The sequence below is a fragment of the Diospyros lotus genome, chromosome 3 (assembly GCF_014633365.1).
Source record: "Diospyros lotus cultivar Yz01 chromosome 3, ASM1463336v1, whole genome shotgun sequence".
Taxonomy (NCBI): domain Eukaryota; kingdom Viridiplantae; phylum Streptophyta; class Magnoliopsida; order Ericales; family Ebenaceae; genus Diospyros; species Diospyros lotus.
Window position 1 is genome coordinate 35917515 of NC_068340.1, and position 54475 is coordinate 35971989.

At 36.5% G+C, this 54475-nt stretch overlaps 3 protein-coding genes across 5 annotated transcripts; 1 reads left to right on the forward strand and 2 right to left on the reverse strand.

Moving 5' to 3' along the window:
- Positions 1-297: 297 nt before the first annotated feature.
- LOC127797566 (uncharacterized) lies at positions 298-29382 on the forward strand. Of its 2 annotated transcripts, none has more exons than XM_052330574.1 (9): positions 298-608; positions 3244-3453; positions 10068-10120; positions 10958-11011; positions 16184-16441; positions 16522-16584; positions 17047-17115; positions 17205-17250; positions 28984-29382. In XM_052330574.1, exons 1-9 carry the CDS (start codon positions 575-577, stop codon positions 29043-29045), a joined length of 849 nt encoding a protein of 282 aa, XP_052186534.1. In that variant the 5' UTR covers positions 298-574; the 3' UTR covers positions 29046-29382. The 2 variants fall into 2 exon arrangements, with proteins under 2 accessions (XP_052186534.1, XP_052186533.1); XM_052330573.1 differs by having other exon boundaries at positions 301-608; positions 10044-10120.
- A 3831-nt stretch (positions 29383-33213) lies between these two features.
- Positions 33214-35378, reverse strand: LOC127796399 (arogenate dehydrogenase 2, chloroplastic-like). Of its 2 annotated transcripts, none has more exons than XM_052328526.1 (7): positions 35139-35378; positions 34750-34921; positions 34528-34632; positions 34024-34106; positions 33887-33956; positions 33626-33700; positions 33214-33523 (listed from the first exon to the last, which is right to left on the reverse strand). In XM_052328526.1, exons 1-7 carry the CDS (start codon positions 35318-35320, stop codon positions 33431-33433), a joined length of 780 nt encoding a protein of 259 aa, XP_052184486.1. In that variant the 5' UTR covers positions 35321-35378; the 3' UTR covers positions 33214-33430. The 2 variants fall into 2 exon arrangements, with proteins under 2 accessions (XP_052184486.1, XP_052184485.1); XM_052328525.1 differs by having other exon boundaries at positions 34477-34632; positions 35139-35377.
- Positions 35379-43858: 8480 nt separating this feature from the next.
- LOC127797924 (cation/H(+) antiporter 15-like) lies at positions 43859-47012 on the reverse strand. The gene is made up of 3 exons (XM_052331124.1): positions 46746-47012; positions 45396-46391; positions 43859-45260 (listed from the first exon to the last, which is right to left on the reverse strand). Exons 1-3 carry the CDS (start codon positions 46959-46961, stop codon positions 43986-43988), a joined length of 2487 nt encoding a protein of 828 aa, XP_052187084.1. The 5' UTR covers positions 46962-47012; the 3' UTR covers positions 43859-43985.
- Positions 47013-54475: the final 7463 nt, after the last annotated feature.

The window sequence follows — 54475 nt, forward strand, 5'->3', positions numbered from 1 at the left end:
AGAATTGATTGAGTAATTATAGGAACTCTAATATTATTTTTATAACTTTGTCACCTACAAAATTATAAGTACTTCTTAAATGAATTGACACTTATTCATAAATTATCAATTATTTTTAAAAATTATAAGCACTTTTAGTGAAATGTTATTAATTTTTTTAAAAATATTTATAATTTCAAAATATTAAAATTAAATATAAAAATTAATATACAAACAAAATTACAGAAAACAGTGGAAGAGTCCGTGGCCTAATCGGCATCAGGCCCATTGGTCCAGCATTACCAGGGCCGGAAACAGCCACGTAGACAAATCACGGAACCGGCGCGGATCAGCAATTAGCAAAGCTGCACTGAAAACCGGTAGGAGCGGGTGGAGAAACCAAACGTGAGGGGGCGGAGATTTCGAAGCCACCACTGCAGCGTATAGCTAATACCACCAACTTTACCAACCGTCTTCAACCAATTTCTTCACCTATAAATCAATTTGTTCTCTCTGCTCTTAACTCCATCCTCCTTCCATTTCTCGATCTCCGTCGCCTCCACTTTGTTCTCCGCAAGCTCCTCCTCCGTCGTCCATGGAGTCCGCTGCCGTTCTTCGTCCTTTCAACTGTAAATCGCCCTCACTCTTTATCTCTCGCTATGTATAATTACTTGCATTTGTAGGTGTACCTATGTGTATTTCAGCGCGTGTATATTTTGAATGTTTGATGTGTTCATTGTGGAAACTTGGTTATCCTCCGTGTTTCTGCGGTCCGATCCCTAACTTGCAGTCTGTGACTATGTCTTTACTTTCTTGCGCGTACCAGATCCGTGATCTCTTGTTTTGCTAGATGGCGTGAAATTAATGTGTAGATATGGGATTTGCGCTTTAGTTGGTTGGAATTTATATCTCATGGTAATCTTGGGACTTTCCTGTGCTTCTGTCCGGTTAATTTATTCGCTTTAAAGGCAGAGACTTGTGAGTAAGCTTGTTGTGGTCAGACTCCATGTTAATTAAAAGATAATTAGTATTTTTATTTAAGAATGTGATCCGAAGAGAGAAGCAAAAATGGAACTGCACCTAGATTCTTGCAGGAGTTTGGAGGCCCTTGTTTGCATTTTTGTTAGAAATCTTTATCCCCAATGTTTCCAGGAAAATAATGACTAAATGTTCGTTTATTTTGTTTTTAATTTGTCTCTGTCAACTGTGCAGTTGGGAACCTATACCAGTTTGAGGAGCATCATTAAATAACAACGTGATCCATGATCTTTAACGGGCAACTAAATCCATTTGTACTAATTGCTGACACTATAAGAAGACAGTATAAGCATTCTATTATCCGTTGACTAATAAGAAGCCTTTGGGCAGCTGTAAGACCCTTAAGATTCATGCATCACACAAGAGAGTCCATTTACTTAGTTGTAATGAATTCTTCTTTCCAGCATATATTGTACTTTTCTTGCCTCACTTCCATGGCCTGCTCTGCAACAACAACATGCCAAGCCTTAGTCCTAACTGGCAAGGTTGGCTATATAGATTTTGGCTTGCAAATCATCTCTATCTATCTATGATGATATTTTTTGTAAGGTCATTATAACTGTCATGCCTAAGAGTCTTCCACTATGTTTTTTTTTGGTTTTCTTCTATATATTTTGTTAATTTTTTTTTTTTTCCCAAAAGCATCTATTAGTCTTCTTTTCATGTGATAAAACCATTTTAATTACGTCTCATACATCTTATTCTCAATAGGAGTCACCCCAACTTTATTATGAATAACTTCATTTCTAGTTTGTCCTTTATTCTCTAGCCTGGCAATCCACCATGGTATCTTTATTTCAAGTACCTTCATATTTTGCATGTGTTGATGTTTTACTATCTAATATTTCATGCTATACAACAAAGTTGATCTTATAGTTGTTTGATAAATTTTTCTTTTAGTTTTGAAGTAATCTTACAATCATTTATCTGATGCACTTCCTCATTTTAAGCATAGTCTCTTACCTTTGTGAGCAATATTTACTTACAGAAAAAAACTTTGTGAGCAATATTCTCAGTAATCTTTTTTGCCTTTTCTGGACAATTGATTCAAAATATCTAAATTGATATGTTTTTTGAATGACTTGATCTTGAACTCTCACTATAACATTATCCATACTTCTACTTTTCCTAAGTTCATGTTCCATATGTTCAGTTTTTAATTTGCTCCATTTGAAGCCTTTGGATTCTAAGGTGTCCCCTTATCCTTTGAGTTTAGCATTCACACATTCTTTTGTTTCATTCATCAAAATAATGTCACTTGCAAGTAACATACATAGAGGCACCTATTATTGGACGTGCTTAGCGAGTTCATCTATCACTTCAACTATGAAATAAGGGCTCAGTACGAACCCTTTATGCAATCTTAATGTAACTGAACATGTTTCAATATCTCTTCCATAAATTCTAATATATGTTTTTGTTCCATAATGCATGTCTTAAGTAGCTTGTATATAAGTAACTCGAACTCCCTTGTTATCTGAAACCCTCCATAAATTTTTTGTGGGATTTTATCATAAATCTTTTTCAAATCTATAAACATCATATGTAATTTTTTTTATTCTAAACCTCTTCATCAGGTGCCTTAGCAAGTTTGTAACCTTCATTGTTGGACTACTGAGCATGAAGCCAAATTGAGTTTTAGAAAAATAGAACAATTTGGTCTCCTCCTGACACCAAAAAAAGAACAAAGAAAAAGGAAAAAGGAAAAAGGAAAAAGAAAAATCAAATTGTAGCAGATCTGTAATTGATGTGGTTCTTTTGGCCTTGGAATATTTGGACAACTTTTCCCATAGGGACTATGGAGTATTTCCATGTTCAACTTGGAAGATGGTATTTTCCTATCACGTGATGATTCTTTTCAGGCTAGAACTACCCTTTAGCTTTATGTTTGTTGATTTTGTAACATGTATATGATAAAGTCTGTTATATTCATTTTATGTTTGAAGTTTGAAGTACTATTGGTATGCCACATGGTGATATAGGTGTTTTCATATCTTCCATATCATCTGCATTTGGTTTTTCAATGCATCTTTCTGCTATATCTATTCATTAATTTTAGTTCTTGATCTCTTTTTGCAACCATATGCGTTGCCATGCTGTAGGAATTTCATTCTCAATCTAGCTGTCTACATGTATATTTATTTGTAATCAATGTTAACTAACTAGTCAACTGCAATTAAAGCTTATTTTGCAACACGATGTTGATACTTGGTTGATATATATTAGGTTCTGTTGGTGCTGTCTCATATGTGCGGTCCATAATTGAGAGGCCTAGCATGGTTGCTGTGCATAATGCTTCCTGGACCACCCTAAGTAAATCTCACACCAAACACTCCTCAGTTGAGGGGAAACTTGTTTCTTATCCGAGAAAGTGGACAGGAACTGTGGTATCCTGTGCAAAGACATCCGAAACTGCTGGGGCAGCAGAATCTGATGGTGAGTTTTTTTATTTAATTATGGTCAAGGTTGTGCTTTTCTTCAAAGGATGCTGTCACTGTAATTTTTTTTTTTTGAACTGTGATTTTTTCTCCTTGTCTTAGTGATGCAGAACTCGAATACTTCAAACCGGTATCAATATTTGTAGAAAGGGAGAAAGGGAAGCGGTATTTCCACACGTTTTATTGATACGAATTAGAAATATTTATACAAATAGTTTCCTAAGAATTCTCCTAAGATTTAGGACTAGATTACATCCCTATTATCTAGATTACAACACTAAAAGATAAATCTAAGAAATAATACAAGATAATACAAAGCAAGAAATAAAACAAAATAAATAGGAAGATGATAATGGATGATTATCTTGGAATCTTCAAGGCCCGGCCCCGTCCTGTTTTATTTCTTCAACACTCCCCCTCAAGCTGGGGAGTGGATATTAGTCATCTCCAGCTTGCTCACTAAGGCTTCAAACTGAGTACTATGGAGACCTTTGGTGAGGAAATCTGCTACTTGTTGATTAGATGGAACATAGGTGATTTGTAGAATACCCGAGTCCAACTTTTCTTTCAAGAAATGCCTGTCAATCTCTATATGCTTAGTCTTGTCATGTTGAACAAGATTATGAGTTATGCTGATAGCTGATTGATTATCTCCCAACAATTCGATTGGTTTTGTCACCGAAATCTTCAAGTCTTCTAGGATAATCCGAAGCCATAATAGTTCACACACACCCAAGGCCATGGCTCGAAATTCAGCTTCTGCACTTGATCTAGCAACCACCCCTTACTTTTTACTTCTCCAAGAAACCAAATTTCCTCTTAGGAATATGCAATATCCAGTTGTCGATCTCTTGTCCACAAGAGAGCCCTCATAATCAACATCGGTATACCCTTGGATCCTTAGGTCTCCCTTCGAGGTGAATAGAATCCCTTTGCTTAGAGTAGCTTTAAGATAACTCAGAATCTTTCTCACGACATGCATGTGTTCTTCAGTAGGGCTATGCATAAATTAGCTTACTAGGCTGACTGCAAAGGATATGTCAGGCCCAGTATGTGAAAGATATATCAATTTCCCTACTAGGCGTTGAAATCTTCCTTTATCTACTTCTTTGTTGCTTCCAATATTAGCCCCCAATTTTATATTTGGATTAACTAGAATTTTTGACCCTTTTCCTCCTAGCAATCCTGTTTCAGAAAGTAGATCAAGTACATATTTTCTTTGGGATAAGACGATACCTTCCTTTGAGTGCGCTGCTTCAATGCCCAAGAAGTACCTCAATGGACCAAGGTCTTTTATTTCAAATTCCTAGGCTAGATTTTCCTTAAGACATCCCTGTTCATGTAAATCATTCCCTGTTACCACTATATCATCCACATGTACCAGTAGTGCTGTCACCTTATTTCCTGTATGTTTGATAAATAAAGTGTGGTCCCCTTGACTCTGGTGATACCCCATAGATAACATGACCTTTGAGAATCTATCAAACCATGCACGTGGGGATTGTTTGAGGCCATACAAGGCCTTCTTGAGTTTACACACGTGGTTGGTTCCTGTTTGCTCTTGCTTGAATCTGGGTGGTATATCCATGAAGACTTCTTCTTCTAAGTCGCCATGCAAGAATGCATTCTTGACATCAAGTTGTTGTAATTTCCATCCACAGGCATTTGCCAATGCTAAGAGGATTCTAACAGTTGTCATCCGGGCAACAGGGGCAAATGTTTCCAAATAATCAACTGAGTATAGCCCTTGGCAACCAGTCGTGCTTTATACCTGTCAAGTGATCCATCAGCTTTGTACTTTAAATTAAAGATCCATTTACATCCCACCGGTTTTACATCCTTTGGTCTAGTTACCAGTTCCCAAGTATGGTTCTTTTCTAGTGCCTTCATCTCTTCCATCATGTCTGCTTTCCAGTTGACATCTCTCGTGGCTTCCTCTACGGATTTGGGAATAACAATTGCATCCAAAGAAGTCAAGAAGCTTTTATGGGCAGGTGATAGGCGATGGTAGGATATTAGTTGGCTAATGGGTGTTTAGTATATGCCCTAACCCCTTTTCGAATAGCAATGGGAAGGTCGAGGTCTGTATGCTCCAAGAACGTTGAGTTTGGGTTAGGATTGCTGGATGTGGGGTTCTCACCTGGTGTGCTATCCAAACTTAGGTTCGAAGTTGATGTCAAGTGTGGCCGAGGATCACCAATGGGCTACCGTCTCTTATAGACATAGGGAGAGCCTTTGTATCTAATAGTATCAATATGTCCAGAACCTTCCTCCTCCCTAGGAGAATTGGGTAAGATTGGAGAGGTAGGAACTGGAGGGTGAGAGAAATCAATGCCTAATGGTGTTGTTCCAAGGGTAGGGCTAAGATTTTCCCAATGTAGGTCAGGTTGATCAATGATGGTTGGTCTGATTGGGGTAAAGTCAAAGAAGGGCTGTGATTCATTGAATGTGACATCCTTAGAGACATATAATTTTCAAGATTCAGGATGATAACACTTTTACTCCTTTTGAGTAGGATAATACCCAAGAAACACACATTTAAGAGCTCTAGGGTCCAATTTATCCCTGTGAATTTTAAGGATGTGGACAAAGCAAGCACACCCAAACACCTTTAGAGGCAATAGTGTATGGTGATTTATTTCAGGAAAAAAGGTCATTAACTTTTGGAAAGGACTGAGGCCATTAATAACTTTAGAAGCACCCTATTGATGACATATGTGGCTGTCAGAACTGCTTCCCCCCAGAAATATTTGGGCACATGATGGTGATGAAGGATGCTTCGTGTGACATTGAGAAGATGCCTCATCTTTCTCTCTGCCACCCCATTTTGTTAGGGAGTATCGACACAAGATGACTCATGAACAATACCTTCATTATGGAAATAGTTATGCAAGTGGGTGTTAAAATAATCCTGGGCATTGTTAGTGCGGAATTGTTTGATAGGAGTGTCAAATTGGGTATGTATTATTTTACAAAATGAGGGTAACACTGATCCTATGGCGGCCTTTTCTTTTAGAAGAAACACCCAACACATGTGCGTGCAATCATCAATAAATGTAATGAACCACTTTGCCCCCAGAATAATTAGGTATTTTGGATGGCCCTCAAACATCAGAATGAACCAAATGGAATGGCATAGAAGCCAATTTATTACTAATAGAATAAGAAACTCAATGATGTTTTGCAATAATACATTCATCACATTGAAAATTGCTAGGATCTAAGGAATTGAATAAAGACGGAAACATTTGTTTTAACACAAGAAATGAGGGATGTCCTAATCTAAAATGATGAAGCCATATAGTAGAGTTCCTAGTAGGCCTAAATCCCGAGTTTGATCAGGTTCAAGTACAAGTCCTTGGTAAGGATAAGTTACCTAATTTAAATGAAGTTTTTGCTATTGTTAGGAGTGAAGAGAATATAAGATCTACCATGCTTTCTGTCCATAGCACAGAAGGATCGGCTTTGGCTAGCAAGCAAGGTGGAGGCAGCAACAAATTTGGAAAAACAACATACCAGGCTCCTAGAAGGTCAGATTATAGGCTTGCGGGTCAGAACCGAAACTCCAACCGTGATGGACAGTGGTGCACGTTTTGTAGGAAGGCAAGGCACACTAGAGAAACCTGTTTTAAGCTACATGGAAAGGAGGTCGTGTTAAGCAGGATAGGAGGATTCAAGAACATGGGGCAACATCAAGGCTATTTATCTAACAAAGATCCAGAAGAGGAGGCAGTAAAGAAAGATATTTCAGAAGTGGAAGAATCTACACAACTGAATCCAAAGGAATTAGGCAAACTAAAAGCTTTCCTTCAAACGTTCTAAGATGGAGCCTCATGCTCCTTGGTGTAGCAAGGTAACCTTTCCTTTGAGTCTTTCATTGCTTCTAAAACTGATAAGAATAGCATATGGATCCTAGATTCGGGAGCTACCGATCACATGACCCTTAACATTCAGTTTTTTGAAACATATGAAGCTCTTGAACCCACTAAACAAATCACAATTGCCGATGGTGCTACTATCTCTATAGTAGGAAAAGACAAAAGTATCATTAATTTTTTGGCTGCCACTTAACCAAGTTCTTCATGTCCCAAGCCTAACAAGAAGTTTGATCTCTATTACCAAACTCACCACACGTGTAAGTTTCAGGACAAGGGCACGGGGAAGACGATTGGTGTGGCTACGATTCACAATGGGCTCTACATCTTGGATGGGAAGGGTGAAGGCTCTATAAGGAAGCAACATAGTTTGCCATACTCCTCTCAGTCTGCCTCTAACCTTTCTGCTATATGGCTTTATCATTTTAGATTAGGACATCCCTCATTTATCCTTACCAAGGACTTGTACTCGAACCTAATCAAACTCGGGATTTAGGCCTGCTAGGAACTCTGCTATCCGGTCTCGTTCAAGGATTCGATTGAGAGTGGCAGTGTCCTCTTGGCATACCATCTTAATGGCTTGATATTGATCAAGCTCTAACCAAAGACCTCTCATTAGATTGTAGTATTTGGTGACAATTGCATGGCCTTGTTTGGTACCATTGATCTTTATTTTAACATCAAAGATCATTGATGCATCCCTGACTTGCCAGTAGGTCTGTTGTACGGTCTCCCAAACTTCACGGGCAGTATTAAGGAACATAGAGTTCTTGCTGATCTCTGGTTGCATCAAATTCCACAACCATGACATGATGCGGGAATCTTCCACATCCCATGTAGTGAAGCTGAAATCGTTAGCTGTTGGAGGGTTTCCTGACAAGTGCCTGCTTTTTCCTCGCCCTTTAAGAAGTGTCTTGACCAGTTGAGACCATTGGAGGAAGGTTCTACCATCTAACCGATAGGATGGATGAATGCCTGGTAATTCTCCAGCAATAAGGGGCTGATGGAAGGATGTCTTCGGTGGTGACTGTCGGAGTTGGATTTGTTGTTGTTGAAGTGTCTGACATGATGGACGAGGGAAACAGACAGTTTAACACAAAGGTACGAACACGAAGGATTTTGACACCAGGGATGGGCTTAAAAGACATCAGAGGATAAATCTGGAGGAGCTGGAAGCGAACAGTTGGCAGACGCGCCTTCACGAGTTGGCATGTGGGGTCGGAGCGAACTTGGACGGCGATGTGTGGTGGCACGTGGGGTTCCGATCGCTGGTGATTTTTTTGGGGTTGGTCGATCTGGAGATGGTGAACCCAATGGTGGTGGTGGTGCTGCAAGATGATGGTTGGACAGAGGAGTTCCGACTTGAACAATGCAATGAAGGCACTTTGGACAAAACGAAGTGGCTGTGTAATGAAGGCACTAGGGTTTACTGTATCAGTCTATTAACAAGGCTCTGATACCATGTTAACGAGGCTCTGATACCATGTAGAAAGGGAGAAAATGAAGCGATATTCCCACACGTTTTATTGATACGAATTAGAAATATTTATATAAGTAGTTTCCTAAGAATTCTCCTAAGATTTAGGACTAGATTACATCTCTATTATCTAGATTACATCACTAAAAGATAAATCTAAGAAATAATACAAGATAATACAAAGTAAGAAATAAAACAAAATAAATGGAAGATGATAATGGATGATTATCCTGGAATCTTCAAGCCCGGCCCGATCCTATTTTTATTTTTTCAACAATATTGAATATTATTCATCAAAATCTGTCATTGAATACTTCACTAAATGATTATTTATAGACAATTAATAGATAGAAACCTATTCTAACAAGAATTCCTTTCTAACTAGGATTCCTTGGTATTTAATCTAATAAAGGTAATCCTAATCTAATTAGGATTATAGGACATAAAAGAAATTAAAAGAAAGTAGGAAACAAATAAAAATAAAGAAATTAATAAAACAATATTAATTTTTACTTTTACGCCTAAAATATTGTTTCTCGAAATATTTGTCTCTATGGTCTTCATCACTTAGCAAACATCTGATGTCATTTTTCCTTTTGAAATCTCTGTTTTGTTTACTAAAATTTTGTACCTATTGAGAATAAAAATAATAATATAAAAGATAAACTTAACATTCCATCTATCAAGTTAAGCTTTAGTTTAAGATTTTAGATTATATGGTGGTTAATAATTCAACATGGTTCAGAGAAGGCAAAGGTCCTAAGGTCAAACTTCATCGCTAGTCCAATATTTAAATTGTTACACGTGGTTGGACCAATTCTACAGTGAAGCTTGGCCACACTTGAGGGGGTGTATTAAGAGTAAAAATAATAATATAAAAGATAAAATGAACCTTCTATCTACCAGTATAAGCTTTAGCTTAATCTTTTAGACCAGAAGGTAGTTAACAATTCAACATACCAAATGAATTAGAAATGATACATTGGGTAAATTCATGGAATCCAAGTGGGATTAAGTTTTTACCTGATAATCTTGTTCTTATTCTTCCTGCTGTGTCCATGAATAAGGAATAGTCTGAGGAGTTTTCTGACCTATGTACTCCTGTCATGTTTTTCTGACAGGTAATATATTGTGGTGTATTATAACACAAAACATATAATTGTAATTGTAATTGTGATGACTGTTCATTTCTTGTTTTCCTTGATATCCAAAAAACTGGAAACCCTGATGGTGCAGTTATGTCTGATATCCGACCACAAGGATTGCTGGAAAAGAATTCTCCAAGAAGTGCAACATTCCCTAAAGGATTTGAGGTGAGTCTGTTTCTAAAATTCATATGTACCATCGTTTCACCGAGATTACAACTTAGTGAGTCTATTATATGGACTAGTTCTGGATGAAGCTTCAACTCCATGGAGTTTTTATTTACCATCCTTTCACTGAGATTGCTTTTTCTCAATTTTTTGCAGTATGCATATAAGGCATCAAGCACAAGCTTGAAACTGTTTCAGTCTGGTTTGCCCTTAGATTAAGTAGGGTTTCAAATTTAGCTTGGAATTGAGTCTTAAAATTGCAAGAGAATATTTATTGAACCCATAGTTTATGATCTTATATCTGTGCATCCAGTAATACTGCAAGTCAAGCCAAAATCACTTATACATGAGTTTAATTTGTGAAAAAACGTAGTAACTATGCTTGACACTTGTTGCAAGAACATTTTTAAAAATGCTTTGGCTATTTTTTTTTTTTTTTTAATTTTGTCTGTCAGCATTGTAGCCGTGTCAATCCCAGGCATGGATTAAAAGATTTGCATGACTTTGTCACCCTAGGATAGTAGTTAATTGAGGGAGGTGTCTGGCTTTAGAATTCTCATGATATAAATGATTGATTGAATCAATTTCAGTTTCTTTGTTAAAATATCAAATTTTAACAAAATTGAAACCTCAACCTCTTTTCAGGATAAAATGAGGCATTTTTTGTAATTTCTTTGCCTATAAGTTATAACTGCTTCCCTTTTGTGTTATATTCTTGGTCTCTTTCTATTATTAAATTTCACTTAAATATATAGTCGTTACACCTCTATTTCCTTCATTTTTATGTTTTTTGGGTTCTGAACTTTCAATAAACAATTACTGGTGTTCTTGTATCAGGAGTTGGTCATGAATGTTTGTGACAAAACACAGATTGCTGAGTTGAAACTAAAGGTAAACAAATGTCTGAGTGCTTATGATTACATTTTTATCTGAAAACCATTGCCATAACTTGATGGTCTGGTTAGGAAATGCTGTAGGTTCTAGAAATTAAAGGGTGGTGTTTGAAAGTTAAAAACTACTGTTCATGGATTCAGTTTGTTGCAAGAGAAAGTCTTACAAAGATTGTCTTTTGGTTTGAAGAAACATTTGTGATACAAGCAATAGAGAGATTGGTGTATGATTTATATAGAAACAAATACTGAATATGTTTGAAACACTAGGTGTTGATAAAACCTGCTGATGGAGATAAAAGCGTTCAATTTAGTTTAGGATTTTATATTTCAAGTTGTTAGAATTTTATATCTTTAGGAGCAGGCACAGAGGGTGACATTTATTGTTTTTGTTTGTGGGGGGGGGGGGGGGGGGGGCAATGTTTAATTTATACAACTACATCATATTTAATTTTTTTGAGCTTTGATAAGTTTTAATGCAACTGTCTGTTATTGTAATGTTTAATCTCTCTGCATATTTTTTCTTACCATCATATTTGGGCCTTATTTTTACGAATTTGTTGCACATATTTTTTCCTCAGTATCAAATATTGGAGGGGGGGGGGGGGGCATATTTACAAAAACTATAAATAAATTTTAAATTCCATGTGGAAATCCAAATTATATATGAAAAAATTCTACGAATCTATAATATAAATTTAAATGTTATGTGATGGCCTGGGGGTGGCGGGGGGGGGGGGGGGGGGGGGTGGCGGCAGCCCCCTCTGTCCCCACAATGCTCTGCCCCTGTTTAGGAGTGATATCGAACCTATAAATATAGCTTATTCATGTAATAAGAGATAATGGTTTTAACAATAACACCACCGACATATCAAGCTATTAGCCTTGCTTCTCCCTTTATCCTCTCTTCACTGTATCTTTTCCTCTCCTAGATTACCTCCTCCGTGCTTCTTTCTTCTCCTTCTCCTTCTTCTCAATTCCTACCACTGCTGCTTTTCCTCTTCATCTAGCCCAGTTCTTCTCTTCCTCTCTTGCTTCCACATCAAACAGTAAAAGAATCTAACTTCATTCCACCCTTGAAATTTGCTACAAATCACAATTGTTCCACAGTTTTCTGCCATCATATTTCACAGCTATCAACAACAGCTGACTCAGAAAATTTCAGCAACTGTAGGTCCTAAAACCAAATCTGTTCTAGCAACAAAAAACCAAACCTGTTCAGATGCAAAAACCAAATCTGTTCTAACAGTCCAAAAACCAAATCTGTTCAGATGCAATTCAGTTGAAAAGTTCTAGCAACAAAAATAGGACAAAGTTCTGCAGCAAAGGAAAAAAGCTGCAGAGAAAGAAAATTTCATTGAGAAGACAGTAGAATTCTTGAAGGGTCTGGTATAGCCTTTTGAGATACCACACAAGCAATAGAATATCAAGATTCAGTGTGCTGATTTTTGAAGAGGAGATTGATCTCAGATTGTTTGAGTTATAGCATTTTTTACTTAGTTGGGATGAATGATGAGGACAACGAGTTGTATTTAGGTTCTTTGATTTTATTAAGATTATTTTAGTTTTATTAGGACTTCTAATATATCATGTGGTACAACTCAAGTAGTAGTCAATTTCCATATTACATGGTATTAGTTTTAAAAGAGTTCTAGATGTTTCAAAGGACTTATCAATTCTATAAATATGGTTTATTCATATAATATGAGATAATGGTGTTGAGTATATATAAAAAACTTGAATATTTGAAAGAGCTGAAGCTCTTTCTCTCATTCCCTTCCTCTTTTTCTCTGCTCCTCCCCTGAGGGGGAATAGCATAGATAGGATCACAAGGAAAAAATAAAGTTTGTAGAATGGACCCATTCAAAACAGAAGATTGCATACAGTTGATTAGATAACAAGAAGTGATAATAGCTGCATCCCAGAAAGAAATAGGAACATGCATATGAAATAGAAGAGTTTGAGCAGTCTCAATGAGATGACAGTTCTTACATTTCACCACCCTATTTTGTCGTGGAGTATAAGGACAAGAGGAGTGATGTACAATACCTCGAGATGAGAGAAAAGATTGAAAAGCTGTAGAATAATAATACTCAGCATTATCACTTTGAAGAATGTGAATAAAACAACCAAATTGAGTAGTAATCTCATTACAAAAAGTAGTGAACAAAGAAAGCAACTCAGTATGATCTTCATTAAGTAGAACCAAGTATAATGAGAATGATCATAAATGAATGTAACAAGATAAGAGAAAGCCTGTTTAGACTTACTAGGACCCCAAATATTAGAGTGTATAAGATCAAAAGGAGCATCAACTTGTTGATTAAGATGACTAGAATAAGAAGAATGAACATGCTTGCCTAATTGACAAGACTCACTCTCTAGAACAATCAATGAAGACAAGGAAGGAACCATTCGTTGAAGAGTGGATAAGTGAGGATAACCAAGTGGGAATGAATCTGAAGAGGAGATGCCACTGTAGTAGGCACAAGCAGTTGCCATAGGTGATGGCAAGGCAAGATGGTAAAGTCCCTCAAACTCACACCTAGTGCTAATCACCCATCTAGTACCTCAATCCTGCATAAGAATGAAATTAGAATAAAAAATAACACGACAATGAAGGGACCTAGTTAGGCGACTAATAGACATGAAATTATATGGACAACTAGGAGTATGCAATATACAAAATTAAGAGAAATAGATGGAAGTGGATCAGCCTTAGCTATACCCATGGGAATGGTTTTAGAATCATTGGCCAAAGTAATTGGGGGAAGAGAAACAAGTGAATCAAAGTGAGAAAGTAAAGATTTATTACCAGAATTATGTTTTGAAGTGGTAGAATCAAGAATCCAAGGATTAAGAGAGGCATGCGAAAGACATATACAAGAATTACCGGTGGATGACAAAGTGGAGGAAGAAGATGCCTGGGCAACATAGACTACATTAGAGGATGCTTGCCAAGCCACGTGCAATTGACATACTTTGCCATCTCCTCAACCGAGATAGTATAAGTAAGGGCTGGTCTCTTAGTGTGAGTAGAAGTATCAGGCATCACTGACTGCTCTTCTGCACTCCCAGGGGCTGAAATATTGGCTTTAGGAGGCCAATCATTGAGGGCATAGCAAGTTTCCTTATAATGTTCAGGGTGATGATAGTAATTACAGAGATGTCATTTACCACACCGACCCTGACCCCGACCCCGACCCTGACCAACACCTCAACCATGACCAGCACCAGAACTAAACACGGATGAATAACCATGAGTCTGAGAACCAAGAACAGACGTCTCTCCAACTAAATCTGAGGTCTGTGTGCTATGAAGAATCTGGGCAAATATTTCTTCGATGGTAGGTACAGCTGGGCTGCTCAAAATCTGAGTATGAATTCCCTCCACGTCAGCCCCAAGACCAGCTAGGGTAAGCACCATAACCAATTTATCCCTCTGTTTCTTCTTCTCAGCAAGATCAGCTGTAATAGGGAGCATGGCATTAAAATCCATCACAGCAGATTGGATTTGAGTCATTTGACCCAAATATACAGCCACACCTGAATCTCTCTTTTGAATATAGAAGAAATTACTAATGGTAGTGTATGGATGCACTATATCATTAGTGTACAGCTGCTTAGCATGGGGACATGTTAGGGAACGAATCAAATGGAAAAAAAAAAACTAGAAACAAAATCGCGCACACAAAAGACAAAATTTATGGGGTTCAGCAAAGAATGCCTATATCCACAGTCGCACTAGGTGTTTTTCACTATTTGAGAAGGTTACAATTACAAGAATTATGTCCACATATTTATAGACAAAAACTAGGGCAAATAGAACTCCTAATTTGAATAGGATTCCTAATCTATTTAGGATAAAGGAAACAAATATTCCAATTCCAATTCATAAACTATCTAGTTTTTGGGGGCTCTACCCTCGCCCCTTGATCCCTGCCCACTGACCAGGCAGCAGGACCCCGTACTAGCTCTGCCTAGGTGTCAAAAATCAAATCAGGCTCCACATCTCCAACAAACCAAATATCAAAGCAATTCCCATAAACGCAAAATAATGAGTCTAAATCAACATCTATTGACTGCCACAACAATGTAACCAACTGTGCATCCACTCCATCCATAAATTCCTATCAGATTCAGCTATATCAGATAGCTGTTTAGTCAGATGATCACTTACACCATGCCCTCAACACCACATTGGACAGAGGCAGACCAAGAAAGATAATTCTTGCCATTCAATTTGTCAGTTGTAATGGCAGGAATACCAGAAAATGATTGTATAGTCACAGAAGAAGATGAACTCACCACTGCAGAATTAGATGAGGCCATAGCTCAAATCTGAGATAAAGAAATCAACTGAAAATAGGCTGATTGAAATCACCTGAGACAAACTAACAGGAGAGTACTGTCCGTGTCCAGATGTGAAAACTCAGATTGAAGAAGAATTAGCAGATTGCCTACCACTGTAATCAGATCACCTATCACTGTATCTCCGATCAAATCTCTAACTTATTAGAAACTGAATAAATCTCAACTTCAGATCACCAGATTGCAACTTCACAACAGAACAGATCACACAACAGAAACCCTAGGTTGTGAAGAACAGATCCTACAGAAACCCTAGGTTGCAGGAGACTCTCTCATGGATCTGATACCATGTGAAAGTGAGGGAAAGAGAGAGAATGATTTGGAGGGAAAAGAAGTTCTAAATTCTCTGCACTGTTAGGTATATATACAACTCTACAAAACAAACTCACTCACTCTGTACAACTGAGAGAAACAGCAGTATGTACAACACTACTAAGCTGCATCCTTCTCTAACACATTGAATAAGTGAACCAGTACCCTGACTGGTTTGAATAACTATGCGTGGATGTCTTTTTGTGTAACTATTTTGGTGATTTCTGTTTAGTTGGCTGTCTTTTGTACAGTTTTTCCCCCTTCTTAGCAGTCTCTTTAGTGATATTTGTTATGTATTAAAAAGAAAAAGAAAAAATGTGATGCAACAAATTACAAAGATTAGAAACATTTTCATTGGCATCATGATGATGTAATCCAAGCATCAACCCATAATGAAATTCTGCTTGTGAGATAATTGAGGGCTTGGCAAGGGATGGTTATTATTTTATATATTCTCATATCTGATTGAGCACTCAGTACTTTGTTATAGGTTGGAGACTTTGAACTGCATCTCATGCGTAATATTGGTGCAACAACAGCTCCTATGCCAGATGTTTCTCTTACAATACCAGCTGCTGTTCCCAGTAAACTGGTGATTGAATCAGCTCCTGCTAGCCCACCAGCAACACCACCCAAGTCCTCTACTGAAAAAGTCAGTCCATTTATAAATGTCTCAAAAAAATCAGCAAAGTTATCAGCACTGGAGGCTTCTGGATCCAGTGCATATGTTCTAGTGTCATCTCCAACTGTATGTTCTGTTTGAGCCTTTGTCCTCTAGTCCTCATTGAGGAAAAAAAATGTTATTGCTAATTATTCCTTTTCTCATAGGTTGGTTCCTTCCGAAGGGGCAGAACACTGAAGGGAAAGAAGCAACCTCCTATTTGCAAAGAGGTAGGTGTCACAATTTTTCCTATTGTGGGGTATTTAACTCCTAAATTCAACCTCTACCTTTTTAAGCTGTGGCTACTCCTACTTATATTTCATTCTCACCTATATTGCTTTATATGTGGAGCATTATTACCTTTAAGCACTTTCAATACAATACTGGATGATACCATCAACAAACTATTATTTCAGTTAACTTCTATATGCCAGGATAATTTCAGAATAAACATTTCAAGTAGACCGAGAGATGAAAACCTGACACTGTCAACTTGATTGATTTTTCTATTAAACAGCATCTTGATGATTGGGGTGCATGTTTACATGCCTTAGTTGATTTTTCTTCTTATTTAGTCTTGTTATTTTTCTTTATTTTCTTTCTCCTTTTGAATGGTTCTCTTTTGGTTGTTGGGGGGATGGGCGGAGGTGGGCAGAACATAAAATGCTAATAGCAATTTCTTCAATAAACAGGGTGATGTAATCAAGGAGGGACAAGTAATTGGCTTTCTGGATCAGTTTGGCACTGAACTTCCTGTGAAGGTGAGCCATTAGTTTAAGCCCCTTTAAGTTGGTCTCTACCTTTAATATGGATGTTCTTGTGACTTTTCATTGTGTCATCTATTAAGCAGTCAGATGTGGCTGGTGAGGTCTTGAAGCTTCTTATTGAAGATGGAGGTATGATGTCTGACTTTTCATTCCTAATTCCACCCCCCCACCCCCTCCTCTCTCTCTCTCTCTCTCTTATCTGTCTATCTATCTATTATTTTTTGGATGGGGTCTAAACGTGCTTGTGCTTGAGGAAAATGCAAGACTTAGGGCTGGAGATGATAGCATATATTCTTTAGTTGTACATGCGCATTCATATGGCAGTACCTTGTGTGATGCCTGCATGATAGGGTCCAATTTATGTGCTATTAGTTTCATGGTCATCACGGGCCCACTTGAATAATTGATTAGTATATTTCTAGGTTATTTCAATTCAAGGTGAAATGAATCTCACCCACTTATTTCCCTTGATTGGGCATGGACATATCTTTTGAACTAGGTCTAAATTGTTGCCTTACCGAGTTAGGAAGTTCAGCAATTGGTTTTGGTTTTTCAATTGCTAAGCAGATTGCAAGATCTGTTGTCATTTTTACTTAATGGTTTTAGAAGCAGAGATATTTTCTAGAAACTTGACATTGTTTTGTGAATTTCTTATTGCCTGTTGCATTTCTTCATGTAAATAAATAAAGTTAGTTTTGGTTTGGTGCTTGATGCTATAGCAGAAAGCTTACACTGCCAAGTTTGGGATTATTTGTTCAAGTCTAAGATGCTACTTGACAATGCAAAAAGTAGGGTCGTCTGTCTTGAGCATCATTGGTTCAGGAAGCCAACATTGGGTATGCCCATTGTTATAGTAAGCAGACTGGAGTGGTCTGTTCAACTGATTGATGGGGAATTGGCAGGTCCTCTGGTTTGGTTCCTAAGAAGCATGAACACTTCTACAATGGTGCTGTATGTTGTTTGACGCCCATGTTAGACATGATACTTGTCAGACATTTCCAAATAAGTGTCTGACCTGTCCAAATGTGTCCTATTGTGTTTTATTTTTTTAATCCTTGGACTAACAGTAAGGTTGCATGCAGTTGACCTTCCCTAGAGAGCACAATGTTGGAGCCTTGTGCACTGGGTCCACCTTTTTTCTAATCGTTGGACTCTTTGTAGAAACTTGAGGTCACCTGTGTCCATCCTGGAATCTTGCTTGTTCATTGGTTAAAAATTAGAATAAAATTATAAATTTGAAAAATAAAATTATAAGTTGGAAATGTAAGGTTGTTCTTTCGTAATTGAAAGGTCATTGGTTTGATTTGTAGAAACAACCACTTTGCATAAGAAAAAAAAGGTAAAGAGAAGGTGTGTACAAATACAACCCTCGCAAAGTTAGGAGCTTCGTTCATTGGGGATGCCTTTTTGAGTTGGGAATCAATTATAAAATAAAAACAGTACTGATGTGAAACAAATAAGAGAAAGGAGGGGAGCAAGGAGAAGAAAGAAATAAGGGAAAGAGGAAGAATCAGGGATAATATTGTCAGATCACCGATCTGATAGTAGGGGTTTTAGGTGAAGAGAGGGAAAGATGGAGGGAAAGAAGACGAAAGAGAGAGAAGAAAACGAGAGAGAGAAACTAAGAGGGAAATTTGAAATCAGTGAATTGATTTTTCATTCGATAATCTGCAAACAACCGGAACTCTGATTTTAAGGAGTTCTCAGTTGAATTGGTGCCAAAGGTAGTTACAGCAGGGCCAGCGCCTAAAACACCCGCAATCTCCTATTTACCCTTACAAACTACTCTTTATTACAATCGGGTAACCTAGGTACATGGCATTTATTCCCCCCTTTGAGTGATTTCTTGTCCTCAAGAAATGGGTAATAGATTTGCTGAACCGGGAAATTCCCGCAGGAGGTCTGGAAGATACTGCCAAGTATTGTTATCCGAGTGGAGAGTCGACCACTGCACCAGCACTTGGGTCAAAGGCAGTCCCTGATGGTAGATGACTCTCTTATCCAAGATGGCCACTGGTGCCACTGTAGGGGCGTCCTCTTCCACAAAAGATGGTAACTCTGGATTGGCCACATGATTTCTTGCTGAGGGCTTCAATAATGAAACATGAAATACTGGATGTATATGTGTTCCAGTCGGTAGTTGTAGTTTGTAGGCAACCTTTCCAATTCGAGCGACGATGGGATAGGGCCCATAAAACTTCAGGCTTAGCTTTGAAAGCGGCTGCTTGGACAATGACTTTAAGTATGCCGAATTGAGTTTCAAATACACTTGGTTCCCAATTTCAAACTCCCTATCCGTTCTTCTCCGATCAGTCATTTGTTTCATACAATTCTGAGCTTTGGCCAGCTCAGTTTTGAGGACTTGTAGATTATGTTGGCGGCTGTGCAAGTAGTCATCCACGGCTGCGACTGTAATGGGGCCAGTGACCGTGGGAAGCAGATTAGGTTGGAACCCATACAAGGCTTCAAAAGGAGTCATGTTAATGGAACTATGGTGGCTGGAGTTATACCACCATTAAGCCAACGCTAGCCATTTGTGCCATTCCTTGGGTCGGAGGAAACAGAAGTAGCGCAGATATGTTTTAAGGCATTGGTTGACCCTTTCCGACTGACCATCTGTTTCCGGATGGTAGGCTGTGGACATATGAAGCTTGGACCCCAAAAACTTCATCAGTGTTTGCCAAAAAAGATTGGTAAACACTTTGTCTTTGTCGGAAACAATAGATTGGGGAACTCCATGTAAATTAACCACTCTATCCACAAAAACTCGAGCAACTTCTTGAGCAGAAAATGGATGGGAGAGGCCTAAGAATTGGCTGAACTTGGTAAGATGATCCACCACCACCAAAATACAATTCTTACCTTCTGACCTTGGCAATCCCTCAACAAAGTCCATGGTAATGGTTGCCCACGCCTGAGTTGGCACTCCAAGTGGTTGTAGGAGTCCAAGCCGCGCAATAGTTTCATGTTTACACTGTTTGCATATATCACAATTAAGTACAAACTCCATGACATATTTCTTCAAGTTAGGCCAGTAAAATACCTGTTTCACCTTCCTATAAGTATTTTGAATACCTGAATGTCCCCCAATAGCTGACTCATGCAAGGTTTGAAGGATTCTCTTCCTGAGCATGTCACAATCTCCAATCACCAATCGGCCGTGATATTGTAGTAACCCGTTAGTCATAGTGTACCTTGGCTTGGCTCCTCCACCTATGTTCAGTTGTTCTACTAATTGTTGAACCCAATTTCCCATGACATAACTAGCAACCACCTCTTGATACCAATCCGGAACCATGGCGGTGATAGCAGCCGCCGAACCTTCTTCAAAACAGCGGGATAAAGCATCCGCTGCCACATTTTCCTTTCCCCTTTAGAATTGAATCACATAATCGAGGCCCATCAGCTTGGCCAGGCCCTTTTTTTGAAGGTGTGTATGCAGTCGTTGCTGAAGAAGGAATTTAAGGATTTCATGATCTGTTTTAATAATAAATTGGCTAACCTCTAAGTAATGTCTCCATTTCTTGACTGCCATGAGCACCGCCAGCAATTCCTTGTCATAAACACTGAGGCCTTGGTGTCTTGAGGACAAAGCTTGGCTTAGGAACGCTAGTGGTCTGCCATCTTGAATAAGAATTGCCCCCACTCCGGAAGTGCTAGCATCTGTCTCTAAAATAAATGGTTTGTTGAAATCAGGAAGTCTTAGAGTAGGAACCTCACTGACGGCCTTCTTCAGCTGGTCAAAAGCTCTGTCAGCCTTGTCGTCCCACTGGAAACCATCATTTTTCAACAATTCGGTGAGAGGTTTGCTGATGACTCCATAGTTTCGTACAAAACGTCGATAGTAACCTGTTAAACCAAGGAAGCCGCGCAAAGCCTTGACATTAACAGGTTTCAGCCAAGCAGTCATTGCCTCTATTTTCTTTGGGTCGGTACTAACTCCGGCTACTGAAATAATATGCCCTAAGTATTCTATTTGCTGTTGGGCAAAGACACATTTGGATCCTTTGATATATAGCTGATTGAATTGAAGGACTTGAAATACAATCCTAAGATGGTTCAAATGTTTAGAAAAGGTTGGGCTATAGATGAGAATATCGTCAAAGAAAACCAACACAAATTTTCTGAGATAGGGTTCAAATATGTGGTTCATCAAGGCTTGAAATGTGGCTGGCGCGTTGGTTAGGCCGAAAGGCATGACTGTGAATTCATAGTGGCCGTGCTGGGTTTGAAAAGTTGTTTTGTGGATGTCTTTTGGGTCCATCCGAATCTGATGGTACCCGGATCTTAGATCCAGCTTGGAAAAAACTGTGGCATATCGAAGTTCATCTAATAAATCTTCAATAATAGGGATGGGAAATTTGTCTTTGATAGTGATAGTGTTGAGCTGTCGATAGTCAATGCAAAAGTGCCATGTGCCGTCCTTCTTTTTGACTAGAAGGATGGGAGAAGCAAAAGGGCTCTTGCTGGATCGAATGATAGAATTGGCTAACATTTCCTTCACCATTTTCTCAATTTCAGATTTGAGTTTTGGTGGATATCGGTAGGGTCTAATATTGATGGGAATTGAGTTGGGCTGAAGATTTATAGAATGGTCAAAGGGTCGGAACGGAGGTAGTTTCTTAGGTTCTGCAAATAAGTCCTGGAATTCAATCAACAATAGATCTAGGGATTCCAAATCACGTACCTGCCATGGTAATGGATGCTCACTGCCAAGGAACATCCTGCACTGCCCGCTCACCTCCTCATGGTCCTCGTCCTCGCAGTAGGTCTCAATTGAGAACAGTTGAGCTACTTGGGCTATTTTATACTTGAGCAGCTTTTGTAACTTCTTACCCGTGATCATCTTTGACGCAACATGTAGCGCGAGTGTGAAGAAAACACACCAAAATAAACCTTTGAAAGAACAAACTTCAATGGCTGAAGCTTGGCTTTCAAGAAGAGGCAAAAACAAGACTGTTTTGCTAAGAAAACCCAAATAGGTTGCTGAAATTTGATTGATTAAAACTTGATTACAAACTCTAGATTCTAGGCATATTTATAGTATTTGGCTAATCCAAATCCATCTAATATTTGGAAAACAAAATCCAACTAGAATTCTAATAGAAATAAATCATAAATAAAAAGTTAACTAGAATCCTAATAAAAAATAAAACCCTAATCAAACATGAAGTAGAATCCTAAATCAAGTAGAAACATGAAATAGAATCCTAAATCAAGTAGAATTCTAAAACTTAAGAAGTATTAAAATAACATTATGGCACTACTATTTTGGTGATATTGTTCCGGTTTGGTTGGGTCGACCTTGGGCTAAGTCTTGATTGGTGATCGCATCATTCACCTTTACTTGATCAAAATTCGATCTCGAATTTTGATCTTTGGACAAATCCATATCCGGTAAGTACGAAGAGAGATTAGCCACATTGAATGTTTGGAAATACCCATCTGATTAGGCAAATTCACAACATAAGCATTATCATTTATCTTCTTTGTAATCTTGTAAGGATCATACTTCTTTGGCTTGAGCTTGTTCTGTTGTCCTGCTGGAATCCGTTCATTCTTCAAGAATATCATGACTTTATCTCCAATCTCAAATACCTTGTGTTTTCTATGCTTGTCAGTTGTCGCCTTGTACTTCTTATTTGTGCAACTTTTGTTTGATATCTTCCTAAACCGCTTGAACTTTTCTGCTAAGGGAACATGAGCAAAGACATTCCTCCCCTTCTTAGCCATATCTATGTTGGCATGGGTCCAGTCATTGCCATGTTTGTTGACCTCTGCCTCCACTGTATTATTAATAGACTTACTGTATATCAAAATATCATCAAAATACACCACAACGAATTTACCAATGAAAGGGCGTAATACTTGGTTCATTAGTCTCATAAAAGTGCTTGGTGCATTGGTTAGTCCAAAGGGCATGACTAACCACTCAAACAACCCATCTCTTGTCTTGAAAGCTGTCTTCCACTCATCTCCAGGTCGAATTCTGATTTGATGATAACCACTTCTAAGATCAATTTTGGTAAAAATCACAACCCCATCAAGTTGATCAAGCATGTCGTCGAGCCTAGGAATTGGAAATTTATACCCAATAGTAATTTTCTTAAGAAGTATTAAAATAACATTATGGCACTACTATTTTGGTGATATTGTTCCGGTTTGGTTGGGTCGGCCTTGGGCCGAGTCTTGATTGGTGACCGCATCAATCTTGCAAACTCCATTCTCCACATTCCCTTGTAGAGTCACTCTTCGACCATCCTTCTCCATTGTTACCTCCATTTTGTTGAAGTCAAAACTGATTGGACTCACGCCTTTCATCCAATCAACTCCCAGCACTATGTGGCACCCTCCGAGTTTCAACAATCTCAAATAAGCTTTAAAGGTTTCGCCCTGCATCATTCAGCAAAATCCTAAGCAAGCTGATCTACTTAGGACCTTACTCCCATTAGCAACTGTGACTGCAAGTGGTTGAGTGTTAGAGAGCTCACAATTTAGCTTCCTCGCAATTTCCTCATCAATAAAACTGTGGGTACTCCTCAATCAACACCATAAGAATGCTATCATGAGATCGTCCTTCAACCTTAATGATCTTACTGCCTGTCATTCCTTTAATTACATGCAGCGAGATAGCCCTGTTATCTTCCTCTCCTAGCTCCTCTGTGAATGGAAGTGTGTGTCCTTCCTCATCCTCATCCACATCTCTTCCTTCCAACAAGAGAAGTTGTTTCTTGCACTGATGCCCTAGAGTGTATCTATCTCCACACTAATAGCAAAGTCCTGTCGGTCTCCTGTGTTCCCATTGCTTAGCACTTTGCTATCCTAAGGAAGAACTAGCTGGGAACCTAACTCTCTCCTCTGATCTCCCCATTTCCTTCCTCGGCACCTGTCCTCCTAAATAAGTTGCTCCATAGGCATTCCCTCTACCCCGAGACCTCTGTTTTCTCAGCAAGGCCTCCACCATTAATTCCTGCAGCAATGCATCTTTCGCAGCTTCTTGCACAGTATGGGGTCGCATCATCTTCACCATAGATCTAATATCATCATTCAAGCCGCTTATGAAACTAGATACAAAATATTCCTGCGTCATGTACGGATTTCGACTGAGCATTAACGACTTCAATTCCTCAACACAAAGCTGATATTCTTGCACTATACCTCTCTGCTTCAACTTATTAAATTCTTCTACTATATCTACGGTTCTTCTTTCACCAAACCTCTCGCATAATCCCCTCGCAAATTCTTCCCAACTGTGATCACCTCGTACGCCGGACCATCCCTCGAACCAAATATCACCTACATCGTTCAAAAATGCAGCAGCCAAAGTAACTCGCTGATCGTCCGCTACTCTGTGAATGTTAAACGATTTCTCGCACCTTCTGATCCACCACTGTGGCTTCGATTCATCAAAAACCGGCAATTCTAGCTTTGGCACTGGGAAATGTGTAGGTCCAAAATTGGTCGAAGCTTTCGGTCTCCTCTCCATTCCCAAATCTCCAGTACCAATTGGATCGCCTCCAAATTCCGATGGTTCAACCACTCTCCGTCCCCCTCCAATACCTGGTAATATTGGATCCGAATGTTCCCGAGGAGGAAAATCGGGTGAAATTCGTACCTGAGCTTGATTCGAGAACATTAGCATGAATTGTTGCATTTGTTCTCGAACCATGTTACTCTGTTCTCGCATCTCCGACCGGATCTGGTTGCGCATATCTCCTTGTAGTCGATCCGCCGTAACCTCCAATCTCTTATCGACAATTGTTCCAATGGTATCCTCCATGGATCCCATCCGCTGCTGTACTTCTAACACCGTCGCAGACACTTGCTGTAGTTGTAGTTCCATCTGCTTCATGCGAGTACCATTAGCCATCGTAATGATAATGGACGAATGCCAGAAAAGTGCTCTGATACCACTTGTTAGATCACCGATCTGATAGTAGGGGTTTTAGGTGAAGAGAGGGAAAGATGGAGGGAAAGAAGACGAAAGAGAGAGAAGAAAACAAGAGAGAGAAATTAAGAGGAAAATTTGAAATCAGTGAATTGATTTTTCATTCGATAATCTGCAAACAACCGGAACTCTGATTTTAAGGAGTTCTCAGCTGAATTGGCGCCAAAGGTAGTTACAGTAGGGCTAGTGCCTAAAACACCCGCAATCTCCTATTTACCCTTACAAACTACTCTTTATTACAATCAGGTAACCTAGGTACATGACAAATATATTCTCAAGTATTCAATTTTATTCAAAATAATCATTTTTTTTTTAATTTCACCCATCTTATGACAATTAAAACTCCTCCAAAATAATTCTGAGATACTAATTCAATACTAAGTCTATCATAAAATTTGTTAAAATGCAAATAATCATCACCACATCATCATCATGAGAAGCCTTAATTCTAATAAGTTGGGTTGGCTACATAAATTTTAGCTCTTTGGTAATCTCTAGTCGTGGCTAGAGTTGGAAAATGGGCCGGGCAGCCCATGGGCCCGCCCGCCTCCCAGCCCACCCAGCCTAGTACTGTAGCAAATGGGCCGGGCCAGGCCGACCCCAAGAATGCAGGGCTAGGTGGGGCTAGTGCTTTGTGGCCCGCGGCCTGGCCCACCAAAATGGGGGTGGTCCACATACCTTTCATCGAAAAAACCAAAATAGGGGTGGTACGGCTCGACCCGGCTCGGCCCACCTTGGTCTGTTTATTAAGGGCCATAGGGCCGTGTCGGGCCCCCATTTCCCATTGCCTGACCTGCCTCCCTCACGAGCCAAATTTGGCCCGGCCCACGAAATGGGTGGGCCAAGTGGGAGGCGGGCTGGCCCGGCCCACCCATTTTCCAACTCTAGCTGTGGCCACAGCTTTTGTGAGTCCAGTTATATCCTGTCATTATCTAAAGGTCTTTCACCATGCCTTTTTTTTTTAGTCTTTCTTTGCCATAAATTTTTTCATTCCATCCATTTGTCTTATGGATTGGATCTATTGGTTTTCTTCTTTTCATATGTTTCGACTTTTTAATTGCGTCTCATGTATTTTATCTTGCATAGATTCCATTCTAACTTTATTATGAATGATCTTGTTTTCAATTCTCTCATTTCTTATATAGTTGTACATCCACTTTTAACATCTTTATCTCAATTATGCTCATATTTTAAATATGTTAGTGCTTAATGGGAAAGATGGTCTTGTAGCCATCCAATAAAACTTTTTATCTAACTTTGAAGGGTTTTTATGATCTCATAAAATGCTGAAGGCACTTCTCTACATTAACCATTTACCTCAATTTTGTGAGTGATATCCTCAATAATGTCCCCTTCACTGTGAACAATTAATATGACATATCTAAACTAATATATTCTAGGAATAACTTTTTGAAGAAAACTCAATTTCGAGCTTTGTAGACTTGGAGCCCCAATCACCGAATCAAGTGTGGGTGTGAATTTGGTGCTTGCACTTCTTTTTGAGTGAAGATCCTGACAACCTCGTATGTAATTCTCATAAATCCAAAACAAGTTGTTCATGAACAAAGACCAGCCTGTTGATTGTGGGCTATGATTTGTTTTTCTTTTTTCTTTTTTTATTGGGGCTGAATTGACTGCAACAGGCTATTAGGTTAAAAAAAAAATGTAGTGGTATAGGCTAAAGGTTTGTTTGGGTGAGGGTTGTGGGGTTTAGGCTTGTGGACTTGAAGAAACAAAAAAAGTGGGCCGGGGGGGGGGGGGGGTAGATTCTGTGAGGTCAATGACATGCCTGAAAGTGAACTCTTTCAGTGGCTATTACTGGGCAACAGGTCTGAATGGTAAAGGCAGTGACAGGAGCTTAGTAATGAACAGCAGGGGTTTTGTGACCAAACAGAGTGGTTCTACAGTTCAACACCTTCTGCGTTGCAGGTTTGGCTTCTACAAAGGCTCTAGACTATTAGACAGAGAAGGTTATCTATGACCACAGGACTGCGATTCATTAGTGTAATGAACAAAGGGTCCTTTGTCTCCAAGATGCTATGGGGGTCAGGGACGCTTGAAGCAGTCATAGGTGACTTCTACAGTTCTACTGATTGAAATGAGGCTTTGTGAATATGCTAGATGTCTCTCAATCATGTGCAGTAATTGGGCTTTGGTACCACATCTGATGTGGGAAAAAGAAGTGGCACAACACAAGAAGAGAGAGGAGAAGAAGGAAGAGGAGACTAAAAGGGGAACAGGGGGAAAGAAAATGGGTCAAAATACTCAGTTTTATTGAAACTCAAATGTGTTTTTTATTTTTACTACATCCATTAGCAATATTTATAGGCTAAAAATCTTAAAATGACGAGAGCATTTTCAAAGTAATTCAATTGAAGATACTTATCCAATGCTACTTAAAGTCTATTATAAACTTCGTTAACATTCAAAAAACCAGAGAAAAAAAAAAAAAAAGAGGTCCCTAATTGCATAAGGTAAAACTAAAAATCCTAGTCTTGTAAAACTAATATTCAGTGATGGTTCCCATATATCTTGACTGCATGGTTGTCATTTATTGGTCCTCCCAATTGAATTTTTTATTTTAAGAATCTTAAATTCCAAAACTTTCATAATATAAGTTCTCTAAAATATGTATTAAGACATTTAAATCACACTTATTTCCTGTTATGTTGAGTATGAGGTTGTTTTTATATGTATATAAAGAATACATTGTTTGTTATTTGATGTGTCATTGTGTCGAGTCCTATTTCAGTAAAAATTGATATGCCTGTATCCAGGTTGTGTTGTGTGTATGTCCTGTGTTCATATCTGTAATTCTTGTGTTGAAGCCTTAAAGGCAGCTTGCACTCTAATCTTAATGCACCACACAACCATGTGTCCCAGTAGCTCATTTGTTAAAGAAGAATATCAAAGAATTTGACATTTTGACTCTTATAAGCCTCGAGGGCGTCTAAAATTTGGGGTAGGAGCTGCGCCGTCCTACTGCTCATTTCTTTTACTGGTTTGATATCTGCTTTGGTTTTGATAACCATGGCAATATCCTCCTTTGGACTTGGCAAGGTGCTTCAACACTATTTCATGATTAGAATAATGCAGGTTTTCAACCCATTACTTAGTTGACAGAGCATTACAACAACATGCCAAGCCTTCATCCCACTAACTATGTGGTATTGGCTACATGAATTCTAGTTATTTTTAGTCAATTTCTATCTAGGGACTTAGCTGTTGTAAAGAAAAAACAGTTTATCTGTTATGGAAGTATACATTATTTTTGGACATGAGGCATTTATGGATATGAGGGTGAGCCTTGGTAGTATCGGTAAAATGGATCCTATTAACTGCTTGTTTATGGATTTGAGTCGTGGAAACAGTATCTTTGCAAAGAAATAGTAATGTCATGTCCAAAAACTATCCTCGCAAAGTGGCCAGCCTTGTGCATTGGGAATGCGTCCTTTTGAGGCATTCACGGTTATACTAGTCCTTAGTCCATTGTCGTGACTTTTGCACAAAAGAGACAACTTCGTGCTATTATTGCAACTAGGATTTGTTTAAAGGGAAAAGAAAAAAATGAAAGGAAGATGAATAATCTAAAGTTCACGCGGCAATGCATCTGCATAAATAATTTTATTTTGTCACAGCCATCCTTTTTTTTTTTACTTAGCTTGTCATTGGCTGTTTCATTTTTATGTTTTGTTGAAGCATATTATATTACTGAAGTAATGGCAACATGTGCCAGGTTGGTCAACTTCTATGCACAAACCATCCAAGTGCTTCTTAATCAGAAAACGAAAACTAATTAAGCATAGGAAGAAAGAAAATAGAAGGAAAGCCATACCCGTTTAAGCACCAACTTGAATTGCGTGTTTAGCTATAAACTTTTGCTTATTATTTCTTTTACTTTCTGCCATTTACAGATGCAGTTGGATATGGGGACGCCCTTATTGCTGTCTTGCCATCATTTCACGGTATCAATTGAACCCCGTGACCCATTTGCGATAAATAAGTTGTCGCCTCTGTGGGAGAGCTTCAGAACTTGCAGTCTACTTCTTCAAATTGTTCAGTTCATTCTCTTGTCATGGCTCCTTGTCGCATTTTGAAACTTGGGATCTCAGGTTTATAGCTGGTTGAAGTAGTTTGCTAGTGTTTGTCAGTTCAGTGGTTTCTAAAATGGAATATCCAAATTCTTTTTGTGTTAGAAGAGAAGTACCAGTTGTACGAGGCATGTCTTCTGTATATTAGTGCAGCTATACATTTTTGATGCAGATGGGAAACTATGCATCTGCTGGTCCAATATATGTCAACAATTCTGGACCGCTGTGGTGGGGAATTCCGAATTACCCCTCGGCTTATTTCATTATGCATGCATGGACTTTCATTCTCAAGTGGAAAATTTAAGGGTACAAGCCCCAAGCTGGCAGCCCAGCTAGAGTTGGGCTCAGTCACAAAAATATGGTCTCGATTTCAAATGCCATATTTCACATAGGAGTGGGTGGTTACCCCACATGCTTAAACATAGTTTAAGAGTCCAAAGATTAATAATGTTATCATTGATAATTTATTAGGAATTATATACAATAGTTTAGATAATAATGCGCATAATTGTAACACAAACAACGAGATGTCAAAATTAGTTTCATGAAATCTAATCTTATGAATAGATCAAGTGTTGGTGAAATTTATTCTGCACAGGGATCTTTGATACACAATTTATGGTTATTAATTTGTGTTTTCAAATTTGGTTTGCGTAGCTTTGTGTCAAACATATATAGTTTCTTTTTTGAATCTTATGTTCAGTATTATTTCAAACCAAAAGAGGTTAGATCCATCCCCATTTTATATCATTTGAGTTGAAGGATTTAATATAATAAGGTAGTGTTTGTTAAAATAAGTAAAATAAGTAAAATTTTAGATAAAAAGTTAGATACTTATTCGAATGAGAGAGATAAATTTATTTAGAAAGTCAAAAATAAAAAGTCACACGACTTCTTTTTAGATAAATTTAACAAACATAATAAAAATCACTTTTGTTTAGAATGTTTTTTATATCTCACATTTTTTTATTTATATATTAATTAACAAATATTACTTAAATAAGCAAATATGAGACTCTCTTTCGTTCAATCAATAATTACTTAAATGTGATAATTTTTACAAAACTTACCTTTTTATCTCCTATATGAATTTGTGTCTGACTATGTGTAACATTTTCAAGTTTATCTTTGAATCTTGTGTTCAAATAAAGAAGGTTTCTCCATTCCACAGCACTTGAATTGAGTGTGCATGTGTGTGAAATGGGAATAATTATCAATATATGCCACAAATCATCACTTATAAGTCCCTCTTTGATAAGTTTTTGAGTCTTATTTATAACATTTGGATGCCTCTCTGTTAGTTGTTTGAAAGTATATAATATTAAAACTCGCATATATTATTTAATTTGATTGTGTTGATCAATTATTAGCTTTATTTAAGCTATTCTTTCGGCAAGTGGTCTGATTGACATTGATGAATAAAAGGATTGCTTATTTTAAGAGATCTTTGATGATTCAGTCATTAGTAGCTTTCGGTTCAGTTTTCATGATCCTGCCTCCGCGTGATCGGAAAGACGAATCTGGCAAGATATTTCCCCCCTGAAATCCATGCTTCCCGGTCAGAATCACCGCCAGATCAATCTCGGAATCCGGCCAGCGAGTTCGGTAGCAGCTCCCCGAGTTCAGTTGAGTGTTTTCCGATTTCTAGGAAAAAACTCGACTGATCTTTAGAATATCTTTGAAGTTGAAACTTGGAAGCGTATGACTCTAATCCAGAGGAAGAGCTCGACTAATAAATCGAAACAAGGTTTGATTTATGTCAAAACACTCCATTAACCTTTATTCCGATGACGAGTTACTGTTGAGATATGATGATGGACGATCACCATCCTTATCTCAAACTAAGTACCTATAAAAGAGTCGGGAATTTGCTATTTCTGTGATCACTCCGACGTTTAAATCAGTTCCCAAAATTATCAAAACTAGAGATTGTTCATAGAAAACCAAAGAAAACCCAAAAAATGGATTCCCTTTCCTGGGTGGATTCACTCATATTTATGTAGCGCGGGAGTCGTTCCCCGAAGATAGGAATTTCCTCTTTTTTCGTTGGAGAAAATCTTCTCAATATTGTGGAAGGACCCGTTGCTGAGTTTGTTTCCACGAGTAGGGAAAAGTTATTCTCCAAGCATTTTGGGATAATGATCCCCTCAATTTAAAAATCACGATCTTGGAAGGAACGAATATGCCCATCATCTTCAAAAATCTCAAGACAACAATCGTCTTTAGGGGCTTCGGGAGAGCCATGGGAGCAGAAAATATCGGGATACGCTCGCTGGACTTAGATTTGGGCTTCTAGGTATTCTCTAGGTCAACCTGGACACGTGCCCTTCCCAGCTTAAGTCAGTGGTAATTCTCTCAATTATCCTTTGGGGAACACGTGTCCTCTATTTGTTGGTTAATTCGCGATGACATCAAGATAGTTATGATCTTCGAGATTTTTCCCTCGTCAAGATACTTGTTCTATGGATTATTTGTTATGCAAATTACTGCTGCACTTTGGTGAAATTGGCGAGGATATCATGCTTGATGATTCCGATTTGATTACGAATTTGAAGGATATCTTGGCAGAGATTTACGAGTAAGTGTATGGCTTCACAAGTTGGGGGAATCCTTGCTTATGATTCCTTCGGTCATAATATTCTGACTCAAGTTTCCTTATTTTCTATTATTAGGTCTTCTTTTTGTTGAATAGGCTGCTATTTTTGACGCAGATCTGATTTTAATCTTAGCTTGTTTTTGCTGTTTTCAGATCTTTTGAAATGCTAATATTCTAGTGAAACCAAAATTATTATCTGCTTAAATTATGAACAAACTATGAAACCGAGGTTGTTATTTGTTCAAATTGAGAATTTAACTTCTGCCTAATCTATTTTTTGATAAACGACTAGCGACATAGAGTTCATAGCAAATCTACCACATGAAGTTACTGGATCTTGTCGGAAACTTGAGTTCTCTTTACTGTTTTTAAGTCATTTTTAGTTTTTAATTTTCTAAAATAATAAAAACGCGTTCTCTTTGCTGTTTTTAAAAATGTATTTTTGAAAATAAAAAAAAAATTGTAAATAAAACTCAAAACAACAAAAAGTTATTTTGAGTGTTTTCATCCAAAACAAACTCTAAACTCAAAATACATCTATTTATTTATTTATTCATATTTTATTATTATAATGAAAAAAAATATTACAAAATTCATTAACTTTAAAATGTATATATTTTTTTAATAATATATTAACATTAAATATTTATAATTTACTTAATAATCAAATTTATTGAATAAAATATTTTCAAAATTTCAGACAGAACGCGTTTTCTAATTTTCTGTTTTGAAAAATAATTTTTCAAAATGACAAAGAGAACGCGTTTTCAATTTTCTAAAAATAGATTATCAAAACAGAAAACTGAAAATGAATTCAAAACTCAAAACTGAAAATTGAAAAACAAAGAGAACGCAACCTGAGCTTCTTTCATTCTTCTTAAAACTGACATGAAGTTATTATGCACACATCTCATGATCTTACATCTCATAATCCTGCTTCTCTCATCAATACAAAAGGCCGTTATATGCAACAAAACATGGAGCTAGGAGTATACTAACTTCTTAAGTGTTGCTATGACAATGCATTTTATTTAAATTATATAGTCAAGATGATTGTATACTTATTTAAGAGTGAGAAAATCCCCTAGAATGTATTGGTTGGATCTTATATTAAAACTATTGCAATGTTATATAGCATTAGCAATAACATAATATTCTTTATATGATAATATTATAATAATAGCATCATCATACTATTACAATACAAATATTATAGCATTAACGATTTAATACCATAGAAAGACATATTCTTTGAAAAATGCCAGCATTGTTTTGAAACACAAGTTGAACTATCTTTTATTTTTTACCTAGCTTCCATTTTCAATCTTCACTTTTTAAAAACTGTGATCAGTTATCAAGCAATGTTTTGTGCTTCAAAAAAAGAAAACAAAAAGGCAAGAAATTGCAACCAATTCTTCGCATTAAATTGTTAGAAATGTGCGGAAGAATTCTAAACATCCAAGCAATTCTGTATCTATCATAGAAGAAGGAATCAAATAAGTACAAGATTATGTTTTTTATTTGATCTTAACTTACAGCAATGATGCCATCATTCTCAAAAAAGAAAAAAGAAAAAGAGAATAATAATCAAACTATATTGTGAAGAGCATTCATGCACTAAGTGAAGGCAGAACATGAGTCGAATATAGTACAACATTTGAATGGTGTTCTTTGTCAATGGTTAGAGACACTCAGATCCAACTTCTTGCTCATCCCATCTAGCAGCTTCCTTTTAACATTCTGAAAAGCTACTTCTAGGTTCTTCAGCTGCAACATTTATCTTTTAATCTTTATTCTCTTAAATAAACTTTCAACTTGCAGCATTATTTTCATAAACCAAATTTTTAGACAAAGGAATAAGTTCCATACCTCTTCTCTGGCATATTTATTATGGACAAATAACCCACAAAACAGATCGAAACTATCTTTCGTCGTGCTTTCTTTCTGCCAACAATTTCATGTTAGTGTGCTTTATCATTATATTAATTTGGCCTTTGTATGGTCTCCCAGAACATGAAAGAAAAGGAAATTGTTATTTCCCTCTTCCTCTGAGTGGCCAGATGAAACAAGAAGTTCATAGAAATGGTTCCAACTAAAGAAGAGGAAGGATATGAAACAGTGAACTCTTACCAATTTAACCAGTGACTGAAAATTCTTGGTGTCTATGGATGTAGACTCGATCTTCATTTCTGACAAGGTCCTGTCAAAGAATGAAGTTGACTTCCTCTGTAGTTCTTTCATGGTAAAGAGGCAAGACATTGTAATACCTGCCAACTGCGTGAGTGAGAAATTGACTTCTAGCAGCCAATTTGTCGTGCTCTTCACAAGACATTTCCAGCATTTTGCAACCCTACATCAACCGGTGAAGCAATGATCAGGACCCCCTAAATCTTAAACTGTAAATCCTCCTACTTCTTACAGTTTATAGAAACTATTTGATCAGATTGACCATGTATGTTCAATTTTCTTTCTTTATATTATCAATTTTCTTGCTTTTCTTTGTATAGTCATCTCCATCACTTGCTACAATTTGCAACGCTAATGTACTTAGCAGGCCCTGTAATGGTTGTCTGTGTATTTTCAAACATGTTATGCTCGTCCGGGTAAAGAATTAAAATTCATGTACGCGACCTGGCATATTGACTTCAATGCTTGTGATTATTGTTCTTGTCAGCTCGATTCGCACAATTTGGGACTGCCATGTTAGGATAGATACTAACCTCATCTTTGAAAATTCCAAGGAAACTTGAGCAGACAGCATGATCCCTTACCCGGACCTTTTCATACATAAAGTTGAGGCCATTCCACCCATCTCTCCCGCTCTCAGGTCCAAACATGGGGTGCGTGCAAAGCAAGTCTGATTCTGGAGGCAGCACCTTCCAAATGCAAGAACGTCATCACCCACAGAAGAAACAAGCTTCACAATACAAAAACACAAAGAATACCAGCCAATTGCTAGCCACATCAAGATCAAAGGTACGTAATTTGCATACTTGCAGTAGAAACTCTTTTGGGTATTCCTTGACCGAGAGCACGTCCACAAAGAGTGTGGCTGCCCGTTTCAGGCTGTGGAATGGCATCGAACTCACAACGTCCGATAGGCTCACGATTGACGTACTAATCAGTATCACGTCGTTGTCTGCCTCCACAAATCCATTCATGTCTCTGCCAATGCAAGACGTTGAAATTTATTAGGTTGCATTTGGATGGAGGATTTCAAATGATGTTATTTGAAATAATCCTGTTCAAAAGCAACTTTAGACATTGTACACTCTGTTTGGTTATAACTATGAACTTTTTTGGCGGATTCGATGTGAGACAAAGTTAGAATAAGAAAAGAGAGAATATTTGAAGGGAAATGATGGGTGGGAATAATGAATACCTGTGAAATGAGATCCCCAAATCGGAAGCGAGGTGGGAGTGGTCGGTGCGGGAGGTGGCGGTGATGGTGTGGCCGTGTTTGAGGATAGTTTTGGAAAGGAACTGGCCGAAGGGGCCGAACCCTATTATGCCAATCTTGAGGCGGCGCCGTGACGAGGAGGAGGAAGGAGGAGGTTCCGCCATTGGCACGGAGGTGTACCAGAGAGATGATTGGGGGAGGTTGACTTCAAATCATCATCCTATTTGCTATATGTTATATTATAAATAATTTATTTTTTATTTTAATTTTATCTTAAAAGTTATACTTGTTACAACCGTACTCTCTATTTAACTATTTATTATTTATTTTTTTAATTTAATAATAAATATTACGTTATTAAATTTTAATAATATTTAATATATTTTTAAATTAATTTACTAATATTTTTTAAATACAATTATTTAACAAAATTGTTTGAAATAATTTTATAATAATAAATTTAAAATTTTAATCAAATACACATATATATAATTAATAATTAAATATATAAAATAACCAGATATATACATATACAAAATAATCAAATGCACATATACACAAAATTAATAATCAAATATACAAATCAATAATCAAATACATAAATATATAATATCACTAATTCAATACATAAATAAATAAATAAAAATTCAAAATCACAAACTTAGATTTGTCTATGCAAGACGATGAACAACCTGCCACCATGTGTTCTATTCATTGTTGTTGCTGTCAGATTTGATGCTTGTCATCTCAATTTTAACTTTTGTCGTGTCTATAATTTATTTTTTTATAGATTTACTGGTCATCACATTTGTAACTTGTCTTTTCTGGTTGATTTTGTCTTTCACCGCGTTTAGTTGAGCTTTCTCCAATGTTAAGATGATCGTTGTGGGAGAGAGATGATGAGAATGGCTTGAACAAAATTGATCGCCAAATTTAATGAGAGAATTGAATTTTGCCAAAAGTTTAGCGAGTTGATTTGGTGATGGCAGCAATGTTGTAGACAAATTCAATTAGCTTGCTATCAATATAACTTGACGAAGAATTTGACGATGCGTTAGAGTTAGCCAAATAATTGTGAAGTAACATTGATTCCCTAAACGACTCTTTGGGAATGAGCGTTAGATTTTGGGTAGTGGGTTGATCTAGAGATGGGAAATAGGCGGGCTGACCTGGCTCGACCCGCATCTCGCTTGGCCCGCGAAGGGGTCGGGGCCGAGTTGGGCCAATGAAATGGAAATTGGGGCCCGACACAACCCTGTGGCCCTTAATAAATGGGCCAAAGTGGGCTGGGCCAGGCCTTGGGCTTGCTAGGCAAGGTCGACCCGTAAACCATTTATTTTTAATTTCTTTAAACATAATTTTTTAAATATTTTTTTTTCTCAAATGTAACAAAGATTTTTTAAAATATGTTTATAAGTAAACATTGTTTACTTATAATTTTTATGTTTGTAAAATTATATTTACAGTAAACATTATGTTTATAAATATAATTATGTTTACAAACATAATAAATATTATGTTTACAAACATAATTATGCTTATAAACATTACAATAATTTTTTAAATATTTTTTTTATTTTTGATGGACCGAGCCGAACTATTTTAGCGAACTAGTTGGTGGGCTGGTCCACGGGCCATTTTGGTGGGTCGGGCCGGGCCATGGGTTATATATTACTAGCCCGGCACGACCCTCATTTTGCTGGGCGGGCTAGCCTAGCCTATCTGCTACAGTAACAGGCCGGGCTATGAGGCGAGCCAACCCATGGGCAAAAATAACCGTATCAAAAGAGTGGTGTAAAAATAAAAAAATATAATATAAAATAATCTGTTTGGTGGTATTTACAACTAGATAACACATAAATGTAAATGAAAAGTGATTAAGATATTAAATAAAAATGAAAAAAAATGATATTTTTTAAAAAATAAGAAATAAAAATATATAAAAAATACATAAATAAAAATATAAGGGCTATTTTATAAATATAATTTCTAATATATAAATTATAAAAAAATAATTATTTAATCAAATATAAATACAAATTCTATTATTCATGATCATATCTTAATAATTAAAAACAAATAATAAATCTAAAAAAAATTAAACATAATATAATTTATAAAAATTCCTTCACTTCATCATTCTCTTTCTCTACACACACACACACATATATATGTATATATTCACAAATCAAAACCATATACAATCATTCATAGAATATATATATACATAATATATTCACAATCTTCTTGAGAAAGAGTTAGGGGTAATAATATATATACTATTAAGGTCAAGAGTAAGTAAATATGATTTTAATGATAATAAAAATATTTTTATGGTATAAATATATTTTTTATTTATATAAAATCTAAATTTACTTTGAATTAAAAGTTATTACAAAAAATAAATTTGTTTTGAATTAAAGGTAGATTATCTTTAGATATGTTTCCTTTTTTTGATCATTTATATTTCAAAAATTTATGTTTAAATTTTTTATATCTTGATAAATATATTTCTTACTCATGAATAAAGTAAATTTATTTAGAATTCAAGGAGAATTGTTTTGAGACATGTTTTATTTTACTCATGCAAAAAGTAAATTTATTTTGAATTAAAGGAGAATTGCTTTTAGATTTTTTTTTTTTGTTTTAATAATTTATGTCTTAAATGGTTATATTTAAATTTTCAAATATTGAATTAAAGGAGAATTATTTTTAGACATATTTTCTCTTACTCATACAAAAAGTAAATTTATTTTAAATTAAAAGATAATTGCTTTTAGACATGTTTTCTTGTTTTAATCATTTATGTCTCAAAATCTTATATTTGAATTTTTAAATCTTGATTTTTTATGCAAAAAGTAAATTTATTTTGAATTAAATGTGAAACATGTTTTCTTATTATTTGAGAAAGTGTAAACATTTTTTGAATTTCAAACTTCATATTAACATTTTCTTTAATGACTAGTGTGTTTGGAAGATGTATATATATAGGATAAGTATGGAGGCTCAAAGTGTAGCACAAACTTAATAGAATATTCAAACAAGAGTGAGAAAGTTTGAAATGCTAGAAATGTGCTCACTGATGGAATTCTCAATTGTTGGTGACTTATTTGTAATTATCTCTTGTTGCAAGTTTGTTATTTTTACTCACTTGTTGTGTAAGAGAATTGTATTCGCTAGTAGTGTGTTAGTGGTTTTTGCTTAGACAAGGGATTGTATGTTGGTTTTAACTCCAATTAAAAGATAGTGTTGGTTCTAGTTCTAATTAAAAGTTAATGTTGTTTCTCCCTAGTGGAATCTCAAGCTAAGTCTTGAGAGAAAGGATTAGGCTCTTTAGAGTCGAATCTTTATAAATTTCTCTTATTTCTTGTAATTGTGTGATTTTATTGTTATTAATCTTACTGCAATCATCACATATTAAGACCACAAATTTAAGAGTTTTCAAAAGAGTTAAAATTATTAATTTCTTTGAAAAACTCAATTCACCCCCTCTTAGGTACTTTTCTAAGCAACATATACATACAAATGAGAAGTTGGACGATTGTCGGCTGTTGGTTGCCATCAAACAGTTGAGAGTTGTAGTTGTTAATCGAAAATGAAAGGAATGGCAAAACCACGATGAAATAGAGAAAACGAAAAGACGACGACAATAGATCAAATGACAGAATAGTGAAATCATGACAAGATCAAGAAAATGAAAAGACAACGATAACGGATAGAATGGCAAAATCAAGACGAGATCGAGAAGATGGAAGAACGATGGTGGTAGATAAAACAATGGAATGGTAGAAGAGATCAAAATGACAGAAAGATGATGGTTGTAACACCCTGCTCTCCCTAAGACGTTAGGTAACGTAAGATTTCGAGAATATATTTTTTTTTCTAACAGAAAATCAACACAAAAATCGTTCCCCAAAAATCTCGTTACACCTTCTCAGAATATCAACTTAAAATCATTAATAAACTAAGATAGGTAAATCACCTCAAATGCAGAACCTAGATCAAAACCTCAATAGACCATAACCGAAACCACTTTATTCATAACATAAAGTCGAACCAACGTTTTACATGACATCGTCAAAAGGTAAAACATAACTGAAAATGACATATTATAAACTATCCACTAATCGTTGTCACTCCTTGACAATCCTTTTTCCTTTCGCATCGCTGCCTTCACTTGGAACGTTTGAAATTCTATGGACATAATCCAAATTAGATAATGAATCATTTAAGTGAGAGTTCAAAAATACGTTTTCATGAATGTATGCAAGAGATGAATAAACAGACACAACCCGGCAAACCTTAGCCCAAGAGAATCTCACGTAGCGCTTAACCCTACCACGGGGAAAGAAAAATCTCTCTAAAGGTTATGCCACCATACCGACACATTGACACGACGCGGTTCTGGCTTAAAAGGGGCAAGGTCAATGCATCTCCCTAATATCACGGGAACAGTCATTACCACTCCCAACTCAGAAGGGTCACATCAACGCAGGAACCCGGCTCACCACAATTATGTCAAGGATTACGTTCCCACTCAAAAGCATCTAGGAACCATTATCTAGTCCCAACTCAAATCCCATATGGACCACCTAGTCATCCTAGTACAACTTTCCTAACCATACGACTCGGCACGAAAACCTAGGCGACTATCTCTACATGCACACCAACACAAGATACCCCTATATATTATTCCGGCAACACCTTTGGGGAATTACAGCTACACTATCTAGACAACATTCCAGTTTAACATTCCATATGAACAACACAAAATGCAAGACGATGCCATATATCACAACTCAATCATCATATAAACGACATTTTATAAAATACAATGTCTCAGTACAAAACGTTTAGGGACGAACCTCCCTCATGAAACCAATCGTCACCAGTTACCGTTCGTGTGCAACAAAATCATTTTGCATAAAATCACAACACATTTAGGTAACACAAATACCAAATTTTAGAGTAGAAACACCCACGGTAAATCAAGTTTTGGGGAAGAACCAATCACCTTAAATGTAACTTAGAATGCCTAAAAATTTGAGCTCAACCTCGACTGTGGTGTCAAACTTTTAAATGCTAAATTTCGAGCCCCAACACGTTCCTTGAGCTTCAAATAAATTTTTAAAATTTTTCAAAAACTTTTTATTATTTTTTCCTCTATTTTTCTCTTCATTTTCATTTTCCTTTTCCTCTTCTTCCTTCTTTCTCTTCTCTTCCTTACGCCTTCTCCACTTTCCACCCAATGCCTATTTATACTTATCTTGTGCTTGGTCTCCAAACATATATGTGAATATTATATATAATACTTCCTATCCTACTACTGATTACACCCATAGATAGGGGTGTGCATTCGGTTATAACTGAACCGAACCGAACCGACCAAAAAATACTAATCAAATCGAATCGAACCACATGTAATAATCGAACCGAACCGACCGACTAATCCTAACTAACCGAACTAACCAAAACCGTACTAACCAAAATCTAAATTGAGTTAACCGAACCGATAACCGAAAATCGATTGTGCAAAAGTTGAAATTGATACAGAAATTGATAATAGAAACAAATTGATTTATAGAAACAGAGGAACAATGTTTGTGCTACTTGTTTGTGCAAATGAAGGAATACACACGAGACTGATGAGAGAATACAAATCCAATCACAATGAAGAAGAACAAAAAAATGAAAAGCCATTTACAATGCAGAAGAAATACACGAAGAAATACAACGCAAACGAAGAAATACAATGCATAAGATAATATTTCTAAACCATAAGACAAAATATATGGCAAGTGAGAATAGTATGAGAGAATACAAAACCCAAACACAACTGAAAGTTTAAAAAAAATAAAAAATCTTACAAAACCCTAACCTAACTGTCGATACTAACCTGAGTAACTTCTGTAGACGGTCGGTGGTCGTTGGTGTGGATCGATTGTCCAAGCACAAGGAAGGAAATGAAGAAACAAGAAAATGATGGAACGACTGCTACCTTGGTGTGGGTCTAACGAAGGAGATGAAGGGGACGACTAGACGACGAAGAGAAATGCGGGTGCGACCGACTGCCAACGACAAAGGCGTCGAAGGCGGAGGTGACCATCACCGATTCACCCATGGTGATGCTCCGACAGACACAAAATCGATCGATTTGTGCTGGTCTGCTGAAGGCTCTTGCTCTCTTTCTCCCTCTCTCTATCGGTCGGTCTTGGACTCCAAACTCTAGGTGAGTGGCTGTCTTGGGGGGAGGGAGGGTTATTGGGTCACGGACTTGGGTAACTTTCGGTTCGGGCGCCGGAGGAGGGGGTGTGGGTCACGCTAATTTCGGTTATTCGATTATTTTGGTACAAATAATCAAACTAAATTAAATAACTGATTTTTAGAAAAAAAAAATATAACCGAACTGAATTATTTTTTATAAAAAATCGAACTAAACCGACTAAACTTATAGGTTCGGTTCGATTTACCTAAACTTTTGCTTACCCTTATCCACAGACTTTGTCAATCCTTGATTTGGGAGTGCGATTTTGTTCACCCCCTTTAACGGGGGTGAACGTAACCCCCATCAGTGGGAATTAAAAAAATAATTTTTTTTAAAAAAAATAATATTTTATTCTTATATTGGAAATTGCAAAAATTAATCATGTTTAAAAAAAAATGTTTTTAGCCACTTTTTTGAAAAAATTATTTTCAGCCACTCAAATAAACTAATTGCTGAAAACAGTCACTTTTCAGTTTTGACTCAGTTTTAACCCTATCAATTATTTTTGTAAGTCTGTCATTTTTTTTTTTGAAAAAAATCATTTTCAGCCGCTCAAACAAACTAATTACCGAAAACAATAACTTTTCAATTTTGACTCAGTTTTAACTCTGTCAATTATTTTTATAAGTCTGTCATTTTTTTATAAGTTCTAATCCATCCAATTTTAATCTTGTCACATTTTTAGTTAAGTTCTAAAAATAATTTTTTTTTTTAAAACATGGTTAATTTTTGCAATTTCCAACATAAAGATAAAATATTATTTTTTTAAAAAAAATTATTTTTTTAACCCTCACTAATGAGGGTTAGGTTCACCCCGTTAGAGGGGGTAAACAAAATCGCACTCTTGATTTGGTGCTTGGCCTCCAAGCACATATGCGCATATATATATATATATGTTAAAGTTGTCGGCACATGATCTCAAATCTTCAATTTGCAACTCACAACATATATATATATATAAATATCATATATATATATAACTATTATTTGATCGTCACTCTATATATACATATAATAATTACATTATATATATATTATAATTGCATTTTTCTTGGCCAAGCAAATCCTTGGCCTTCACGCACCACTCACACACACACATATATATATATAATTTATTAAAATTATATATAAATTCCTTAATTAAATTCTTAACCCCACATAAACAATGCATAATTACAATTATATTCTCAAATATTAATTTTATTTAAATTAAACTATCAAAATTTCAAAATTAATAACTCAAAATTACTTGATAAGATTGATTTCGACCCCAAGCCCTCATGGGACCATTATTTCATCTTGAAACCACTTCGAGATTGATCCTTATGTAAAACTAGAGCCCACTTAGGGTTCTGTTGACTTTTTGAAAGTCCCATACGACGATTCAATTTTTCAACCTGATCCACAACTATATCAAAAATTATTCTCGATCCAATTTTTTTTTACTCCTAAAATCATGCCTTAAATTACTTGTCAATACTATTCCATTTTCTTTAACTATCTAGGGTCCAGGACACTCATTGCGATTGATTCGGTCACACAAAACTATGATAGTAATACCTTATAGCTCTATTCTTCCAAAAATTTCACTTATATCCATCGTAAAATCTCATTTATATCCTTCCTAAATTAGGCTTATCAATTCCAAGGCTTATCTAAATTATATTGGTTACCTTTATATTTTTAAAAAAATAAAGACCCCCCTCCACAAATTCTAGAAATTGATGGTTTTACCCTTATATTATTTCCTCCCACTTTCTCTAGACTTAAGGAATTGAACCGATTTGGTCCAATCTAGTCCTATTAAATCAGAATGTATATAAGAATATGCTGTATGTATAGCATGTTATATATTTAGTTAATTCTTAATTTGAGAATTAATTTTGAAATTATATATATGTATATATTACAGAATATAAAAGATACTGATGTTTTTTATAATATTTTTTTCTTTTAGTTTAACAGGGTTATTATATAAAAAATAAAAAAAACAGAAAAATGAAATTTATATTTTAAATTCATTCCAAACATAATAACTTATTTGTAAATAAAATTTATGTAAAATTCATTGTAAATGAATTCCAAATTTTAAAGTGAATAGCAGTGAGTATTTGTATATATAGAGTTTGATTTCCAATATTAGTTTTTAATTAGTAATTTTTGAATTATATATTTGTTTTGATTTATAAAATCAAATTGAATTTGTTATTTCATAAATATATAGTGTTTAGAAATTTGAGATTTAAGATAATAAATTGCGTATCTAAATGAACGTCATCTTATGAAAGTAATTAGAAACTAATTAAGAAATTAATACAAGATAAAAAAAATAAGCATAATAATCAGGGTAATTGAGAATTAAACTCAAAGTCAAAGGGATATATATATATATCTATATATAAACTTAATCTAATTTCAAACTTATACTCATCTGATCATAATCATGTTGAGGAGAGGAGAACAAATGGAAGGACAAAAGTAAAATTTTGAAATGGAGAATGTGAAAACAAAAAAATTTTAAAAATAACTAATTAATTAATTAATAGATTATAATTATTCTAATCTCATTCCATTGAAATATGCCAGGCAGCTGGGCCATTTTCAACCCCAAATGTAGAAGATGTTGCCGCTGCTGCTACACCATGATGGAGATGGAGGGCCATATCTCTATGATCAGCTGCACCACCACCACCACCTCCTCCTCCTTTTGTGGCGCGATTCACCAACGTCCCTCCTACCACTCTCTGCTGTTGCACCACCAACACCGACGCGGCGCTGCCAAAGTCCGGCGACGCCAGCATATCTCCGATGACACCCAGCTCCGGGCACTCGCTCCACTCCCCCAGCCCCTGGAGAATGCTCGAGTCCTGGTGTTGCCTCCCAGCTATAATCAGATCAAAACCCTCTTCCAATCGCCTAATGCACTCAGTCAGCTCCACCCCATCTCTCACCACCGCTTCTTGGTACGAAAACGCCTCGTTCCTCATGTTGGCCTCCCGAACTTCATCGATCAAATCGTTGTCCAGCTTGCGTTCTCTGGCGTTATCACCGCCGAAGAGGAGGAATCGGATGACCGTGAGAGTCACGTTTTCATGGTTGGCCATGCGGGCGCCGTAGGCTAGCGACTCGACGTCGTCGGGGCCGCCGATGTAGACCACGGCAACGTTGTACGTTGACTGGGAGTTGACGATGGAAAGGGACCCGTTCAGAATTCCCCTATCAATGAGGATGCCGACGGAGCACGGCGCCTTCTCGAGGACCTTGATGTTCATCTGTTGGATGGTACGGTTGACTCGCTCGATGTTTCCGTCGATGGCCCACTGTTTGTGGAACGGGACGATTACGATGGTGGCACCGCTATCTATCGACATCCGACAGATGTCTTCGTGCATGATCTCCATCTGCGAGATGGCGCTGTAAGTTTGAACGGTGACGCATCCTTCCCGACGATCCTGGTATTGATGCAAAGCGTTGACGATGTGGCCGGACCTGTTGCCGCTGGCATGGCCCTTCGAAGATTGGTGTGGTTGGTGGGCTATGAGCATTGGGGTGGTCCGGCCGACGAGCTCTACCAGCAGCAGCGCCGTGACTTCGATGGGGCTATCCTCTGTGGCGCATGAAGCTTCTAGAAGGTTGACAACTGTGGGGATGTTCTCTTGCTTGTGGATGCAGACAAGGATTCGCAGCTCCCCACTGCGCTTTGATTGATGGATGGTTCTTCTTTTGATTGGAAGCTTGTGCCTAGTTGGATCGTAGAGTATTTTTATTAGCGGCACTATGATCGCCGTCACCGCCACCACCGAGATGACAGCCAAGGCGAACTCTTGATCACTCAAAATCTGTAAACATTAACATTTTAATATCATACAAAATAGTAAAATTAATCAGATCATCAACAACTAAACTACAATTAATCAAGCCAAAATATAAATGGTGTTTTGGGCAGTCAAAAATTTGGAGGACTAGTTTCGCACCTCACCATCTCTGCACAAGTTGTAAACAACAAGCTCGCAGATACCTTTGGCGTTCAGCAAGAGCCCGAGCGCCAGAGCTTCCCGTAAGGGAATACCAATGTAATATGCTGCTATCAATACGGTTGTGATCTTAACCAAGCTAGCGAAGAGAACTATGGTGAAGACGATATAGGCAGCTTGTAAATCAATCTTGAAGATGTTGGTTTGCAGGCCACTAACAGTGAGGAAGGTGGGATAGAGCAGCGATGAAATCAGCGAATCGAGCTTCGCCACTATGGCTGCTCCTAAGGGCGGCCCTTCCGGCACGGCCAACCCCAAAACCATGGGTCCGAAGATGAAATGCTGGCCGATAAGCTCGCCTACCAGGCCGGCTAGAAGAACGGCGGCGAGTATGCTCCTGATACACGTCCCTCCGATTGCCTTTTCTTCCGGCGTATTCCTCCGAATCCATAACACCACGGGCCGGAAAACACACACCACGAAGGCCACAAACGAAAGGGCCGAAACAAGCGCCATGACTCCTCTAATTAAATGGGTATTTGCCAGCACTGTGAAACCAACTGCCACCAAGCTAAAGCCGAGTATATCACAGAACATTGAGGAAGCCATGGCTAGGCGGCCAAGGTCGGTGTTGAAGATCTTGAGCTCGGTGAGTATGCAAGCGATGTTTGGAAAGGCAGTCAAGGTTTGGGAGGCTGCAAGGAGAGGGAGAGATTTTGCGAGACTGTCATCCATGGAAACATATTTCTTGAGAAGGAAGGATAGAGCAGTGGTGAGCACGGCGGTGGAGATCATTACCGGAGCGCCGATCGCCATGGCCATCTTTCCCGGGCGGAACATCATGCTAGCGTCGGCCTTCACTCCCATTATGAAGAAGAAAAACATGAGGCCAAATGAGGCGAATGTTTCGAGCACCATGGTGCTTCTTCTGGGAAACAAATTGCTTGCTATGGTGCTTTCTTGTCCTAGAAGTGAAGGGCCAAATACAATTCCTCCCTGCCAGAAGCCGCAATACAATTTAGGAATTAATTAAGGCGCTGTCAATTCAAGTATCACTATCATCACTCAACTGCATATCTTACCATCATCACTCAACTGCATATCTTCCTAATTAATTAGCTAGGTCATTGGCATGCATGGCTTTCGTCTATAACAATAATTGATCGTGCAAAAAAAAAAAAAAAGAAGAAGAAGAAGCAAAACATGTAAATATTATTATTATTAATATTTCCAGTTCAATCATATATTTTCACAACTCCATGAATATATATCCTCCTCCTAATTTATCCAAGTACGTAGCAGCAGAGAATGAGAACATGATGATGAAAGGGAGAGAACCCGGAAACCTACTAAAATTTGGGAGACAATGGAGGACTGTTGGAGCGGGTGGAGACAGAGATCGATGAGCCTGCAGCTCATGGAAATGAGAGAGAGTTGCAGAAGCAGAAGAGGGATAGCGTAGTCGAGCGGGTTGCTTTGTTTCCAAAACCCTCTAGAAGAAACCAGATGAATGTCATGGCAGATTATGTCAGGGCCGCCGTCTCCTTTAATTTGGAACGATGCCATAATTACTCACTCTCGGGCTTGAAACTTAATTAATTAGCCCAAATCCCTAACTGCAAAATAAGCAAGTAAAAGGTCGAAGAAGAAGAAGTAGAAGAAGAAGAAGGGAAAAGGAAAGAAAACGAAGAGAAACTTTGATGAGATTTGGCGTATGCGATGCAGAGGCAGAGGCAGAGAGCTAGGAGTGGCTTGCGATGCCATCCTCAAGCTTTGTGCTATAATTTGGTTGGTTGTGTTGGAGACCATTAATGGATGGCTTTGAGTAATTAATGATATGGTGGTTATCAGCAGATGGTAATGAACAAGTTTTGCATGCATAACACATGCCATGCTCATATATATATATATATATATATAAAATTTAAAATTCGTAATTGCAAATTGTAATTTTTCAAATTTTGAAATAATAAAAATGTATGCATCTATTATTTAGTGGGCATGATTATTATTTTAAAACGTCATGTCATATATATATTTTATAACTCCTCATTTATCAATCTATAAAACTAATTTGAGGTATTATCTACTATTTATCTAATGATGTCGAAAATTACATCCATGCTGCTCGGATTGATAGAGAGAGACACACTATTACGATTGAGGTATATATAGATCTACCTACTCTCAAAATTACAAAAAAAAAATAAAAATAAATAAAGAGTTAAGCCTGCCAGAGCCATCGATCTCTCTAAAAGGACCGACCCTCAACGCTCAAGTCATGGGTGGGGGAAGGCACCATGAAACAGAAGATGGGAGAAGGAAAAAGAAAATAGCTTAAAGAATTTAGGTCGATTTAGGATTTAAAACCGATCCTTAAAAGTTTTGGACTTGGGTCCACTACTCATGAGCTCTACATCTTAACACTTTAACATGAGTTCCCCTACATTGGGTCATACATAATATCTCACTTCAACTCAACAGGAGCTCTCTGTTAGGCTTATCTAATTGGGTCTCTAACCTAACCTGTGCTATATATAAATTTACCACCACATCGTTAACATATCTCAAATATACTTTTAAATTTTTTGTACTTTTTAAAATTGTAGATTTATAATTTTTAAAATTTTATAATAAAACCGAGGAAGAAAAAAAAGATGGCCTGTGGGCCAGTGGCTGGGCTGTGAAGGCCCATGCAAAATAGTGCGAGCGGGTCACCCCTGCAAATGATCATGCCAGCTCAATGCGGCCCGTTTAATTTCATGTGGCCACTGTGGAGTGGTAATATGGGTAGGTTAAATTAAATTATTATATATATATGTCATTCCCATATCAGAGAAACAAACTTTAAAGAAGTGAATGGGGAATGGAATGGAATCGAATCCGGGCCAGCAACTCAACTGTGTGCTTAAAATGATGAAAAAGACAGGGCTTTGGGAGAAGAGGAGAGAAGACAAAGACAGCTAATGCAACAGATCACCCTCCCACTGATTGATGGGTACAGGCCAACATCATCAACATGAACATGAACATGAATATGAATATGAATATGAATATATGTTTACAAAAAAAAATCAAAGAGCAAAAGATTTTTCTTTGTGTTAGAGAAGGAAATAAGGATAATTTGAGTTTGCGAAAAATTACATTTTTTAAAAGGAAATAAGGATAATTTTTCTTTCTTTGTATCAATCAAGTTCAAAAATTTACTATAGATTTTTTTTTTATTAATAGCAAAAAAGTTAAAAATGTAAAAGTATTATTACTTGTAAAAAAAAGACCCCCAAAAAATCCAATTAATTATAAATCATTTCGAAATCTACAGCTCTTGGTATCTGTCACATAAATGCATGCTGATAAGATAAAGAATCATTCCCAAACTTATATCAATTTAAGTGACAAGTACGTATATGATATATGAAGTTTATCGGACTTAATTATAATGCGTCAGATCAACAATCCACTAGTGAAATTTAACACTATTTAGTGCAAGTAACTATTTATCCATTTAATGATTTTGATAGCTATATATATATATATTTATCTCAAAATATAATTCTAATCTTAATTATTATAAAACAACAACAACAACAATTAACAAAAAAGTCAAAATTTTGTTAACATCAATAATAATATATATGTTATCAAATTAGTTACCATATATTGTTTTCTATTTAAAAAGCAACAAACAAATAGATAGTTAAAATAGAAAAATAAAATTCAAAGTATTAATGAGAGAGACATGAGCAGGAAGGAATATATAGTATTTTGGACAAATTAAGGACTGCAAATTGATTTATATATATATTTGCTTTGCGACCCCCAACTTTTCAATCAAAGATTCTCCTCTCCCTCCACCAACACCGTCCTTCCCTCCCTCCCTCTTTCTCCTAATAACTGGGGTTTAAATTAACATATAATAATAACAATGTATGAATTGCAATCTTATATATATATATATATATATAAAATTTCTACAATTAACAAAACATGTGATTAGTTAATTATTGTAGAATTAATTAATGGTAAAAAAAATTTGAAGGACAGTAGTGATATTTTCAATAATCTTATCAAAAAAATCTGTCCTTTGAAAATCACGTTCACGTATTATATATATATATATATATTACTGGCATGGCATGGCATGGCATGGCATCCAATTACCAAAGCAAAAGATTGCAGCATATTCTATGTCCAACCAAATATGTTTCATCTTCCCTGATTATGATAAGTTATATATGATATGGTAATTCTATCATGTTTTGTCTCATCTTTCCTATAAGTCAAATATGTAACTTTCAAATGCTATTCCTTATTTATTATTAAGACGAATTAATAGTAGCTAGCTAGGTGTGACAACTAATTTTGTCATTCTTATCCAAAGAAAGGATCTCTCTCTTCACACATATATACATATGATGATATGAATCCCATTCATTCATTCATTCATGTCGACACTTCTCTGGCTCCTAATTGTGTCGTTTTCTCTCGCATGTTTTATTGCACGAGTGATTTGATTACCCCATTTTGGCATGCAGCTGGCATCTCCCTTCAGCATCACTTGTTCCCCTTCTTTCATCTCCTAATTCACCACCATTTTTTGTAACCAAACAGCCCACTTGTCACTATGCTATTCTGTCCAACCATATGGGTTGAGTGGGTAAAATATCCATTATGCTATCTATCAAGTGTGGTGAAATGATTATTTTTAAGTTGTGATTAGACCACGATAAGTTAAAATTCATATCAATAGGTCGTGGGTTCGATTTTCTATCCTACACAATGAGACAGTGTCTTCATCTACGATTTAATTCTTTTATCAAAATCGAAGGCACAAATAACAAAAAATCACGCAAGAGCCATAATGCGAAGTGAGGTGAAATGATTGACTGGGCTGCCTTATTTTCTTTTTTGGGTTCAAATGTCATGTTATTCTTTGAGTTGCAGATATACCATCAAATTCCAAATCAGACGGAATTGAAGGGTCGTTTAATATCCCTTGTAAGTTGTAAGTTGTTTTGTTCTTTATAGAGAACATGCAATTTTTTTTTTTCTTTAAAGCAATTTACTCTGCTACATATGTTGTTGGAAGAAAAAGTAGTTTTCATATAAAGTAAAATTATACTTTACTCAATTGTAATTTTCTAAAATTACAACAAACACCAAGCCAAAGAGGCTTTGAGTTTTATTGTATAGTGCTTATGTAACCTCAGTGCAGCCAAGGAAAATGATGCAAGTCATGAAAGTTATGATTAATTAGAACATTTTAAGTGTCCACTTTGCAAGTTGGGGTGAAGTGCTAATTATATGCCATCAATATCAGGTGATTCGTTCCCTAGTACACGTATTAGGTATGGAATGGTGTAATCAGTCTCATCAAAATTAATGAATTCTTATTTATTTAGTTGTTCTCTATTTTATTGTCGATCCCCATGTTTTGGATTTTTGTCAATGTTGTTATTATTTCTACTACACGTATTAGATATGGAATAATGCAACCATTCCCATCAAAATTAAGGAGTTTTTTTTTTTTTTTTTTTACTTCATTGTTCTTTATTTTACTGTCGATCCCCATGTTTTGGATTTTTGTCAATGTTATTATTATTTCTACTACACGTATTAGATAAAGAATAATGCAACCACTCTCATCAAAATTAAGAAGTCTTTTTTTTACTTCATTGTTCTCTATTTTACTATCGATCCTTATATTTTGGGTTTTTGACAATATTGTCACTGTTTCTATTGCACATATTAGGTATGGAATGGTACAACCGTCCCATCAAAATTAAGAGAAGTCTTTTCTTACTTCATTGTTCTCTATTCTACTGTTGATCCTATATTTTGAGTTTTAGTCAATGTTGTTATTATTTCTTTGATCTGATCCCTTTTGCACTTGGTAATACTAATTATATATATAGTAAAAAATATTCTACTCTTCTTACAATTGTCATACATTTGCTTAATTTTATAGGACATGATGGATAAGGGATGAATTTGACTTGTACATATCTTAATAGGAGGACGTATTCGCCTTCTTATTAGTGTTGGAGTTTTATCTCCTAATGGTAGGCCAACCTCTTAGTTAGACATGACTTGTAGTGGACCTTGTCTATCATTATTATTATAAACGTTTAGTGCCTTTGTCACACAATGACATATTATGATAAGGCCCATGAGATCGATGTCTCCATGCCAAAGGGGGATGGATGTCCTAGGCAATTGGCCATGATGTACTCCAATAGGTCCATAACCCTGTGCTGAGGCATAAGCCTAAAGCCAAACTCAAATGGGGCAGTTTCATATACGTTCAACCTTTTAGGAACCTCACACAAGACTATCAATCATTGAAAGACTAAAACACACAAACCAATCACCATACTCCTTTTAAAGATACTTCACTAGTTGAAATATTTTTAGTATCATGCTCTTTCACATTTTTCCCTTCACAAAAAGCTCCTTTTTACAAGGTAAATCCAAGTTGGGAATCACAATCAAGGCCATCCCTTTTATCCTAAAACAACCCTAAAATTGTGACACCAAATAAGTAGTCACTAATTAAGAGAGGACTAATTAACCTTTATTACGAGTCAAGATTAGTCTTGAAAAAAAAAAAAAAAAACTAAATCATCTAAACAAGTTTCATAAAAGTACAATCACTAGACTATTACTACAAACACTTTGAATATTATGCCTATAACTATTACACAATAACTAAAATGTTTGTCTAAACGTGAAGAGATATTTATTCTTGATGTTTATAACAAATAAAAATAGATAAATGCTTGATAGATATCCACTTCTTGAATCTACTCATTAGACGGAATTAAGGAAGTGAGGGGATGCCTTGTGATATATCCCATTGACGTATTCTTTTCTTAACATCTCATGGCTAACTTAGGGCGTTGGAGGCCTCTTTAGGATACACACCTTGGACAGTCTCTTCTCTTGCAAAATCTGTCCAAAATCCACAACATGGATGACGTGTGAGCATAGGAATAGGATCCATATATACTTAGGTACAAGAAATCCGATGACCTCGGTGCATCATGAAAAGTATATTCTATGCAGTGATTCAGGATAACTTAATTAATTTGGGGCCATTTTCGTCTTAAAAATCATTGAAAATTCAAATACCGGAACCAAAGACTAAATTAAACCATGCTTGACCCAGCCAGATTTTTTAGTGCTAGCTAGCTAGCTTGTCCAATGACGAGATCATGTCACTTCACGCACACATAAATCTATATATATATATATATATGAACCCCACGTACGTCCAGAGGTTAGGGTTTCCAACTGGGACTTGGCTTCCTTTAATTAGGGAGAGGAGTAATTGTCTGCGTCTTTCATTTACCCACATTTTCATTATTAAACATATAATTAGGGTGGGTGGGTGGGTTGTTTAACATAATTTTTAATTTCCAAATTAATTGTTCATCACCTCTTGGGTATTGTCTGTCTGTCACAGGCTGCCGGCTGCTGCTCTGTCCACTAACTGATAACTTTTTTAAATTCCCACTTTGCAAATAAATTGGCCGATCATCCTGGTTAGTTATATCCCATCAAAACTTCACAATCAGCTAGCTAGCTAGCTAGCAGTAGCTGGCTAGCTATAGGTTAATTAATCGTCAACTTCTTCCCCAACATGGTGTGAGCATGCATTCCCATCAAAATTCCATAATAATAATACATATATGCATATAATGCTTAATTTTCAAGTTGCTTTCTCCCATTGTCGTGGACACCCATCGATGTTACAGATTTTGTCATATTGTTGCTATTGTTGATGTGCATTTCATCCTTGCCATTATTTCATGGCCGAATGAATGAACCCTTCAAATTAATATTCCATGCCGCCATTCAATTTTTATGCTTTTTTTACGTTCAAATGTCTTAGATGAAAAATTAAATTAATGTTTTTTCAGTTAAATAATTGTTAAGAAAAAAAGTTGTGTAATTCTATACCCTCGAAATATAAATCGATCGAGTCCCAAAGGAAAATTTTATATATATCATTTTTAAACAAAATAAATAATCAGGATAATGTGCAAAAGGCCGGGTGAGGTCTCTCTCAAGGAGTTATAGTTTTAATAAATGGTCAAAATTATAATCTAGTAAACCCCTACTGATCTAGCTACCCGGGCTACTTAATTAGTTGATAATTGACCTTAGAAAAAAGACTTCATTTCAATAATATATGGAAGGACCCACCTGGTCTCGTCTGGTCCCCCCCCCCCCCCCCGGGGATGCTGTCATTTCATAATACCCTTATATATTGGCATTACAGTGATTGGGGAGGTAGAATATTTATTATCTCTTTATCTTTAATTTTGTTGAATTTCCTTCAATGTTTAACGTAATTTTATGTCATTAGAATATTTAATATTTGTGTCTTATTTTTATGAAGTTATTACTCTCTTTTTCTTTAATACATATATTCTAAAATCTATATGCATGAAAATATATATATTTTATATTAAAAATTATAAGAATATATATATAATATATAAATTCAAATGCCCCCCCCCCCCCCCGACGGGGAATTTATTAAATTAAGTCCATTCATAATATATTAAATAATTAAAAATATATGAAAATATACCATTATTTATAAAAAGATAATATAACATTTCGTTTCATTGGAGTAAGTACTCATCTCAAACTTCACCAATAAAGCTTTGACTTAGACTTAGTGGGTTGCAGAAGCCTTAAATTCTTATTAAATCTCGAATTTTTCTTTCAACGTTTGGTTAACAATTATTATTTATATTATTATTATTATATTATAGAGTTGTACTTGAATACTTTATTAATTATTATTATTATTGAATTTGATTATATTCTTGACACCTACGTTATACTCTTAACTAAATTTAATTAAAAAGGTTACGATATCGTTACCTTCAAATATATAACTTACTATTTTTAGAGACAAAACTTAACTAACATCCCCATACCATGCTAATCCCAAGCGGGCCCGCCCTTAGACCATTTTATTTTATTATTATGAGGAATAAATGATCCTCCAAACGGGCGAACACACCCAACCTCAACTAGGCCAAGATGGGACCACTAGCGTTATC

Coding starts and splice junctions, on each gene's coding strand:
- LOC127797924 (XM_052331124.1), bottom strand. CDS start 46,961: ATGGCATCGTTCCAAATTAAAGGAGACGGCGGCCCTGACATAATCTGC. Junction 46,392..46,745: donor CCATTGTCTCCCAAATTTTA/GTAGGTTTCCGG, acceptor GGCTTCTGGCAG/GGAGGAATTGTATTTGGCCC. Junction 45,261..45,395: donor ACTTGTGCAGAGATGGTGAG/GTGCGAAACTAG, acceptor TAATGTTTACAG/ATTTTGAGTGATCAAGAGTT.
- LOC127797566 (XM_052330573.1), top strand. CDS start 575: ATGGAGTCCGCTGCCGTTCTTCGTCCTTTCAACT. Junction 10,121..10,957: donor CATTCCCTAAAGGATTTGAG/GTGAGTCTGTTT, acceptor TTCTTGTATCAG/GAGTTGGTCATGAATGTTTG. Junction 16,442..16,521: donor TTCTAGTGTCATCTCCAACT/GTATGTTCTGTT, acceptor CTTTTCTCATAG/GTTGGTTCCTTCCGAAGGGG.
- LOC127796399 (XM_052328525.1), bottom strand. CDS start 35,320: ATGGCGGAACCTCCTCCTTCCTCCTCCTCGTCACGGCGCCGCCTCAAG. Junction 33,957..34,023: donor CTCACTCACGCAGTTGGCAG/GTATTACAATGT, acceptor ATTCTTTGACAG/GACCTTGTCAGAAATGAAGA. Junction 33,701..33,886: donor TTCAGTCACTGGTTAAATTG/GTAAGAGTTCAC, acceptor AATTGTTGGCAG/AAAGAAAGCACGACGAAAGA.